General features: G+C 31.5%; 4 protein-coding genes and 1 pseudogene across 11 annotated transcripts; 1 reads left to right on the top strand and 4 right to left on the bottom strand.

Annotated features, from left to right (window-relative positions):
• The first annotated feature begins 12058 nt into the window (after positions 1 to 12058).
• On the top strand, positions 12059 to 16352 carry LOC130823438 (leucine-rich repeat receptor protein kinase HPCA1-like; annotated as a pseudogene).
• Positions 16353 to 16836: 484 nt separating this feature from the next.
• On the bottom strand, positions 16837 to 18980 carry LOC130823987 (peroxidase 9). The gene is made up of 4 exons (XM_057688843.1): positions 18591 to 18980; positions 18035 to 18226; positions 17656 to 17821; positions 16837 to 17494 (listed from the first exon to the last, which is right to left on the bottom strand). The coding sequence occupies exons 1-4, from the start codon at positions 18858 to 18860 to the stop codon at positions 17079 to 17081; spliced, it is 1044 nt and encodes a 347-aa protein (XP_057544826.1). The 5' UTR covers positions 18861 to 18980; the 3' UTR covers positions 16837 to 17078.
• A 3588-nt stretch (positions 18981 to 22568) lies between these two features.
• Positions 22569 to 29530, bottom strand: LOC130823985 (GDSL esterase/lipase At4g18970-like). Its single transcript, XM_057688841.1, has 5 exons — positions 27761 to 29530; positions 25706 to 25827; positions 25036 to 25278; positions 24276 to 24513; positions 22569 to 22975 (listed from the first exon to the last, which is right to left on the bottom strand). Exons 1-5 carry the CDS (start codon positions 28014 to 28016, stop codon positions 22755 to 22757), a joined length of 1080 nt encoding a protein of 359 aa, XP_057544824.1. The 5' UTR covers positions 28017 to 29530; the 3' UTR covers positions 22569 to 22754.
• A 134-nt stretch (positions 29531 to 29664) lies between these two features.
• LOC130823984 (GDSL esterase/lipase At5g45670-like) lies at positions 29665 to 35168 on the bottom strand. The gene is made up of 5 exons (XM_057688840.1): positions 34801 to 35168; positions 33905 to 34029; positions 31943 to 32185; positions 30978 to 31233; positions 29665 to 30184 (listed from the first exon to the last, which is right to left on the bottom strand). The coding sequence occupies exons 1-5, from the start codon at positions 35054 to 35056 to the stop codon at positions 29961 to 29963; spliced, it is 1104 nt and encodes a 367-aa protein (XP_057544823.1). The 5' UTR covers positions 35057 to 35168; the 3' UTR covers positions 29665 to 29960.
• A 6246-nt stretch (positions 35169 to 41414) lies between these two features.
• On the bottom strand, positions 41415 to 52705 carry LOC130823988 (pentatricopeptide repeat-containing protein At4g18975, chloroplastic). Of its 8 annotated transcripts, none has more exons than XM_057688847.1 (10): positions 52373 to 52695; positions 51306 to 51382; positions 49298 to 49690; positions 48775 to 48884; positions 48589 to 48684; positions 48411 to 48451; positions 44804 to 44906; positions 44587 to 44730; positions 42491 to 42703; positions 41415 to 42096 (listed from the first exon to the last, which is right to left on the bottom strand). In XM_057688847.1, exons 4-10 carry the CDS (start codon positions 48850 to 48852, stop codon positions 41905 to 41907), a joined length of 867 nt encoding a protein of 288 aa, XP_057544830.1. In that variant the 5' UTR covers positions 48853 to 48884; positions 49298 to 49690; positions 51306 to 51382; positions 52373 to 52695; the 3' UTR covers positions 41415 to 41904. The 8 variants fall into 8 exon arrangements, with proteins under 8 accessions (XP_057544830.1, XP_057544828.1, XP_057544831.1 ...); XM_057688845.1 differs by having other exon boundaries at positions 49302 to 49690; XM_057688848.1 differs by having other exon boundaries at positions 49302 to 49624.
• Positions 52706 to 53216: the final 511 nt, after the last annotated feature.

Here is a 53216-nt window from a genome sequence, read left to right as displayed (position 1 = left end):
CTTCAAAATACAAACGTGTGTTTATAGTTTGGTTTTTGTTTAATACAAAGCCAACCTATATCACTATGGGTCGAGTGTTATAAGTGGTATCAAAGCAACCTTACGACCGTGGTTGATCATGTATTCAGTACACCTAGCAAGGAAAAAGATCTTGTATAAAAAAATATATAAAAAGTTAAATATATCGAGATAAAATTTAAAAATCTTACATTCTTTATATCTAAGAAAAATCATATATAAAATTTATCTCTTTATATATAAAATATTTCAAACGTAACTAACATTATGAAATCAGAAATGAAGTAATTTTTTAGAAAAATATACAATTTCAAAGCTACATTATGGTCAAAACTTAATATGTGTATTTGAAATTAAAAAAAAAAATTGCATGACGGGAGTGGCGGTGTAAACGTATTGTTGCGTGTACGACTATATGACTATAATAAAACTCCAATATACTCGCAATATGCTTATCCCATTCTTGTGGGAACCTTCAATTGTTAATTAGAATACCAAAATATAATTTAGTTTATTGCTTCTTGTGTATGTAGTAATTTATGCCTTAATCTATGTAAAATTAGTTGACTTGATTATAGTTAATCATTTAATTGTTGTAAATCGTGTGACAAGTAACAACATTTCGTTGTGTTAGAGTATAACTTGTTGCAAGATAACTTATTGCAAGATAACATATATGGATACCGGATTTAGGTATTTAAGTCGGATTGGATATTAAATATGAAAATAGCAAATTTTAGATATCAAATATTCAATTCAGTTATACGCTTTAGATCAGATATCCAACTTTACTCACCCTAAATTAATAAGGTGTCCTTTTCACAGCAAATAGAAAAGCAATATGCGACAAAGCATTTTTGTCGCTTATTTTGTCTCAAATGGCATTAGGCGACAAAATAAGCAACAAATAGCTTTGTCGCCAAAAAAAAAAATTTATGTCGCCTAATTTGTCGCTAACATTGATTACAGGTCATAAAAAAAATTGAATATTTGTCATTATTATTAAATAATAATAGTAATTACTATTATTATTTAACAATAACAACAAATATTCAATCTTTTTAACAAATATACATTATTAAAGTAATATTTACACAACAAAACTAAATTAAGTGAAATTTAATAAGTTAAAATTTAACTAAAAAATAATTAGTAAATTGTTAATGATTCTTTATTAGATTAATGATTCCCTAAAAAATGAATTATCCTTTCCAAATTCTGCAAAATAGATAAAATTCTGAAATTCATAAATGGTCCAATAATATGGAAGAACAAAAAAATCTAAAATTGAAAAATAAATGAAGAACATAAATAAAAAAACAAAGACCCAACACAAAAAATCTGAAAAAAAAAAAACAAAAAGGTGAAAGAAAATGAAGAACAAAAATCCGGAACAAAAACATGAACAACAAAACAAACAAAAATAAAAATCCAACAACTTAAAAATGAAAAAAAAACGAAGAACAAAAACTTGAAAACAATGAAGAACAAAATGGAAGAACAACATCACTAAATCGAAGAAAAAAAATGAAGAACAACAATCCAAATCGATGCATTCAAAACTTAATATTGGGAAGATTTTTTAAAAGGTTTGAGATTAGAGAGAAGATAAGTATTCTTTTCGAAAGAAGAAGAACAAAGGGTAGTAACTTCCATTAATGAAGTGATTAAGCTTCTTGTAGAGATAAGTTTATAAGGATTTAGGGAAGGATAAGAAATGTATCAGAGAAGGAAGATGGGAGTATATGGAGAGAGAATATGGCACAAATGGAGTACTTAGCTTACAAAGAAAATGAATAAGTTTTGGTGACAAAATGTTTTGTCACATAGTTTGTCACCAAAATTAAGAGAAATAAGTAGGCGATAAAGAATTTGTCGCAAAAAAAATTTTTACTGTTCAATCAAACTTATCCCACCCAATTACTAAAAAATAAATCGTTTAAAAATTTTGAACAACAATTTTGGCGACAAAAAAGCCCTTTTTGTCGCTTAGTTTGTCTCCAGACTTAGAGACAAAAGTTTTTCTTTTGTCGCCAAACTTTTTTTTTAGTGTTTTTTCCAACAAAGAAAAGAAAACAATACATGTTCGACAAATTCATTTAAAAAAGAAATATTTTTAGAGAATTATGGATTAGTCAAGTGATTGCAGTGTTTCTTTTCGACCATTGTAATATAAATTTAATTCTCACTACTTGCAGGAAAGATTAATTCACTTTATACCCAGTGTATCCCGCTCATAGCAACAATAATCAGACTCTAAAAGAGGGATAGAAGATGACAACTCATACCCATAAAAAAGAATGCAGCTAAATAGTCCCTCAACTTGAGAAAGACGCTTAAATATTTAATTCGAAAATATCTCTAGGTTATTTAAACTTTATTGTTGTATATGCTTAATTTATTATTTAAGATTTTCAATTCTAATACATGTGAAATACAACTATTTGACATGAGGATGTAAGAAGGAGATGAAACAAAGCCCACACGCTAAACAAAAAATGCAAACGAGACACAAAACACTGACACAAGTTCGATGTTACTAAGTGTTAAAGTTGCCAACGTACTTTTATAACACCCAAACACATATTGCTATGGAATAATATTTATTTTGTTGTAATTAGTGGTATTTAAAAAAAATTTAATAATTTAATATTGATTTTATGATTGAATATGATTTTTAATTTACTCGACTTTAAAAGTAAATTTATATTTATGTAAAAATCAACATATCTGTAAAACATGATTTTAAAATGATCTGAAGCATCTTACGTACATTTCAGCACGACCCCATTTGCTATTAGAGATAAACAAGTGAATCGTATTAACACTGTATGGAAGATATTGAATATGTGTAACGTGTCTAATAATATAACACCCCGACAAATAAAGGGTATCAAATATTAAAATCATCATACTATAAACTAAAACAACAAAACTCTATGGCACATGTCTCTACTACAATTATTGTTTCCCCGCTCATTTCTACAATGTGCGTGTTAACTTCTCCAAAAATATTTACTGCTCAAAATTGTATATCCCTAAACTTCCTTTGGAAGCTATTCATATATGGTAAACTACTAAACTTGCCATAAATACTTTATGATTTTAAAGCCTGTGATATGAGAAGAATTATGTAACATGTCTTCCTCTCTTTCTTATCTATGGAGCTTAATCCCACTTTCTCAGTATCCTTTTACTGTAAAAAAATCTTCCTTTGAAAGTTTGCGATTTTTTTTTCCTTAGAAATTTACAATATTATGTGTCATTTTTGTAGAAAAACATTAGGCTTTTGTTATTAATTTTGAATTTCAAACTTTTAATTTTATGAATTTATGGGTATTTCGAAAATAGACTTTTTGTGTGTTTATTTTACTCTTGATATTTCTATCCTGCTGTTTCTTGATTTCATTGTTTGATAAGGTTTCGGAAAATTTATTAATTGTGATATTTTTATTTTTATACTAGATTTTAGGTGACTTTTATATGATTAAAAATCGGAGTTTTATTTGTTTTATTCTATTTTAGTTTAGTTGAGTTTAAAATTTGTGTTTGTGGTATTGTGTTTGTATTTTATTTTATTTATAATATGTAGTAATCCATTCAATCACCATGTTATGTCTTCAATTGAAAAGGAGATAAAAAGGATTGACGTCATGACGCTGCCGTAGAGGCAAATTATTCTACTTTCAATTTAAATTTTATTAAATTTAGAACTTAAATTGTTCAATTTTGCTAATTATGGGTAAATAGAATAATTTGTTATGGTAGCAATACATGAGTGATCTATGACCCAGTAATAGATTGTCCAAAACTTTATTGGTAATCTGACCCAAACTTTGAGTTTTACTACTCCATTTATATTTATGATATTATATTTATTTATCTTTTCATATTATTTCTAAAAACAAAGGACAATTTTACCTATAACTCACATAATCAAATTTATTAAGATTTCTTTTTGATAAAATTTCATTATTATTATTATTATTATTATTATTATTATTATTATTATTATTATTATTATTATTATTATTATTATTATCAAATCATCATACATTATAGTAAAACATTAAAATAATGAGCCACAATTGCATGTTTTTTTGTCAACATCTAAAAACAAAGGTTTGTATTATAATTGTATTGACATAATAATATTTTGTGCATGTATTAACATTTTATATGGATTCTTGATTTTATTTTGTATAATTTTTATTTTGAAAGTGAAAATTAATCAAGTAGTAGATAAGACTAAATACCCTTAATAAGTGGAATGATAATCTCACCAATAGAGCCAAAAGTGTTATTATAAATAAGTTTCATGCATCATTTAGTATATTTCACCCGTAGAAAATTATGATAATAAATGGGTTAATTATCAACTAATTTTTAATTACAGTCCAAATTCTATATTTGAAAGAAAAGAGGAAAACAAATACTAACAAACAAATGACTTATTGTATAATTACTTCTATTCGATAATATATGGTTTAGAAATATATTATACTCTCTTCATACCAACATTATTGTAATATTTAACACAATTGATTTAATTTCTCCATGTTTGATTATTTTTTGGTTTAGTTTAGTTATTAGACAACCACTTAATTAAGAAAACTTCTGTAGATTTAGAGAGTAGGACTATAGGCTACTTTTATTAAGGATGGGCACATATCAATGTTGAGTGTTGTTATTAATTAAAAGGAATTAAATATCAATTCAAAAACATTAGTAATTGTGAATGGCTTTCTCGATAAAAAAGGTTCTCAATTAGCGGACTATACCACACATATCCAGAGAGGATACTGGTATTTTGAAATTTCGAAGAAAAACATAGGAATTTTTTGCCAAAAACTGTTTTCAACTATCATCAATTATATATTATTTTGTCACGTGTGACAAGTAGAAGAGGATTAAAGCTAATATTATGTGACCACAACATAAACACTATAATAATTCCATAAAAAATATTGTATTCAAACAAGTTTTTTGTAACATTTAAAGTATTTTATGTATGTAACTTATCATGTTACGTATCTCTATTATATTCTCTTATTAAACTCATATTTTTAACTGCTTTCTTTTTGTTTTTGTAGGCTATTGTTGTTTGTGATATATCTAACAAAGGGGTTCAATTAATTTTTGTTTTATTATTGGTAAGCTACATACTTTTTATTTGCAATTATATTTGCTCATATTTATTTGTCGTTGTTTCTAGAAAATACATATTATATATGTTCCCTTTTAATTTTAGTTTTTGTATCAAAATCATATTTTTAGGAAAAAAGTATTTATAGTTTCGTACGTGCACGGGTAAATAACTAATATAATATAATGGACTATAATAATTAATAGTACAAGCTAAGGTTTTGATATAAAATAATATAAAACCTCAAATATGAAAAGCACACGTGTTCTTGTCAATTATCACACATCTTGTTTGTACAGATTATTCTAAGGACTTTTAACTTAAATGTGTCATCAAATATATGGAAACATATACTAAAAACAATGTTTGGTGCAAAGTCATGAGTAATGAACTAAGATGTGAAGTATTTTGCTAACAAATAGATGGATGGATATTTTGATTGTGAGTTGTGACCTTGAGCTAAAAGAAAACAAAACGGGTAAAATCTTAAAGGGCATTGTATCTTAGAGTGAGATTTAATCTGAAAATAATAAGCACCATAATAACAATATCATAAACTTAATCACAATAAATGGGGTCTGCCCAAGGCCGTATTGCCTAGGGCGGGTGGGGCAAAGACCCAGGACCCTATATTTTAAAAATTATGTAGTTTTAAGTCTTTAAATTAAAATATTAAAATAAATAAATAAATATGAGACTTCCATAGTGGAAATGGAATATTAATGACAAAGATAATAAATGTCTAACAAAAAAAAAAGATTTACACGACTCTTCTTCTAAACCTAAATGGAAATTTTTGCATTTCCTAATTCCTATGATGGTTTCAAGAAAAAAATGGCAAACTCTTCAAATACTCTTTTTTGGATCCTATCTCTTACTAATCTAAAGATTATACTTTTTTGGACGCTACCTATTAATCTCTCCGTCTCTAGAAGTTTGCTACAACCTACAAGTTCATTGTTATTCAGAAAATAATTGAATAATTAAATTACGTAGAAATGATTAAAAATGAAAGAAAACAAGAAAAAGGTATACATAAAAATTTAAAATCATTAGAGATATTAGCTAAAATAGAAATATTACATAGTAAAAAGACAGATTAAAATAAAAATTGATAAATAGATTAACAATCAACCCAAATTGTGATAGCTAGTATTCTAAAAAAAACAAAAATTGTGATAGCTAGTGATTGTATAACAATCAAGCCAAAATATTCTACGATTTCACTAGTTTTTAAGTGCGATGTGATCGATTTTCGCTCACGAATACTTCCTTCGTCCTAATTATTAGGATGCCCTTAGGTTGAGTGTGGTCTAATCTATAATGGATCAAATAAATTTAAATCAAATCAAATTATCAACAATTTTAAACCGACCCGAAAATTTAACCTAAAATCAACCCGATAATGGAACGAATATTTCCAATATTTACATACACTAAAAATATCGTATCCAAAATCCGCCAATATTCAATACGAACAACTCATACAGCTTGCCGGTGGACAAAAACAAAAGCCCTCCGGCTTGCAACAGCAGACAAACTCTTTCTCTCTTTCTGTCTGCTCTCGTACTGCTTCACAGCCTTACAGCACACGAAATGTTAAGAGAAACAACAAATTTGCTAACCCATTCTCTGTTTCATACAGAAACAAACCTGGGTCAGATTTCAGAGGAAAGATTGAGGGTGTAGTGGATTGAAGATCAAGATTGTTGCAGGAACAAATCAGGGTAATTTAAGCTGCCATTTTTGAGTCTGAAAGCTGTTGAATGAGGCTTTCGTGCATTTGTTTTGAAATTGTGGTAAATTTTATACTCAACTGTTTTACTTTGATGGGTTTGTGTTTAATTCATATTCTAGAACTTACCCAATTGATACATTTTGGTTTTAATATGTTGATTTTCCCTTTCTGAATGTTAGGGTTTTGCTGAATTACTTTCTGGTATCTACAATCGTATTTGATTTGATTTGGGAAAAAAAATTCATTATATGCTTTTGGACTTGCAATTTTATTGCTTTTATTATAATGGGTGTTATTTAAAATCACTCATTTTGATGTAATTGTAAATTGTATTGAATTTTTCAAGGTTTTTAGATTGAGTTTCATGATACTATTATGGAGAAAGATGAAAAGGGTATTATATTGTTTTGGTGTTTGTTACATTGGGAACTCTATAAGGAAGACTTCCTATACACTTTGAATTTTATTACAAGTACATAAACAATTGCAAAGCCTTATAAAATATGGTTCCGCTACATGAACCAAAACAAACCACCCAAGAGATTGTCTATAACAAAGATTATACCTTATTCATCCATATGATGGTATGTAATGTTAATCTACAACTAAGAAAATTGTTTACTATAGTCAATTGCTTATATTCTCATCCATTCATTTCTATCTATTGTCAATGCTTCTATAAATCCCAAATCCTTATAGTTCACAAAATAAGCTAAGAGAAGCTAGTAAGATGCTTGATTGTGGTGAATTTGGCCAAAATCTTTGAATTAAATTCGATTGTGGTTGGGTTTCTGAGTACTAGTTTACAAATGACTAGTATTCTTATATTTACATCACAATGTCATCCTTTGAAACTAAATAGTGTTGTACTTAAATCCATGACCAGAACCTCGAGAGAATTTGGATTCAAAAACCCTCGTGGCAGACACAGTAGCAGTAGAATATGATATTGGAAGTTCAACTTAGACTAAATTAAGCACATTTTCTCAAGACAGCCGCATCTAAGTATTAAATGTGTGTAAAAATCAAAAGCAGACACGTTTTTCACAGCTACATAGCCTAAATTGATTAAACTAGTGAGATACTTAACCCTTATGAAAGTGACGGTGTGAAGGGCACATCGAAATTGGCAAAGTTATTCAAGAAAGGCCACCCCAATCCACTAATGCTTCTTTTTTCTTGGGTGTCTTTGCAAAACTGGACTAAGGAAATGGAAGGGTAAATCCTTTATATTGTTAGAAATAATTTCTTCAACAACGAAGAGATTTGAAAGAAACGCATTTTTCTTCTCTCCCCTCCGGCCCTCCCCTTTCTGTTCTTCCTCAAATCTTATCAAAACATACTTTTAGTTTATGTGGTTCATTTTGCTGATCATATTAAACTGGCATTTGTCCTTGTTTATGTGACAAATAATGGTAATGAGCAGCAGTCGGTGACGGATGGGCAGCAACGACCGTTGAAGTACATGAAAACGATTTCAAACAACATGTTTCAAACTCCAATATCACCAAGATCGAGGGTATTAAGTCTTGTGATGAACAAATTACACTTTCAATGAAAACAATGTTTGTAAGAGTTGATAATGCAAATAAAAATGATACAATGATTCACGAGGTTCACCCAATTTTGGCTACTTCCTCGGAGATGTGTAATATCTCACTTCTGTTATCACAAAAGAGTTCAAAGAACTCTCAAATTGGAGAATTACAATAGAGAAGAGATATAGGCTATGTGTTTAGGCTTGGGGTATTTTTGTGGATGTGTTTGATGAGCATATGAGACCTCTATTTATAGAGGTGATTACATTAATGAGTATTGCATACTTAAGGGATTAACTCCATAATAAACAGCTTCAAAGAACATCAAGAGTCAAAAACCGAATCCAATGCTGAGTTAAGGGCTTGGGAGAGATATAAAGGGCTTCAGAGGAAGTGTCCACATCACGGGATCTGAAATTGGCTCTTAATTCAGAACTTCTACAATGATCTTAAGTACGAGATACTAATCTCAGTGGATGCTGCAGCAGGAGGTACATTGATGGGCAAAACCGCTAAGGTGACCATAAAGGCATAAACACAACACCTCCCCTAAGCCGAACTGAGCAGTGTCCACAATGTGACAAAAGGGTTTTAGAGAAGGTGTGAGGGCTCTAGTCATCACTCTCATCTCCCTCATCATCATCATCATCGCCCTCGTCCGGTGCCCCAGAACCAAAAGTACTAGTGCCTCCCCTAGAACCATAAACATATCCAAAATCACCTGGCGGTGGTGTGTACCACGATGGGTGCACGTGACCCGGGGCGATATGCCTCTGCTGGTAATGATGGTCATATATAGGATATTATCTACGCGGGTAATCGACCATAAATTGGTCGAACCGGCTCTGGTGTGCCTCTATCCGATGAAACCTCTGATCAAAACCGTCCATATGCAGATGTAAACTCTGTAAAGAGGCCAAGACGGGATTAGGATCGTCATGGTGGGGTGGTGGGGGTGGAGGTGCTGCATGAGAGGTGCCACCAAACTCGTAGGTAGAGGATGGACCTCCTTGCTTAAAAGGATATAAGGGGCCACCTTCCTCGTATATGGAGGAAGAGCTACCTTATCCTCGACGAGAGTACTGATTGTGGATGGCCTGTGGTGGTGGCCTTCACATTGCTATAGGGTCTGGTGTTCGCCCCTCTGGTCTAAAAAGATAGGTGGGGCATTTTGGGATCAAATCGGGGAGGTCTTGGGTGGAGAGGAGGATACCGATTTTTCGGTCATGCACTTTCCACCATGTTTGGCCATTAGTGCGCTCCAGCCACTTAGATTGAATTAAGTGGGTGATGCTAATGGTGGTGGTTTCTCTAGATAATACCCCTTTCCTTCTTCAACCAAAATGCATAACAATGTGGGTAATGAGTCCGCCAAACTCTATCGGTGTACGAACACTATCAAGTTGATTAATGATGTGGCATAATGTATTGACTAGAAGCCTAACTTAATTGAAGGTGAAACCCCATTCAGAGCGGAGGAATGAGCCTAGAACAATCAAATCATTGCTATTGGCCTTGTTGGATTTGGATTTGGCCGTGATAGTGAAAGCCATGAACTTGAACCAAATCCTAATGACAGGGTGACGAACCTTTTTCAGAATTAAGTTCTGAAGGTTGGTCAAGTGTTCTCTTGAAATAAATGGCCAAATTTGGGAGGGTACTGCCCATAATCCAGTTCCTCTCCGTTTCAGTCAGACCAAACAAATTGGCAAGCTCAGTCACACTGAGATGTTGCTCAATCCCATCTATCCTAAAGTAGAATGTGATCTCCCCATAGTCATCTTGTGCAATGGTTAAATAACTAGAAAATTCAAAGACTAGCTCAGGATATGTTTCTCTATTCATATTAAACATGAAGCCCATGCCTATAGCTCGAAAGAAATGCATAGCATACTCAAATAAACTTAAGTTTCTAAGTACATTTGCACAAGTAAACCTAGTTGGTATGATGGGTTGTTCTTTGAGATTTTGAAACTTATATCGCTGATCTTGATCCCTGAAAACGATGTTGGGGTAGTCTTCATCAGGTTCTATTAATGGCTCTGGTATTGGTGATGGAGTTCTCTCTCTTATCCTTTGTCTCCTAGGTCCCATAGCTTGTGTTTTGGATGAATTAACTAAAAAATTAGATTCAAAGCAAGCCAAGAACACAAAATCTCTTCTAAAATCAAATCTTGAAGAATTAAACATTTTACCTTAATCTTACCAAATCCTAATTTGAATGGATGATGGTGAGAAAGGAGTAATGTGGATGTAAATGATGAATTTGAAGAGTGGAAAATGCTGTTGTTGAAGAGTGAAAGTAGAAGGGTTGAAGGATCTTAAAGCTTAAGGTTTGAGTTTTAAGAGAGAGAAAGTGAGAGGAATTGGGGTTTGGTAAGAGAGAAGAGAGAGAACTCCGTCATCACTACCAAAGCCATTGATAGAACCAAATGAGGACTAACCCAATATCGATTTTAGGGATCAAGATCAGCTAGATAAGTTCCCAAATCTCAAAGAACAACCCATCATACTAACTAGGTTTATTTGTACAAATATACTTAGAAACTTAAGTTTATTTGAGTATGCTATGCATTTCTTTCGAGCCATAGGTATGGGCTTCATGTTCAATATGCAAAGAGAAACATATTCCGAGTTAGTCCTTGAATTTTTGAGTTCTTTGACCATAGCACAAGATGACTATAGGGAGACCACATTTTACTTTAGGATTGATGAGATTGAGCGGCAAGTCACTGTGACTGAGCTTGCCAATTTGTTTGGTCTAACTGACATAAGAGAGGAACTAGATTATGGGCAGCACCCTCCAAAATTTGGTCGTTAATTTCGGGAGAACACTTGACCAACCTTCAGAACTTAGTTTCGAAAAAGGTTCGTCACCTTGTAATTAGGATTTAGTTCAAGTTCATGGCTTTCACTATCACGACCAAATTCGAATCCAATAAAATCAATAGCAATGATTTGATTGTTCTAGGCTCATTCCTTCGCACTGAATGGGATTTCACCTTCAATTTAGTTAGGCTTTTAGTCAATACATTCTGCCACACCATTAATCAACCTGATACTGTTCGTACATCGATACAGTTTACGGACTCATCACCCATATTGCTATGCATTTTGGTTGGATAGGGGAAGGGGTATTATCTAGAGACATCACCATCATCAGTAGCTTCCACTTAGTCCAACCTAAGTGGCTGGACCTTACTAATGGCTAAACATGGTAGAAAGTGCATGACCAACAAATCGGTATTCTCCTCCCCACTCAAGACCTCTCCGATTTCATCCCAAACCGCCCACTCTATCTTTTTAGACCAGAGGGGCGGACACCTGACCCTATAGCAGCAGAAAGGCCACCACTACAGGCCTTCCACAATCAATACTCTCGTCGAGGATGAGGTGGCTCTTCCTCCACATACAAGGAAGGTGGCCCCTCATCTGCTTTTGAGCAAGGAGACTTATCCTCTACCTACGAGTTTGGTGGCACCTGTCATACAGAACCTCCATCCCCACCATGCCAACCTAATCCCGTCTTGGCTCTTTACAGAGTTTACATTTGCGTATGGATGGTTTTATTAGAGGTTTGATCGGATACAGGCACACTAGAGCCGGTTCGACCAATTCATGGCCGATTACAAGCGTAGCCAATATCCTATATATGACTATATTACCAGCAGGGGCATATCGCCTCGGATCACGTGCACCTATCGTGGTACACACCACTGTCAGGTGATTTTGGATATGTTTATGGTTGTGGTTGAGACACTAGTACTTCTTTTGGTCTTGGGGTACAGGATGAGGGAGATGAGAGTGATGACTAGAGCCATCGCACCTTCTCTAAAGCCCTTTTGTCGCATTGAGGACACCGCTCAGTTCGGCTTCGGGGAGGTGTTTTGTTTATTGTCATCTTTGGCTCTTCTTGTGTATATATACATGCTTTCATTGCTCTCCTTTCTGTTTTATTGCTTTCACAACTTAGCTTACTATCTTCTTAGTTTGATCATTTTTTTCAGTGCCCTGAATCACATTCTTGCACATTTTTTTATCTTCAATAGCTAGCTTGATTTCATTTTGGGCCACATTCTTGACTTATGTATGATATGTTGGCAAGTTTAGATTATTTCTTCTGAACTTTTGATTCGCAATCCTGTGAACCTTGAGTTTTCAAAACAATAGTTGAGCATTGATTTGGTTGCACCACCATTGAGCATTTATGGACATATTTTAAACCTGTGAGTCATGATTGAGCCTCTTCTGAATATATCACTTGTCTACTTATAAAATTGTGCATTTGTGGCGCACTAGGCATGACTTAAGGACTTGGGCTTAATGTGAATCTAGTTGTTGGTATAAAACTATGCCTATTTCTTCCCTTCTTACCATTACCACTCATTCTTCCATTACTAACCATCTACCTTTACATTCACACCTTTAAGCGTTTGAGCATACTAGTTAAGCTTACTATGCGTAATTTTATCATAATTTTAGCATTTTCTATTATCATTGATCTTCAACATCCTTTTGTATCTTCTTCAATCTAGTGTTATTTTGCAATATAAAACAGTATTTTAGAGATTATAGAAGTTTTTAATCATTAATCAAAATGTCAATATGAATAAGAATGAATACACTTCCTATATATATATATATATATATATATGGTCAAGTTCTAGGGAAAACCAAGTTTATATGAGAACCGTGAGAACCAATCTCTCCGATAAAAAATGTGTTACTTTTTCACAGAAAATGTGTTATTTTTGGACAAGAAAATGTTACTTTTGAAGCTAGTACTTTTTAACAAAAAAGCTTGGTTCTCACTTTCTGGGGATCGTTGTAATTCTTTTTTAGTTTTGATTATTCCATAGGAAAAGTGCTTCAAGAACGTCCGACACTGGTTCTTCTGAACCTTACCCAGGTGACTTAATTGATTTTCTTGTTCTTCTGATACTGGCTTTTCTGAGACTGCATTAATTTTATGTGCATTAGACAAAGTTCATTAAAATTTCAGTTTATTTCTTGTTTTCTTCATATCAAATTTAGTGGACAAATCTTCTGGTATTGAGTACCATTTCGAGAAGCTAGACGGTTTGACTGGGAAGAATTGCGTGCTGCTACCTTGAACTTCAACGAACAAGGATCAGTTGGAATAGGAAAGTTCGGAGAGATCTACAAGGGTTTACTTACAGATGGCGTGCTTGTTGCTCTAAAAAGCGGTTGGTCTGTTTCTCCTACCCCGGAGTTTGTTGAAGAGGTAAATGATCATCCTCTGAACTAGAATTGTTATTAAACAGTGATCTATGATATATTTTTCATCCCAACTTCTTTAAGTTTAGTTTTATGCTTCAACGTAATGACATGCATTATAAATAGTCATTTAATTTGACTTGAGATGTCGGGTGAATGCTGTATATAACGTGCTTCTGGGCTAGAATCAATTGAAAAACAATTAGCTTTATAATCCTATAATTTGATAATTCCCAATAGGTACGTTATCTTTCATCTATTCATCATCGGAACATTGTGACACTTTTGGGTTACTTCCAAGACAATAATCACCAAATTCTTGTCTATGAGTATATAGCTAATGGAAGTGTTGCCAGTCATTTATATGGTAAGTTCCGATAAATTTTCTTTGTTAGTTTATCCTCCTACGCTCTTTATTGCTTAATTAGAGGACTTTACAGGAGCGTCCCATGGGTCACACGAGAAGTTGGAATTCAAGCACCGATTGTCTATCGCTCTAGGGGCAGCTAAAGGTGATCCTCTGTCGAATACGTGAGCATTTGTGGCTTTCCCGGTATTAGTTTTTCTAACCCTTGTTCCCTAATAAAAAACCAATCAAATTGATAGCTAAAAGATTGAATGAAAATAATCTTTTCTGTATTCGAAGGATTGACTGGCATGGGCCACGGCCCGGGTCATGAAAAGTAAAATAGTATGTTAAACTGATGTTCAATATTCGATATTATGAAAATAATGAATGGGGTTGGATATTAATTTATATAAATTTAATTTTTTAGATTTTATCCTAGAATTTATTCGTTGATTTTTATTTATTTTCTCTCACACAATGAGACGTCATATAATATCGGCCCAGGTAATAAATTTTTTCTGGATTTGCCCGTCTTTCAGGTTTGGATCATCTTCATTCCCTTAGTCCCCGCTTGTTGCACAAGGATTTCAAGACCTCAAACGTTCTTGTTGATGAAAATTTTGTCGCAAAAGTTGCGGATGCAGGAACTCGAAATTTTCTCGGAAGATTTGATGTTGCAGGCTCATCTTCTCAAATAGAAGCTGACGAGATCTTTCTAGCCCCAGAGTATGTTTATTACATTTACGCTTTATCAATGCGTTTTACTCTTGCTGTCTTGCATACTACATCCTGCCACTAATATTGTCGACTATTTTTCTGTCGATCGTTAAAAGGGTGAAAGAGTTCAAACAGTTCTCTGAAAAGAGTGATGTGTACAGTTTCGGGGTTTTTCTCTTGGAGTTGGTGTGTGGACAGGAAGCGGGAGAATCATACATTCCTGAGTCGAACCAAAATTTGGTTGAACGAGTAAGAATATTTACAATTGTTTTAGTATCTGCATTTCTTTGCTTTCTTAAAGTAATTTTCGATTGGTTTTGATGCCAATGTCGCAAAACCCACATATTCCTCGAGCTTACAAGGTAAGATTCGAATACTAAATGTTCAAGTGGTAGTGGAACGAGAAATTGAAAATGAATTTTACGAAGAAAAAAGATTGTAGTAGAACCGAAAAGATCATAAACTTTGTCAAGTAGTTTTTCTAGCTAAATTAGCCTAATTTTTCATTGTGATTCCGACCATTCAATATCAACAAGCAAATAGGCGATTAGAGTAGTAGGAGGCACGGTTAAAAATGTGATAACAATTGTGCTCGTAGTAATGACACGATGATGCCGTAACTAATACGGTGATGTCAAATATCGGTTGAAAGCAGGAGATATTCCTTGAAACGCCTTAAATTCGGTTTTTTATCACCTTTACAATGCTAGAAATGTCGATTAGGGTAGAAATGTGATGGGATGATTTTTTGTTATGCACAATGTTAGGAGGCGGAATTAACACCGATATTGTGACCATCTTATTGATATAGTAAGTATATGATTAGGGTTCGGGGTAGTTTCCGACAACTTGTATCGTTGGAAAAATTACGAAAAATGTTGAATTGCTATGAAGATGATGTCTTTTGTTGATGAAAATTTCTTTATTTTTTTGTAATCAGATATTAAACTACCATGACTTCAGCACTGTATCCACAATGGTTGATCCGAGAATGGGAAATAGATTTACTGTCGAAGGAATGGAAGAGTTTGTACAGTTAATTGTTCGTTGCATAGACCCGTCCAGTGAACTGAATTAAATACGTAGTATCAGAGCTTGATCAAATATTGGAGAAAGAAATGAACTTGACAACCGGTATGGGCAAAGGAAACCCCAACTGTGACTCTTGGAAGCCAGCTTTTTTGAGCGTTGAGATAAACGACAATCAAGATTGTGAGTCACCCTTAAGTGTTTCTACTGTGAATTTGTTGCGGGAATCCCTCTATCTGACCGTCTTTTACGAGTCGGGTGGGTACAGGTTGTCGTCTTCCATCTCTCCCAAGAGTGTAATCATAGTTTTTATGAACGGAATACACTGAATACGATGATGATAATGAGTTGTTTATGTTTCAATCTGTATCTTTATTTATTTGAGGTAAAAATACGTTGTGAAATGGATTTGCGGCTGTTTGATAATTGTATAAAGAACAGTTGTAACATTTTTTTATTTTTTTTCTACATCAATCATTTATGTATGAAAACAAATAACCTTATTGTAAACAATTGTTTGTTTGTTAATGTATAGGGGTGGTGTGATTTGATCATATACTTTCTGATGTAATGTTCAGTTTCTGAAATATGGTGGTACTGCTTATGAGATCATCTATTAGTGAGATATGTCTATACAAGGAGTTTAAATGCAAAACAAAAAATTCAGGTTTAATGTTTAAATTGTTAGTTTTGACATCTAAATAAAGTGTTATGTATTAAAAAATTAAAAATAAATATTTTAAGTATGAAACTGAATGCTTTAACTAATTTGATTCGGTTAATTAACCCAAACTCTCCCACTATTTAATAATGTGTAGTTTGAAATTTGTTTTTACTAAAAGAATTAGAGTATTTTGAGAAATTAATTAATTTTCGAAAGTATCTTAATAAAATGTTTTAAGGAAAATTATATTTAGTTTCAATTAGAGCAAGTATTGTCTTTTCTAGACAAAATCTCAAAATCGAAACTCACCGAACTCTCACCTTACCCTACAATTAAAAAAAAAAGTTCCTAAGTATTATAGGACAATAAGGATAGAACCATTGTATTTATCAATAATCATAGATAAACAAATTTGAGTTTGTATAAATATAATAGCTTAAATCATGATTACATAATTATCATTAATGAAAATCCAATTGGAAACACATCGACCCTACAATACGAATTAACCACAATTTTCTTTTGTTACAAATCAAAACAAATTAGCAAATATTAAACCTTAGGGATTCACAACTTGCTAAGAATCCAATAAATCCATCACAAACCAAACCATCATAAATAAATACTTAATAATTAATTAATTAATTAACACGACGACAATTCTTCCTAATCACACCATTAGACCCTAATAGAGGGTTAATACTTCCCATCTTAACCATAGATTTAGCAAAATCATCAAAGAATAAATCTTGATCTTGAGCATAAGATTGGACTAATTGTGCAAGATTAGCATTATTTCCTGAATATAATTGTTGGTCTGAAAAAAGAAGTCCTCTACCTCCCAAAATGAGCTTAAAATAGGTGTTATCAAAGGCTCTTGGGGATGCATAATCTAATGGAGATATGTTGTTGTCCCCACCTGTTGGAGGGCATACTGATTTTAGTTCATTTAAGTAGGCTATTTCTAGGCTCATATCTGGTTGACTTGTGCTACCACTTTGACTATATAATCTTGTCTTAAAACTTGTACATCTTGCCACCCCAATAGTATGTGCTCCTACAATAATACCAAAAAAAATCAACTTTGTGCTACGATCTGACCTAAAATTAATCCGACAAGAGAATAACTCGACTATCGATTGTTTTTAGACCCACGAGATTTTAAATATGTTATGTACTCTATTAATGATTTGCTGGTGAAATAAACGGTTTAAGTACCTGAGAGCGCGACAACGTCAACTTCATCAAGGCCTTGTTGTTTGAATGATGCAATAAGCTTTTCGGCAGTGAGGAAAGGGGGAGGAATGCTAACATTTGCTAGCTTCATGTTTGCTGTTATTGAATCCCTTCTTCCTAATGGGACTTCCCAGTTTGGTCCTCCACTCTATTCATAACAAAATTCCATAGATTATAACGTATGTAATTCTACATTGAAAAATTAGAGAAATATTGACTTACATATAAGTTTGATGGGCTACTCCTTCCATTACTAGTTGGTTTGGATGGAACCTCATCGAGCTTATGTTTAATAAACTTTAAAATTAAGATTTATGTACATAAAATTTTGATCATCGTACTAGTTTTTCGGGTTGCTTACCAAGACAGTAGCACCACGAGCTACTAAGGCAAGAATATCAGCACAAGAGACAGTTTCAGGACATGCTTCTTCTAACTGAGCCTTAATTTCATCAATGATTGAAAACCCTCTAAGAGAATTAGCATTTGGCTTGGCACTTTTCTCGCTTACTATAGTATCGCTATCGTCAAGTAAGACTGATGCATCACATCCCTACAAAATATCAAACAAACTCATCATTCAATACTCATAAAAGACATAAACTTCATTTTCAAGGAATCAACTTATGAACCATAAGCTTAAGTCAAGAGCTAAAGGGAAAGGCTTCAATATATGTAATATATTCTAACTCCATACTTGGCCACACTTGAATTGAGGGGTGATTAGTACATGTGACCTGGACTTCTGATACCATGTCAAGGAACCAACTCAATATGCTGCTTACGAAAGCACCTCTAATATCATGTAAAAAAACCAACCCAGTCAAAGGCTTAATCTTATAGTTGAGGCTCCTTTATGTGTTATATACTCTATCATTTACGAATCACAATGATCACTAAAACAAAAGAGTACATACCTGAACAAAACAATCATGAAAATGAAGTCTAAGCAAAGCAGCAGCATTTCGAGGGTCTTGAGCAATGGCATTATCTAAGACAGATATAACAATGTCATTGGCTTGGGGGCATGTATAATCATAAAATGATGGCGAAAGCGAGTTATAGTCACTGCCACCACCCCAACCCAAACCAAAGCCATAGCCAAAACCCGGGATTGCTAAACAAACATTAAAGGAGATTATCAAAATAAAATATAACACTTGTTTCATACTCGAATTCTGGGCCATTTTTTAATTATCTACCAAGCTTTTTGTTTGATTTTTTTTGTGCTTTAAACTATTGAAGTATGATGAAAGAACTTAATGAAATGGTTCATATTTATAGACACCAAAAAAATTTGCATTGTTAAGAAACCAAGTAACCAACCACTACTATAAGTACTACTACACTCTACCAATACCATATTTCCTAAAACGTTAGATGACTTTGTGTGTATGACCAATTCAAAATTATCTCTCTACTCCATTTGGGATATTGTTTGTGCTCTAGGTTTACCTGCTCTAGGGAACATATTTAAATCTTGTATAAGATATTATTAAATTAATGTTGGCTATCATCACCCATGATTCCATATCTTATTCTTATATAACAGAGGAAATATTACAAAATTGATTAATTCGAGTTATTATTAGTTGTCAGCATTTATGTTACACAATTCAAAATAAATAGAATTTTAATCAAGCGATTTTGAATATTGTTTAGGCAGGTCCAAATTTAAATTTCTCCTTTGTAGTAGTTGATGAAAATGTCAAGATGCATGCTTTTGGAGAGTTTATAATTATAGTCTAGTAACGGGATCGTCTCGTAAATTTAATTGTTCTTTTTTTGTTTACACAAGTTTGTTCTCTTATTAGACCCTGACCTTATTATCTAATAACCACTGTTACTGGTCTAATAATAGTCTTATTTCCAAAATTTTCTAACAATCTCACGACGACCTTAAAATAAGAAGTCTATAAGTTAAAAGTTCTTATTTTTAGGCTATTTAACCTAAATATGAAACATGTCTTATAATAAGACCGTCTCATATAAGAATTTATGAATACTAATAATCACTCCAGTTACTGGTCTAATAAAACAAGTTTGGAAACGAGACAAGATAATCAGGTAAAAAGTAGCAAAAATCAAGGCAATTATTGAGCTAGCTAGGCTGATAATGATATGTACATAATCAGTTGTATTGTTTCACCTGCTCTAGTAAATAGTAATCACTCATATTCTAGACTTTAGTAAAATAAGTCGACTTATATAAAACTTTTAATGAGAGTCCAATCCGTTTAAAATCTGCTTATTGAAAGGCTGGATAAATTCGACCTTCAACTGCCCTAGCCATGTTCACCTCTTTCTAAAATCATTTTTCCAGAAATATGTAGGCATAAATTGTTATGAGTCTATGATCCTATTAAACTCGCCTTAATTTTGACTTAATTTTAGGCTTCAAATCCAATTTTTTAGATCTATAGGCCTAATTCCCAGTCTAAAAAAAATCGATTGGGGGTTTAAGGTTTTTAGACTCGGACTCAACCCAAATCCCTTATTTAAACTCGTTCTGGCCCAACTCATTACTCAACCCAAAAATAATTTTAGACTCATTTAAATCTATACTATTGATATATGGACTCATTTAGACTTATATGTACAACATATAGACTCATTTTGATCAATTTAATATTTAAAATATAAATAGTAAAGTATAAACAAGTAAATTAAAACGCATTAAAGAGACCATAATTAAGGTTTTGAGTCTAGTCTAGAATCAACAAAAATAAAAGAACTGATTTTCCGTCTAGTAGGATAAGACCCATAATCATCCCAAGTTCCCAACCTGTGGATTTTATAGTAGCTACTGACTTGTATAGAATGTTATGCCATACGAATTAAAATTGATTGATTTATGATGCCAAATTAATGGAACATCTATTTTGAATTGGAGGAAGATGTCAAACCTCATATTCACTATGTCTTTTTTAATTTGTTACGTCTTCCATTTTAGTCTGTCTCAATTAATTTATCTTATTACTATTTAGACATATAACCCCATTACTTTTATAGAAATACATATTTAATCTCTTATTTCTAAATTACCTCACCATTTTAACCCATCATATATTCAAACTTGCATTTAGGCCAAATAAGAGACACAAATAGGTGTATGTCATACTACATGGTTTGATTGCTTAACTTGCATTGCTTAACGCGCAGAAGAACCCCACAAAAGATTTCACAAGTAACTCAACTATGAAATTTTCTGCTTATGTTTACCTGATCTTATTTTTGTAAGTGTTTACGCGTTGACTTACTAAACAATCCCCAAATTTAAAATAACATTTCATGATACTCCAAATCATCCACTCCCAACCATAATAATCAAGGAACAAATAAGTCAAACTGGGACCAAAGTTTGTTAGAAATGAAATAATTTTATGACAATGCCATATGATTATAGAAAATGTGATCGGACTAGCAAAATTATATTTTGCGTTGGTTCGTCAGCCAGTTTGTTTCAAAACCTTATGTTTGATGTTTTTGGCATTTGCTCGTTCGAACACTTGAGAAATTTCGCTTCAAAAAGTTTCTGAAAGCTGTTTTGGATCATGCTCGTTTGAGCACATTGAAACAGAACATTTATTCGTGAAACGAAACTTTGTTTCATGGAGTAAAATGTTATTATGAACGAGTGTTTTACATCATAATTTACTGATAATCATCAGTTATTATTGATGTATGGTTTTGGATGAATCCATATGTCACTTCAACTCTATAAATAAGAGTGAGTGCATGGAAATCATTTTATATCTTTGAAATATCAATTTTTGTCATCTTTCTCTCTATCTGTTAAAATATAGAAGAGAGTAATTAACTCTTTTATTGTTTTCCTGATTTTAATCTCTACAAAACACATAATCATTTAGTTCAATCGATTCGTACTAATCGGTTGACATGATTGATTGTATCTCGTTGTGAATTTCCGGTATCACAACCCAAGTATCTTTGTGGGTGAAATATCACAAAAGAAAAGCTTGTGGTCGCCTTCAATCTATATCAAGATTTCTGGTGACGCTATCATCGGAAACTAATCTTCTTTACGGTGTTTTCGTTTGATTTGTGATTCATACAAGGAAGGAATTCATTGCCATACACAAAGGAGACACTACAAACATCATCTGGTATTTGTAGTTTTATTTTCAGCATTATTATTTGTAATAACAACAAATAGAATTTTTCTTATTTATTTCAAATAGTCAAGAGTTTTCTGTCATGTTTGAGAATTTGAAATATAACTAATCAAACCTTGTCATTCTCAAATTCTTCATTTATGATTTAATAATTGAAATTTATAATTTAAAATGAAATACTTATTCCCAAAAACTACATTAAGGTTTTTCTAAAAAAATATAAACAAGTTTCAAAAGATTTTTGGGTAAAATTATATAAGTAGTCCTTTTTTTTGTTAAGGACATTAACTTTGTACTATTTATTTAGAAATCTGAACAAGATTAATACAAGTATAAAGTTAAAATTAAATAAACTAGCTAATTACAAGAGTTTGACATACAATTTGTACTATGAGCTGATTACGAAAAAACATAGCATAATTTTCTTGTATGTGTCTACGCTTTTACAAGTGAGGGGGTTCTTAGCTTGAATTATCGCTGATTGTGCTCTCCTATATTGACCCTTTTGCTAACAAATTTATTTAATATTTATAATGATATCCTTTTTGTTTTTATTTGTTCCTCTCATTTACTTTTTGTGCAGATTTCAACATATATAAATTTAAAAGTCAAATAATTTTTAATTATAAGTTTTTAAAAATTTTAAAATTTTGATATTTAATAAAAATATACATAGAGACTAATTTATCAAGATCTCACTTGAATATGTCTTTTCATATAGATTAATGAAAAATTATAGTTAAAGCTTGACATTAAAATTCGTAAATACTATCTGAGAAGAACATATAAAAACAGGAAGAATACTAACACATTTTCCTCAATATCATACTAATCAATGACATTTATTACCCTAGCTTGATTACATGAAACATTTTCATAATGATAACAATGAAACAATTTATGGTAATTAATTAACACTCAAAATTGATCAAAATAAACACTTTTTCATAATTTATATTTAATGAGGGAATTAATGTCAAGAGGATTAGCTTGGACAGGAAGTGATCTATTGAAAGCTCGAGCACCCCATACTTTTTGTACTGCTTCCGTGGGATGGAAACCATCCCAGAAAAAATGTGAGTTTCTGTCGGGGCAATGAGCTGCTGACTCTTTGCATTGGTAGTCTTCTCTTAACTCGCAACATGTATCTCGTAGTTTCGTGATACCTACGCGTAGGAAAGGTGTAAAAATACACAATATTTTTAATTCCGTTTTTGAAGTTCAAAAAACTCGAGAATAAAAATATAAAGCAAAATCAAAACTATCGTAATAACGTAAAGGAAATATTGTCTAGAATAATTCAACTTTTTTCATGATTTTCCTACAATAATCCCGCCTATTGATTAACCATAAATAATCCCAAATTTAGAGAGTATTTTTCTAGAGTAAACCCGGTAACCCGATGACTTGTTAAAAGAAAGTTTTATTTTAAAAAAGAAAAGATAAATTAAAATAAAATATCGAAAAAACTTTTAAAAAGAATTTTTGATTTTTTAATTATTCAGAATTTTTTATGTTAATTTTCAAAATTATTCTCTAATTTTACATTAATTTTCGATTTACTTTTTTTTAGTGAATTACCTATTATAGCAGGTCATCGGGTTACCCAAGCTTACTCTAGGCAAATACCTCCTAAAGTTGAAATTATTCATGGTTAATCAATAGGTGGGATTATTATAAGAAAATCATATAAAAATTGGATTATTATAGTTAATTTTTCCTAACGTAAATTAATATTTAAAGTTTCGTATTTCTATAGTTATGTTATTGGGCCCAAAAGTTTTGAATGGTTCCCGTCAGTATAATGTTGTCTGTTTGGGGTAAAGTCCGCACAAGTTTTTGTTTTTGAACACCTTTTTGAAAGTTCAATTACTAATTTGGAGTTATAACTTATATTCTTATCAAGTATTGTTATTTGGGCCGCCGGAACATGGGATAAATACTCAACAATACTTAATTCCCACATACTAAAGACCACATCACATGTAATCTCTCCTCTAACGACATCACACTGAGGACTCGCCCACATATGGGCTCTTAGCAATCCAGCATGCCACCTACCGTATAGCTCCATTAATCATAATTCCCTGGTGGAACCTTTTTGCACTGATATCAATTGTTAGATCCATCAGTCGTGAATGATTAATTAATAAAGGTGTCTTTACAGGTGGGTTTTAGGTATGATATCTCAAATTGGGTTGATTTTAACTCTTGTATATATGTAAATATCTTGAGAATTTGATTTTAATTTATAAGCAAGTAATTTTGGGTCAGTCTAGGCATACTAGGTCAAGTCGGGTTAATCGAGTTAATTTTGAATAAATCTATGTCCACTTTGTTCAAAGACCGCGTAAGACCTCATATACTATTTGAAATCGAATCACTTATATGTTTATGAATGACTTTAATTACGTAAACATAAGATATAGATAACATCATTAAAGTAAATGAGTAATATTGAGAGACCTTGGAGTGGACCAACTACGATGGCTTGAATGTTAATGCAAGTAAATTTGGCATCATGATATTCTTGATTAAGCTCTCCTACAAGCTTTTGTAGCTTATTGTTGAACATTTGAACTGCAAAATTGATCTCATCCACACAAAAACCGATTGGGTGATGCTGCATTACTACTCCTAAGCTGCACCCTATCATTCCTAGTCCAAACAACGCCACTTTTCTAGCTCCATTTTTGTACAAAATCTTCAACCACAAAAATAATATCAAGATAATCATATCATTGTTATTAAATATACAACTACGATGAAGCCTGAAAATAAAAATTAAGAAGCTACACATACGAAACAAAATTATTATTGAAAATACAACTTTTAACGATTATATTATCAGTATATAATTAAAAAATCTACTCACCACAAACTTAGAAAATAAAAGTGAGCTAGCTAGTTGCGGGAGCGGGCCCTACCACCTAGCCCTCTTGTGGCTTCGCCCCGCCCATGTAAACAAAATCTAAATTTATTAATAATTAATCAAATTTTTACATACAAATAGAATTAACTACCAATGAAAGAATTAATATTTGAGATTCTTTTTTCCTTTTATTTTAGAGTAGGAGATCGATCAGTCTCCAACAGGTATAAAAATTGATCTTTCTTACGTAGTCAGTATCAAACAAATATCATTAAGGTCGATAGAAACATTTAGCTACAGCAACACAACCGATTAAGAATCTAAAACAAAAAATTGAAAATTTTAAGTACGTACCTTTAAATTTTGACGGTATTTGTTAACGAGTCTATGGGCATATTTATTAGGGCTATATTTACGGCTAGATTGGTAATGTAACGGCATGAAGTAATTGTTGATATAGTCATTGCTGCCTATGTTAACTGTGTATAAGCATTTTTGCATGTATGCTTGTGTTGAACCATTCTTCATTAATTTGAATACTTTTGAAATTACCCTTTTATGGTTTGTAAGTTGTTCATCGAACGTTACAACATCGCCCTAGAAAATGATTCAAATATACATTTAAGATTTAATTAATAAGAGAAGTAATTAGAATTAATTAATTACTCCCTCCGTTTTTTAATGAAGTTCTCATAAAAAATATTCACAGAAATTAAGTAAAATAACATTAAAAGAAAGTTAATGAAAAAAGTATTTTTATAAGTTAATGGGAAATATATGGGGATTATAAAGAATATAAAATATGTTAAAATGAAGTTAGTAGAAGATATATATAGGGACCATAATATTATTAAAATATTAAAATGAGGATGTGAGTAAAGCTATTTTTATCTAAAATTTGTGTTATAAATGAAAATATTCTTTTATGAGAACAAACAAAACATCTCAAAATGAAAAGTGGAAACTTCTTAAGCAACAAAGGGAGTATAATATAATTAACTTGATTAAGTTAAATAAAGGGTACCAAATGTTTGCCAGTTTCGGGGAGGATACCAGCTGCACCAGAAGCGTAATTAACACCTTTGAGTATTGCCTGGCCCTTTGCTGTACTAAAGGGTGGGATAAAACCATGACCTAATCGTTGGGCTGCAAAAAAATTAAATATTTATCATCCAAAATCTAATTAACTACTTTTTTATTTTGATAATCTCGTTTATGAACTCATATCATATTATTATATTGTTTGAATTACGAATTTGACATTATTATTGTTCGAATAATTTTTTGAAATTGATTTGCAAACAATGAGGTAATGTGGGTCTTCAAATCATATCATAAAAATTTGATAACCGAGTTTTGTGTCATTTGTAACAATTATTACTTTTTCTAAATAGTGTCCAAGCTGATTCGATTCCCATATAATATTTCCTTTCTCTCGACCTACTCGTAAAGAAATCACCTTATAAAAACAATTCTTTAATAAATTGATGATAAATGATGCAAATAACAGGAAAAATAATAATGTATTATTTACTCATTGTGGTAAGATACATAAGATTACATAAGTGTATAGTATACTCATTTATCCCATTATATTTGCTTCTAAAAGTAATATATTGTGAGAATATATGTTTGGTAGTAAATTCAAAATGAGAGAAAAAATAGGTTTTAAACAATAAAATAATAGGTATTAGTTACATAATCATTTTGGCATATTGTGTTTTTTGTTACCAATATAAAGAGATACTCCCGCTCTCTGTTTCTTTACACTAGTATTAAGAAAATGGTGGTTTTATATAAATTATGTTGATATGATTAAAAATGAGAAAAAATTAGTAAAAATATATAGATAAAAATTATAAAAAAATAATAAAAATATTACCCAAAGTAAAAATATTGCAAAGTAAAAGTAATATAACAAAATAGAAATGTTATCAAACTTAGGAACACACAAAAAGTATGACATATTATATTGATAACATAGAAGTACTATTATAACTTAATGGGTAGTTTTACCTAAAAGGAGGCAATCATGCCAATAATTGTCTTAAGATATTGTAATTATATGCAAACGAATATATAATAAAAGCATAAATACATCCTTTCGAATATTTTTTTTTTCAAGAATTAATTATATTTTTTTTAAAAAGTATTTTTTAAATTGGTTGCACCATTTCCTCCTATCCTTTTCCTTGAAAGGATATGGATATCATCTTCCGTTATTTCTCTTTTTAAATCCTAATTTTATAGAAAACATTGAGTTGATGACTGTAACCATGACCATGAATCAAACAATCGTCAAGCAAACAAGCTCCGACAACCAATACTCATCCCAGCAAGGAGTACGACATTAGTTATGCATGAAATATTGAAATCCTATAATGCAATCCATAATGGACTATTTTCTATAATTTATCCTATGTTGGGAGACTATTTGTTAGAGCATATAAGATATAGTATGAAGTCTCAATTATATATTTAAATTTTTAATTTAGTTGAATTTTTAACATGGTATCAGAGTAAAAGTGATAAGCTAAGGGCCCTAAGGCGCCATGCAATGGGTTTGAATCTCACTTACCCCTCATTTAAAGTGTCAGGTATAAAAAAGACTAAACTACTACTTTATAACTTTTTTATTGAGGTAGTTCTTTATCTATATTATTTTGAAATAAACTCTATATATTCAATCTTATAATTTGTTAAATTACTCTTTGCTTCTATAATTATAATAGTTAACATGACTCTTATTTATATTATTTATATTCATTATTTATAATACAATCATAAAAATGGCTATATATTCATCACATAAACAATCCCTAGAAAAAAATATTGCAACAATGTTGATCCTCATAACACTTTGAAATTGATATTGCGACACATTATATAAACAAAACAAAGCTTAATTTGATGCAAAATATTGAAACAAAGATGAACAAACAAATAATCAATTTAATGATGTTGTTTTTGCTGATATTTCTCATTAGCCTACTTTGATAATAAAATATGAAATTAAAAAATAGAAAATATGATCATTGTACCAAATGTATTTTCCTTATAAAAAAAAATATTTACTAACCAATTTCATCGACGGACGTACGTCCATTGGTAAAACGTCCGGTAGGCTTACCTCCCGGAAAATCCAGACCGTATGGATGGTAATTGGCTTTAGCCTTTGTCTTTAACCCATTATTGTTGCCGGAATCTGATAATGAATCCCCAAAGATGAAATAACATGGTACTATAGGATTAGGATTAGGTTTAGGATTTGCATGGATTCCTAGATTTATGTTTAATGTTATAATCACAATAATTAGTGCTGAAATCCTCCACATTTCTCGATTACTTTAGCTGTTTAATCAAATCGTGAAGGTTAATTAAAGATTAACTTATTTATATGTTTTTATATTTGGGTTTCTTGTGATAAGTATATAATTAGGATGGTGTTGTTTATATATAGACGAGTGGATATATAGAAGCATTATTTTTATGCCTTTTTATTTTGAATATCAAAAGAATTATTTAAATTTGTTTTTTTTTTTATTTTGTAAATCAGGGTAGATTGGAAAAGGATAAGGTTAGGGTAGGGTAGTATCTGGGGGTAGGGTGTGACAGGCGTACGCACTAAGCCCCAACATAAAAATTATGAATTCTATATTATATATGATGAACAATAAGTTTCAGTAGATATACATACACGCTATTATAATGAATTTTTCATTTAGAGATGTTAATAATAAAAGATTATTAATTCGTGAGTATATAAAGAAATTTAATAAAATTAATTAGTAATACTTTTCAATGAATTTCAATCGACATAAAGCTCATCATTAGACTTTTGAATATCGTAAAAAGATTCTAATTATTTAAAATATTTTTATTTGTTAGTAAGGGTCCGTATATAGGTGGAAGTTGTACATACTTAACGACATTAAGATAATTGAATGTACTTTTTATATTAAAGTTTGATAATAAATTTATTTTAAGCTACCAAAATCTCATAAATGAACCTGTTATTAAAGGAGGGGATAGATAACAAGAATCGAATTTACGACTTTACATAAAAAAAATGGTACGCACTCAAATGATACGTATAAATAAATCTATGAGAATCTTATATTCCTACTAAATCTTACCAACTCCTGCTTTGCTTGTTACTTTCTTTGTGTGTTTTTTTGAATGGAGTTATCTTATTATTCTATTTAGACATCAATTATGGTCGATTTGCATAAATCTCTCTTTTAGGGTTATATGCCCTTTATACATAGCATATATTACGATCCACATGTTAGATGAATCAATTTTACTTGGACATGTACTTCCTCCATTTTATAATAGTCGCTACATAAGAATTATTATTGATATTGTTCATCTTTCGAGCTTATTTTATATATTGCAGTTAATATGTTAGAAAAAATATAGTAAAGTGAGATCCTGTTTGAATCGTCTAAGCGAATACTTTCATAATATCAAATTTTTATAATTGTTAGTTAAACATAACTTAAGATATAAATAATCAAAATTACGTATTAAATTGCGTAAAAACTAAAATATAACAAATATAATAGAACAGAGCAAGTATGTGTTTTAGATGTAAATACATTGTAATTATTAATTAACATTGTCATAACTGAGATCCTACCTTGAGTTAGAAAGAGACTCTTAGAAAAATATAAAAATTCAAATTAAGTGTATGTCTCCAATCACGATCCATGAGATTAATAATAAATAAGAAATGGTACAAAGATTAAAAAAGAGTTGGGGATATTAAAATTATATTCAAAGGATTTAGATGATGAAAGGTTAAAAGAAGTATGAATAAAAAGTTTTTTTTAAAAAAAAGTGGGACATTACCTAAAATAGAAGAGATATATGTGGAACAATAATATATTGGACTAGTAGATATTGTGTGAAATTTTCAAAATACTTAATTTTCAAAAAAAACATTATACTGAAATCATAAAAATACACGAATTAAAAACATCCACAATAATAAGAAAATATTTATAATCTTATCAATATTGTAAAAAGGAAACAAAACACACCGAAAAGGGAGGAAAAATTAAAAGAAAGTACAACTATTTGCTTTGAAGAACGAGCTAAGGAATGCTTATACTCCTTAGCAACCTAAAAATTCATAGATATGAGAATCAGTATCAATTGGATTATTAAGTATCGTCTTCTTTAAGTAAAATATTAAATTTGATTCTCATATAAGTACTTTTCTTTCCCCGATCTAACCCTTAATTGATATATAAAATATATATGTGTAAGTGGTATTAAATTTGTGCTAGCCTCTCAATGTCGAAAGGGTAAGCATCTGATGATGATTGTGACCTGAATGATCTTCTTCCAATTATCACATTAGCTGCCTCAGTTGGATGAAATGCATCCCAAAACAAGTACTCATTTCTGTTAGGGCATGGTCTTTGAAATGGCAAACATGTAATTTGTCCATTGTTTCTTCCTACTCCACAACACCCTGCATTTGTGTTTCTAAATCCTGCAAGCCATAATCACGGTCATTTGATTAAAAAATCTAGTAGTATTAATAGGTGTATCATATAATACAGTAGAATAGTATTCGAGTTATTTTACAGTATATCTAGAGAGGGGCAGAGCCAAGATGTTGAAGGTCCTACTTATTTTTGCGATTTTTTTTAAAATGGGACCCTTCATTATATTAAAAGATAAAAAATTCTCTACTTCAAGAAAAATAATTCAAGATAAAATGTATTGTAAAATTAGATTACTTCAAATATAAAAAAGGTTTACAAACAAATCACTTAAAAAGTGTTGCTCGGAACCGAACATGAATAACACCATTTAATATTTGAGGCTCTTTATTTCGAGGGGCCCTAGGTGGTCGGCTACCTAGGATGCCTCAAGAATCGCCCATGCATCTAGAGATGAGTGTTCGGTCTATCTTAAAATTCATTCTAGTATAAGGATTAATACACCCGCTTTTGATAGTAGATCAAATAAAAGTTCACAAAATCTCAAATGAAACAACTCACTCTAAGATTATTTCTGTTAGGTTGGCCCAATGTATACTTACCATCATAAAATAATTCCTTATATGTAGCTATAAAAGAATCATTTACAGTTTTAACGTGATCATTTTTTTATAGTCTTAGAGTGATTATTTATGACCTTAAAGTGATCACTTACAATCTTAAAACGACTAATAACAAAAATAGGCTAATTATATGAACACGTGTCATTGTGAGACGTTCTCTTACAAGACTTGCTAAAAAAGTTGTATGATAGTATGAAGGTGCAGATTTGAATTTTACCATAAGTGGCAGGATTGTTGATTAAGTCTTGGAACATGTCGTAAACATTGATGTACACAAAACGGGCATCACTTAGTTGATTGTTGAGTTGCTGAACTAAGCTCTTGAGCTGAGCATTGAATAACCGATTTGCTGAATTGACCCGATCATCACATGTTCTCCCATCTCCGCTTCTTTGGGCCAACTGATTAGGGCTGCACCCTATTTGTCCGATTCCTATCAACGCAAACTTTCTGGCCCCATAGTTGTACATTGCCTGCAAAAACAACAAAATTTTGACTTAACTTGTAGCGATTGGTCGTTGTTTATTAGTTGTTAACTATGCAGTTAATTTATTTGCTTAACTAGTTGGTAACATTGAATTTTTTTTTTGTTAATTGTTAAGTCATTTATATAAGCTTATTCTTATTAAGAAAATATTTGTTAAAAAATTATTAATTGTTGGTTGTTTATTTGAAAAAAATATACCTAAAAGTAAAAAACACGATTAATTTTTTGGTTTTGGCTTTTAAACAATTTATCAAAAGTATTTTTTATTGTTTGACGAATAAAAAGGACGGAAGTTTACCCTAAAAAACTAGCAAATGAATCATTTTGTCAAACACGATCATAATTGCCCATTAAAGTTACAATATTTTTTGAATTTTTGAATTTCAATTTTTTTCTCAAACAATAATTTATATAAACCAAAATCAGAAAAGACAAGGTACTTCATTAATAAGCCAAAAAATTCACTATGAAAACCAATTAGTAATAGTAATAGTAAGAGTTACTATGTTCTTTTTCTCTGATGTAAAACAATTAAAATGAGTTAATAATGGAACTTTAATAGTAACTTTTTATGACACATACACTAAATAAAATCTAGATTAGTAATAAGTTTAAACTGTTAATCGAGTCTAAGTAAAAAAAATGTAAAAAGGCAAAAAGGGATAGAATTAAAGGGAGTAGAAAGATGGACGAACCCTAATGTTCTGAGCGTACTGTTGAATGAGGACTTGAGCGTACTGCTGAGGGTTGTAACGACGACTAGTACTATACGCAGGCATCAAGTAGTTGTTAAGGTAGTCGTTACTTCCAAGTCCAACTGAATATATGCATTTACTCAAGTAATTGGCTGCTTGATTTTCATCTCCTAGTATTTGTACCAATTGAGATACTGTATTCTTGTAATTGTTCACTTGCCCACTGAATGGAATTCTGCCTCCCTGCAATTTCATGTTTCATTGTTAAGAGATATAGAATTAAAATTATAACGCTAACTTTTTTCATTACGATTTGTTGAAAATGAAAATACAAATACCTATTAAATAGGAAAATTAAGTAACTAATTATTCATAAAAATAGGGAGTTCATTCCATGATCCTATAACTTACTCTACTAAATTAGAAATAACTCATAAATAGTATCTACCTACTTAACCATTACTTTGACTACAACTAACATAATTTGAATCGATCCAACATTCATTTCACATTCTCAATTTTTTATTTGCCAAAAAATTTATATTTTTTTAGTTTCATATTATAATAAACTATATTAAAATAACTCATAAATTATTTGTAATTCTTATACATGATATCTGCTACTAATAGTCAATTTAAAACAACATCTTTGTTATTTTTATTAGCTATTACTAGCAAAACTAAGATTGCTTACATCCGATCTCTTTATACCCCACCCTAAATGAGAATCATTTAATGACATTAAAATGATACAATGTTGAAATTACACTTTTATTTGACTTTTTTTTATTAAAAAAATAAAATGCTAATCAAAATTTTTAAGCTACTAAATTTATAGAAAAAGATACTTTTAAATTTTTTTGATTTTGTTACATTTTTGTGCGTTAAGATTTATCTTGATTTTTCTTTTAAATTACAACTCAAAACATACAAAGCCATGAGTCATCCAATTACAACTCAAAATAAGTCTTATTTTTGTGCACTAAGACTTATTTTGATTTTTTTTAAATTACGACTCAAAATAATATGTTTCTGTCTTTTTATTGTGTTAATTAAAATAGTCTACCCTATAAAAAAAATGTTGGGTGTATAATTATGAAGACATATTTTAAATGAAGATATAGAGTGATAAAAAGTCTTTCTCTTTACTAGTTGCAATTAGCCACAAATTTATTTACAATATTGGTATATAAATTTTAATAGCGATCCATTAGTATTTCCGTGATTTTATGACAAAGACATAAATTAGATAAGTTTTATTATATCTTTTTTATACAAACAACCTAAAAGTTAAGATCCTTTTCACAGAGCTTTTACATCTAAATTTATAATAAATATTTATTTCTTTATTTTTCAATATTTTCCACAAGATTTCAGAATAATAACCTAAACCCTTGCCGACACTTTCCAACTTTTTAACACGTAAAAAATGTCACTATTTATTTTATTTTTTTCAATGTACTACTTGGAATCATATATTTTTATATATTTCATTTTATAATGATAAATTGGTAAAATATGAGTTATATTTTCATATACTTACTTCACATATGTTTGGACTAACTTTTAGAGCCATATTATGATTAGGGTTTTTAGTTGTCTTATATGTTCTCCTCTTAATTAACTTACTGATTTGTATTACGTAATTGACTCTCTCTCTCGACATATTAATAAAATCAGTTTTTTATCTACATGTGACGTAGCTAGCACATTATTAGTAAACAACATTAAATTATTAGATGATATGTATTGTCTTTTGTTTATCTTTTTTGCGTGTGTGATCATAACATAATTTTTAAGTAAAAATTTATTAAAATAATTAGGACAAGAGGAATATGCTTAAAACTACTATAATGTTTACAATTGTAATTTCAAATACAAATCAGGAAACTAATTAAAACTAAAATTAACAATTAATTTTGACAAAATTAAACAATATGAAATAAAAAGAGAAGAAAATACCAGTTGTTGCCCTGTTTCTTGTCTAATCCCAGCAGCAGCAGAAGCGTAATTAACTCCTCTCAATATGGATTGACCGCTTGCTCGGGCATATGGTAATGGATAATCGTCAAATCCCAATAGCTCAGCTGTAAGCAACAACTCTAATTCTTAATTCCTTTCTTAATTATTAAATTAAATTATATACTATTCGTTTTATTTAAAAAAAAAAATGATAATGCATGTGCGTAAATTACCACCATGCCATTATTTAGTAGAATGGATCATGATGAATTAATGCATGCATGTTAAATGTCAAATACTCTCTCTCTGTTATTTTAAAATACATCAATTATATATTAGGTGAAATTTAAAAGAAAATTAAAATCAGAACGAAGAATAAGTAAAAAAAATAAGTAGATGATAGATTGCATGTTAATAGAAAGAGAAAGTGGGGAGAAAAAACGCACTAATTTGTATTACTCCATACTTCTACAAACATATACTAGTGTTTTATTTTATTATTTTTGGCAAATAGTACTTTTAAACACATTAATATATAAATTTTAGATATAATATAGAGCGGCAGATTATGGAATTCAGCTATTTATATTTTGTATTGAAGGCTAGGTATTAATGTTAAAAAGTGAAAATATAAGTATTAAAATATCTATTTACGCATAAAACTTAGAACTTTTATTAAAAAGTGATATTTACTTCGCACCTGCAATAAGATTTGATTTTTCACAAAACTAATCTTTTAAGACTCTTTATAGGAGTAAAAATTTTCAAAACAATGTAAGAATGTAAATATGTTAACATAAACTATGCATTAATGAAGTATAATTTTATTTTAGGACTAATTATTAAGTTTATAAAAAAAAAAAAAGAAGATAATTAAGGTGGTTATTAGTTATTACCAATGACATCGACGGTAGTTTTTCCATTAGAAAATCTTCCGGTGGGACCCGCAGGAAAGTCAATACCATAAGGCAGGTAATTAGCTCTAGCCAATGAAGCAATGTTGTTGTTATTACCATTATCCACCAATGAATCTCCAAATATAAAATAGCATGGTACTAATGGATCTCCATTCACTTTTTTACCCAAAATAATTACCATTATAATTATTGAACAAAAATAAAATGACCAAATTTTGTTCTTAATTAATTCCATTTTTAATGGATAAATATTTTGTGAGTGAAAATTGGGGAAAATAATAATATTATTAATTTATAAAGCTAGAAGAGAGTAGAAAATGTAGAGTATTTTTGTGATGGAAATGAAGAAGAGAAGATAAGTATTTATAGAAGATGAAAAAAGAAAAAAAGATAATTAATTAATGAAGTTGGTTAGAAAAATGCATTAAATTTACGCGGACTGCATGTTAAGCAGATCAGTACTACTCGACACTAGCAATTGGGTTGTGCAAGTTTTTCTCTGTACTCATATTATTTGGTGAAGATTTGGATTCAATTCCATGCGTTGACTAATTCACGCTTTCTTTACCTTAGGTCTAGTGATAAGTCATATTTATGTCACGTTATCCAAAATAAATATGTCATGATGGATTTATAAAACTTAGAATTATCATATGATTATTTTTATTTTTATTATTGGACTATTATATTTAAATTTGGGTAAAAATATTAATTTTTTTTTAGAAAAGTAGTAATTTATATTTGTTTAGAGTATATAATATATTTTGGGGCCCCAACCATCAGCTTATGTTTTTGGTTGAGTTGGTTCCTTAATATGGTATTAGAAGCTTGCATGACAAGAGGTCACCGGTTTGAATCTCAACCACCTCTCATCTAACATGAAATATTTAGCACCAGGTATGAAGAGGGTCTGTGCGGAAGAGGTGTGTTAGATTATATAACATATCCTGGAGCCTCAACTATCATCTTAAACTTTTAATTCAGTTGATTCCTTGACAATATTTATCCACCAATAAGATATTAGACGCAAAAAGTCAAAATAGTTAATAGGTAGTGGTATATTTGTACTTATTCAAATTAATTGATAAATGTTATATACCAGTATACTACTTTTCATTTTAAATACTTTCTTCAATACTGATTTATATGTGATATGGGTTTAATTTAATAGTTTTATTTTATTTTATTTTATTTTTTTTATTAGTCCTGATAAATATACCTAAATTTTCAATAGTCAGAAATAATTACATGAGGTCATATGATGCCTTGGATACATATGTCCCTCTGCCCCTGGGGCTTTTTTATAAATATATGCGAATTTACTGTAAGATTAAAAACTATAATGGGAATTATAAAAAGCAAATATTCTTTTTAAATGCATCAATACTGAACCGCTGACATTATTAATATTTTATATTACCAAAAAAAGTACATCAAATTTAAACAATTTTAAAATAACAAAACAGATGTATGCAATAAAATCAATGACATCATCAACGGCTCTACAAAATATAAATGTTGGCAATATCAAGTTATCAACGTCTGTTTAATAGAACCGTATGTAATACATAGATTTATATCTATGTGCGTTACTTTGAGCAACAATTCATTAAAACAATAGTTAAATTTTGTGACTAAAAGTTATTATACATTGCGAGCAATAATTAAGTTTAAGTGTAACTATTAGCCAAAAATTAAAATCACCGAAGTTAATATAAAATATTAAGTTAATTTTACGAATTAATATATATTAAAATTTTAAATATATATTTATAAAGACGATATACTATTCAGTAAACTATTCAGAACCACTTGTGTTTATTTAAATCCTAGAAAAAACACATAAAATCTATGATTCCACAAATCATTTCTTATAATCACCCAAAATTTAATTAATCAAAACACTACATATTTTGAGGATTAATTAATAAACATATACATACATGTAAAAGACTCAAAAAAAAAAAAGAAAAAGATACTTTTAAGTTTAAACATTCACATGATCAAAAAAAAAAAATTAAGCAAATGCATACAAGTGTCAAACTCGGGCAATGTACTCCATACCACATCAACCATAGAGATAACAATACTTAACCGATTTCCATGACTGATCACATTCAAATGAGATTTGAGTAGCTTTTTAGAAAACTTTCCATTATTAAATAATTTTAATATTTAATTTATAGTGGAGAATAAGGTGTTTTTTCAATTGGAGTAAAGAGTCATAACTTATAAGTACTACTTTTTTTGGCACAAATATTAAATTCAGATTCTCATATATTCTTTTTCTTCTCTCAACCTACGCTATAACTAAAATAATATTTTATTCAAAGCGCATGTGTATCAAAAGGACAACGTGCCACTTTCAATAGTGATTTAAAATGAACGACTGATCTACTGGTAGTTAGGGGTGTGCACCCAAAACTGAATAACTGGACTTATTGGGACTTAATTAAGACTAGATTAGGCTAGATTTATCCGATCTAGTCTATTTTGACTCAAAATTTATTCGGTTTGGTTCGATTTTATACCAATTATACTGGCAACTATTTCTTATATATACCATATCAAGGAACGAATTCAACCAAAAACTTAAGCTAATTATTGAAGTCCTGTAATATGTTATATACTCTAACAATATACTTCAACATTAATACTAAATCATATGTTGCTAAATGCTAATATTAAAGTTTTGTCTAAATTTTTTCCTTTTACATACATGAGTAAACAAATTAAATCACAAATTTACATTTTGTTTTTAGAAGATTATAACACTGGATACTGCACTACTCTTCTAACAAATGAAATTTTTGATTGTAAGTTTTAACATATACAAGAAATTTTTATTTTTGTTAGAATTATTTGAAACGAGGTTGATATTTTAAGAATATTTATAGTTTATATAATATAATGGATGTATTTATGATTTTAATTAATACTTTTATGCTACTAAAACTATTACTACTGCACGAAATAAAATTCAATCAAATGCGAAAATAAGGTTGGATCAGTTTTGGACGCGAACCCGATAAGTGAGATCCGTACATCCGGAACTAAGCACGGACAAATTGAACCCAAAAATTTGAATCCTCATATTAAAAATGGATATGAATTAGATTCCACTTGAATCCAGTCCAAATCTAACCCATTGATGAAACTTTATATTTTTTTGAATGGTAACTATAAGAATTTGAGTTTATTGGAACTTTATTGGGAAAAAAATTAACCAACATTTAAATGACTATTTACAACTTAATTTCTAGTGCTCTAAAAAACAACTCAACTTGAAGGAGACCCAATTAATGTGGAGAGTGATTCCCTATGGGGCTATGGGCTATGGTACTCCATAACTAACATCTAAAGGCGAAATTCCAAGATTTTACACTTTTTTTTGACATTTTCAAAGTCAAACTTTTCTAAATATAAGTAATAGATAGAGTTGACATTGCTTTTGTCATATCCCTTAAAATGTTTTTGGGTAGAGTTGACCTTGTTTTATACTCGTTTGTAGTGATGAAGCCTCATTATTTTGGATCAACCAATTAATATCGTATGGTTATACAAAAGAAGATATTATTACATTATGACTCCATCACCAAAGGTTCAAGAGTTTTATTGGGAAAAAATTTAAAGAACATAAAATTTAATTTTGAGTTTAAATCGTAGGTGAAAATTGACTTTTATTAGGAACAAAGTTGAAGTGAAACACATCGTCAAACTTAAACACGGCTCATAACTCAACAGATTAATTGTGATTCGGATTCAACCCATGACTTTGCTCAAACGTGTAAAATCTTTTCAAACACCTCTAAGCAACACCAACACCCAAAATATCTTACTAAGTACTCTCTTAGTAACGTGTAGAGAGTATCGGTGCTGCTTAGAGGTGTTTGAAAATTGCGTTATCTTTTCTTTTGTGCCTTTCATCGTATGAGTTTGTCTCAATGAAATTGTGCACACTTTCTATTTTGGTGCTTCTCCTTTACTTCTTTACAATTTTTAATGTCTTTATTACTTTCTTTAATATTCATCCACACGTATTATTTTTTAATATCATCCATACAATTTAAATAATCACCACCAATTTTTCAAATTTATATCATTTCATGTTACAATTTTAAAGGAACTACGAGAGTAGTGATTATTGCCAAGATCATATGAAATTTGTGTTGCCGTTCCCTGGCCCAATATTCCTACCTTTCAAGACAAATGAGGTACCGAAAGCAAGATGTATTCACTCCAATTTTTTTATTCTGTGTTTTAGAAGATTACTACTGATAATAACATATTTTTTATATCAATAACAATTTCAAAGAAACAAAAAAGCATTTGTCAATTAATTTTATTTTATACTAAATTATTAATACATTAAGAAAATATATATAAAAATGGAATGATAAATTGATTAATTCAATTCAATAATTATAGGCTTGGTAATATCAAACTATCTTATAGTAAAGTGACCTAGCTTCAACTACTATATACAACCATGATTGATGATTGATGATTGATGATTGAGCTGATGAAAACCGAAAGGATGATGTTGTCAACATTTCATAAATCACCGCCATCTATTATTTGTTGATTGTTTGTCATACTCATACACATCCGCGGTTCTATTATACTTAATACATTTGACTTTTTCACAATTTAATGTGTTATTTTAATTATTTATATATTAAATAGTACGCGTCTAAAAGTTATAAAAAGTTAATATTATGAAAGTATGCGATTAGACGATTTAAACGACATTTCACTTTACTATTTTTTTTTTCTTACACGTTGAATACAATATATAAAGTAAACTTTAACGATAATTACTGTAAATAATTACTATCTACGTCTTATTTTGCACTATAAAACTTAAATTTTTGGAAAATTTGTAAATAATACTCTCAACTATTGCTTATTAACTCAAAATACCGCAAACTATTATTTAACTCTGTATACCCCAAGTATTGAAATACTTAGCCTTGAATACTTTGCACATTATTTTCAATTTATTGTATGATATTTTGAGTCAATGAGTAATATACAAGACTAATTATCGCAATACTTGAGAAACACAGAGTTAAATAATAATTGGATATTTTGATTCAATAAGCAATAATTGAAAGTATTATTATTTACAAATTTTTCTTAATTTTTATATAGCATTTTAATATTATAGTACAAACTCAAACGGACATATAAACAGATACTCAAGAAATTAAGGTAGAGGTACTCATAATTTTAGACTTTTGAAACGAAGCCAGTAATTGACAATTAGTTGATGGAGATAGATAGGTTTCTCTTTTCTTTTGCATGTCTGTAAAGCTCCCATTTCTGCTACTTGGACCAATATTTATGGATGCGTTGAATATAAACGCATACTTTTTTTAATACTCATTTTACATTATTTAAAATTATTTATTTTAATATAAATAATACAAAATAAATCAGACAGTTTGAAACCTTGATTTAATAGTGTATTGTACAACTAAAACTATATTCGTTCCCTAAATATTTATCTACCCTTGTTGAAACGCAAGTCTGTTGCCGAAAAGTATGGTCACAGGCGACGCAACGTTGCCGTTATAAGTGAACCTATGTATATTTTTGATTATGTACTACGTACTAGTATAACTATTACAATTTGTTTGGTAGATGATAATAAACAGTGGTAATGAAAATGATTTATAGAGTAAAATTTCATCAAAAGTTCTATATCATTTCTATAATAATAAAACTTTGATTAAAAAAAAGTTTTTTTGTTCACAAATTTTCATTACCACCTAATACCACATCTCCTAATAATAATGCATTGGAATGAATTTTATGAAGAAAATGTTATGATTAAAGTTGAACAAGCACGACCATCAAGATAGCCAATAGATTTTTCAACTAAAATTACATTAATTTTTCATTTCCATTACCACCGTTTATTACTACCTACCATTGGTAGTTAGAGTAATAAAGATCAAGATTTGGTAATTCAATGGTAAAAGCTTTTTAATTTTATTTATTGCATATAGTTAGAAGTTCAAGTCTCTCAATCACTTTGTAGGAAAGTGCGACAGTAAAAAGGATGGTAACAAATGTCGATAAAAGTAAAAGTAATTACTTTCCATCAGTGAAAACACCAATGTAAAGGGTGAAAATCATACAAGATATATTGATGCTCAAGCATAAAGGACCAGAAAAGATATTCACCATCACAGTTGAAAAGGAGAAGAATGTGAATGGAAATTTGGATGGCTATTGGTTTGATTGAGTTCATATAGTGACAACTGAGAAGTCCTATGGTAGTCTCTTCTGCATTAAGGCATAATATTTAGTAAATGCTATGATATACGTGTGTTTGACAAATGGCTTTTCTTGTTTGCTTTATGGCTAACTTTTGACTTTGGGGTTTTTAATTGGTCAAACAGTAAACAAGTGTTTGGTAAAGAACTTTTAAGCTACCAAAAACTCAATTTCAAACTAAAACAAAAAGGTAATGAGGTTCTATAAGTAGTGTTTTCATTGGCTTCAAGCTTTTACAAAACATTTATATAACAACTTAAAATCTAGCAAATCAGTCAATACTTCCAAATAGTTAAAAGACCAACAACTCTAGCAAGCATTGTAATTTAGTTTCATAAGTCATGAATAATATTTCAACATATAAACTTTTAACAAATACAGATAAAATTATTAGAAAAGCTACTACCAAGAGTTCTAACTCTTTTCTTTTGAGGTAAATAAGAAGCAGTGTAAATTATAAATGCAAGAGTTAAAGAAGTTAGAAAAACCTTGTCACTGACCTCCATTGCCCGTAGCGAGACCTATATGTTCATAGCCCGAACTCAAAAAATACTCCAAAGCATCGTAATCACCAAAAACACATTATTCTGTTGATGCTCAAGTGTTATCGAGAGGGTGAATCCTCGCAGTCCTTAATATTGTCCTCTTACTTGGGTGTTGTGAAATCTTTCTCGACCATGGATCCAAGTATTCTAATTCGCAGCACGATAGTTAGGAGGTTGGACATCATAGCTCCAATTACAGTCATACACTAATATCCAACATTCACAGGTTTGAAGCTTTCAGCTGATTCGGCTTTCAATCGACCAATGGATATCTTCTGACTTTTACTCTTTCGCCTTTAAAATGGACATACTTCCATTTACACCCATATCTTTGAACAACCAAGTTCTTTTTATCGTCTTGATCTAGTGTCTCAAATGCTCGTGCAACCCTCTTGACAGTATCCTCGTCTGGTTTGACGCCTAATTCTTCCATATCTGCAAAAACCTGAAATTTGCAGAGTAGAATCATGCGCATGCCATAGCTCACAGGTTAAGAAATCCCGTATCTATCACTACAATTGTAGTTGAAGCAAAATAGAAAGATAAGCTATTACTATTCTGCATAAAAAATATGGGACAACAAATAACTTATGTCATGACCATGATTCATTGATCTCCTTGCAAATCGCGAATCAAAAAAAAGAGAACTATGATCGTTTTTGGGCTATTCTTGGACAAATTTGAGCGTATTGCGAATTTAAGAAGCACATTAGCTAGTGAATTATGTTACACTGGTCATGACAATCCAAGGGTCTCTGCTTTCTATATGAATAGACAGAGATAGAGAGGGGTATGCAAAGTCATATCTAGTTCATAATACAAATAAGCGCCTCGGTTACCTCTATGATCTTGTCTGGTACATCGTGATGATCATACAATGAAATCATCCGAGAAAACAATCGCTTCGAAATAGAACGTGTATGGGTGTGTAAAATCATATTCCACAAAGATCCAGCTTCGTCTAATCTCCCCATCTGATCAAATGCCAATAGGATTGTATCATATGTAGCCATGGTCGTACCTTGGCCCTTGCTTAACATCCATTTTGCAACCTATTCAGCAGTAAATCACCATAGAAACAGTAAATCAGTCCATTTCTCCACATCTATAACACAGTCTACCTCAACTTTAAGTTGGTCAAACGACATCAACTGATAGCATGAGTATGCAAAAGTTGGCTTGAGTTTTTCAGTGCATATGATGCAGAGTAAAGCACCAAAACCATCTGCAAATAACTCAGCAATAGGATTTTTTAAAGATTCAGAAGTTGAAGGAGAAATTTGTCAAGTACGATCCAACAAATATAGTGTCTATATCCAACAAAACCAATGTCACGTAATTCGCTAATCACCTCACGAATCGCAAATTGAAAAAAGCGAATTATGATCGGTTTTAGGCTATTTTTAAACCATTTTGAGCGAATCGCGAATTTAAAAGGAGAACTAACTAGCGAATTATGTTTCACTGAACAAAACATACACAAATAATAAAGGTCGCATCTTTTATTTTTGGAAAAATTAGGGTGAATAATACAACCTTTTGTTAATTTCCCTTCAATACCAACTATTGATTAACCATGAATAATACCAAACTTAAAGAAGTGTTTTCCTAGAAAATCCCTAACATGTTAAAAATCAAACTATAGGTAATTATATGACAAAAAAATTGATAAATTAGTTAATACCCCCTAAGTTGGTATGATTCATGGTTAATCAATGGTTGGTATTATTGTAGGGAAATTAACTAAAGGTTGTATTATTCACGGTAATTTTTCCTTTAATTTTTACATTAGAAACTGCTAGGGCTATGGGGCTAATTAATCTAGAGTTTAATTCCCACAGGCCACAACAAACAAGCGTTCAATATATCAAAAATTGAGACAAACTATGCAAGAACGATAAACATGAAACTGCTCTCAAACCATTAGTGAATCCCAGCAAAAATAAAAGACTCAAGGCTATTAATACTGGAGGAAGAAATAAAGATACTTCTATCATGAAAAGTGCTCGAACGAGCGCATCTAGTGCTAGTTCAAACACAATAGATCAGAAGTCAACAGAAAACTCATAGCAGGGGCGCATTTTCAGCCAACATCACATTCATTTTTTCACGCCATTCATGCACGACTCCTCTTTGCTTCAAGCCATGCTTCACAACCCCTCGTTCACCGATCTTCCACTCCATATAAACCACCTTAAGCTCACGTTTGAAGTGATTATGACTTACGAGTCACCCTCAAGAAAAACAAAGTAACACCATATTGTTTACAATTTGATTTGCAAAGCCAGGCTTTGAGAACTGATTTAAATGATGGATAACCCTCAAGCTCACAAGCTCAAACAAAGGAAACTCAAGTTTTGGTATAGATATAGCTGTAATGACATTTTTGAATTTGCCATAAATGTCATGTCTTATCATTTCTTTTTTCATGGGAGGAGGGATGAAATCGTGTTGCTCATAAGTTGCTAGTTTTAAGGACTATTATCATTAAGAGCTTATGCATTGATAAAACCAAGTATGAAGAATGAACTAATATCGGCACACGGCTGTTGCTGGCTGGCGGCCGCTCTACAGTTACAGTGCAATTCAGTAGCAGTTGGTTCTGGTAGAATGATTGGTCAAAGATTAAAGTAGGTGGCAGGTGTTTTCGTTTTGGCTGTAAGCATAAATCTAACACTATTTACACAGCAATGTAGAAGGATAAGATCTATATACAATAGCGGCAAGACTGCTACAACATATGGTTATAATACATAATAGAGTTATCAAATTAAGCTACATCCCCTTCGAATTGGGAATTAAATAGAGCAATCTCAAGCCATATTTGCTAAGTTAGGGCCGTAAAATCATAAATTAGGATCGCATAGGCCAATGGTAATAAAGAAATAGAGTAAAAACATAATTCAAGAGATTTATATTCAGATATGAATCATACTTGAACTACTCGTAGCCACTGCCTCTGCTTTTTTAAGATTCTCAAAGCTTTAGCTGCTGCAATCAGAGGAAATTCCAGCTCCCATGCGATCCATTGATCTAATGCACGATCAACTGCCTCTCTCTCATTAGGAAGTCCGGAAACCTAAAATTACCAATTAAAACAGTCATAGATAGCAGAAGTAGTAGTAAGAAAAGACAATAGTCCAGAAACTTACAATTCGAACAAGATTCATTGCTTTATCTCCTGAACCAGCAGAGTCTCTACGTTTCCACAAGTGATGTTCTCTCTTCCTTGGTTTCTTGACAATTTTTCCAGATCTTCAAAAAGGAATCAAAATGATAGTGCCAACATCTAAAGACAAGCATGCAGTTTAATTTCAACATATCGGTGGTTCACTTGATCATTTCAAGAATTGACATAATTAGCTGATTGATGTTATCTTGGGGGTGAGAGTTCAAAGTGTCACTTTACAATCTATGGCAAACAATAAGAATACAAAAGAAAAATATTTCATTTGTAACAGTACATCGAAGTTTGAAACTAATGAAGTGAGCCAACGCGTTTAGGGGGTGTTTGGTACACAAAGTTTGAAGGCAACAAACGGAATCAAACAAGTGATTACGTTACCACCTATGTTGCTTGGACTCGGGTATTGATGTCAGATATTGGTACGTGTCTTAGTGTTGGAAACGCCTAAATATTCAATTTTAAACCTAAAATGAAGTGTCTAAGTGTCATACTAATGTTCGAGCATCAAGGATTAGACACAGGTACGTGAAGCTGATAAACCTTGTTTTTACATTTTATTTGGGCATAATATATTGACTATTCCTCGGTTTTCGTGCATTTCCATTGCGTTTGGTTGGTTTTACGCCCTTTTGTAGGGTAGCATGTTTGTTGCTCGTTTTAGCAAAGTAATTACCTATTTTCGAGCTTTAAAGCATGCTAGCTTGGAGGAGGCATGGATCAAAGCCGAGGAAGAAATGAGGCCAAGAAGTGGAGAAAAGCTCAACTCAAGCAAAGCAAGAAGCATTATTCATGAAAAGTCAACTTAAGTGCCGATGAACGTCAACGCACTCAAATTTTGGTGGATATCTTGATGGAAGACTAAAGTTGATTTCATTAGCTTCAAATCGACTGGTCACACGTCGAATTCAGAGTTATAACGAAGGAGATAGATTATTTCTAAAATGGCTTGGCAAAAGAGAGGAGATCGATCTGTTTGGATCGATCAGTTGATCTTATAACCAAAAAGCTCCAGAATGTTGCTGAGCAAGTCAAAGGGGATCGACTCGATCGATCTACATAGATCGATTGATCGATCTTATTTGGGTGATATTCCATAATGTATACGAAAAAATTACATAGGAGATCGACCGATTGATCGGAAATCGAAGCAGCACCAATCACCTACGCGTGCAGCGTGCCAAGCAGGAAGCAGCAAAATACACCAAGGCACAACAAAAACGCAACCAGAAGGTTCAGAACCTGCAACTTGCAGCATACAGGCAGTATAAAGCTCCAAACCAACTGAGCAACCACTTTTAATGTGCTACTTCTCTGCGCTTAACGAATATAATACAAGTTTTCCAGGCCCGCATCAGTGAAATAGAAGCTTCAAGCACCGATTTAATCAGATTTATTCTCCAACTTTCAACTTACAATTTCCAATATTTCTTTTTGGTATTTATGATTATTATTTGGGGTTAAATATTTATTTTCTAAGGGGTATAAATAGAGGGTATTTGTAATAGCTTAAAAGCTAAGTAGTATTTTAGCAATTTTCATTTTCAGTTTTTTTTTTCATCTTTTTCTCTCTTTTTGTATAAACCCTAGTTTTCTCATTTTCATTTTTCTCTTTATTCTAGTCTTAATTAAATTAATCAAAGCTTAGTTTTTATTGTTAATCTTCATCTTTCACTACTTTCATTAGCTTTTGTTGGTGATTATTTGAAGCTTGCAAACCATTTTCATGGAGCTTTTAACTTTGGGTTTTTATGGGTTTTTATTGTTCTTGAATCTCTCTCCTTTTTTTTTTGGTAATTTCTAATCTTATTTATTTTAGTATTTCATTATTATGTAATTGTTCAATTTAGCTATCTCATGATATTGATTTATTTTTGTTTATTATTTTACTCTTGTCTTATCCATATTTAAGTCATTGGTGTTTGAATGCTTATGTTATATGTTGTTTATGATTTTGTTAGCTATGATTATGAGTAGTGAGTAGTTAGTTAGGGTTTAGGGTTAGCTCAACCCTTGCTGATGGCTTGATAATGGTGGAATATTGGTTGATATCGGTTTGAATGGAAACTTAGTAGAAGGGTTGCTCCATCCATTGCTTGAGGGTTGCCAAAGTTGCTTTTGGGAGGTCAACGAGGGTTGGATCGCGGAGTAACCTAAACCCTTGCTCAATGAATAAGTCGGGTGCAAGGGATCAACGAGAGTTGAATTTTGCAATCACCCCTTCAACTAAGAGTTTTCCCCTCCGCCTACGAGAGTAAGGGAGGATTGACGGACAGTGGACTTTTGTTGCCCGATTCTCTTGTCTTTACTCATAAGAGTGAGGAGGATGCTATTGTTGGAGGTGATCCCAAGCCCAATCCAGGATCGGATCACTATTTGTATTGTGTTTCACTTCTCTCCAATCAAACCAAATGAAATCAAAACCTCTACCATAGGATAGCCATCACAAGTGGGTTAACCCATTCCATTGCTTCTTTGTTTGTTATTTTCATAGTTGTAGTTGTAGTCTAGCTCATCGCCAATCTTCCATACATGATTCCCCAACATCTGAAGAGGCCCTAGGTCTCACACTCGTCTGCTTGTGGATCGACCCCCTACTTGCCACTACACTTGTGTAGTTATAGTTAAGGGTGTTCATAAATTTTGTTTGATTAGAGGCTTTAGCAACGATACTAAAAAAGTCCTCTATCAGAAGCAAAATGAAGAGTCCGAGTAACATAGGTTACCACTTGACTTGTTGGAGAGGTCAATTAATGCATTCCAGTACTTGGCGGTAATGAATCCAACAAGTTGATATTGCTCAGAATACACTGAATAGACTGGTAAACGATTCTATTACTCCTTGATGTAAATTTTTTCCTTTTCCCTCCTCTCTTGTTCTAATACTTCTTCCTAATTCAAGTTTTCCTTCCTCATTCAAATACTCATTTTTATTCTCTCTCCAATTCTTCAACAAATTAGTAATCTGAAAAAAAAAAAATTCTTCTTCACTTCCGTCTCCGATTTTTTCTTTGATTTTGTTTTTTATTTTGAATTTTAGTCGACTTATTCCTGCATTTTTTACATTGTTATTGCTTCCTATTGATATTTATTTTTTGCTACAATATTGAACAGCCATTTATTCATTGTGGATTAAGTTGGTGAAAATATCATCAGATGAACGTAAATTGTCACAATTTAAAAACTTTTGTCTGAAATTTTCGTTTTAAGCTTATAATTTTTAAAAATTTTGAGATGGATTATTGTAGAACTGTCATAATTTTGAAGTCATATTGACAGTTTTTCATGATTCTTATTAAAAAGATATAATTATATTGATAAAATCCAGCGATAACTACTTTTGGAGATGTGAGTGATTCATTTACATATTTTTGCCAAAAACAAGAAAAGGAATAAAGATTAGTGTTACTCATGACATAATTATGCCAAATACTTGATAATAATAAACCTTAGTTTTACCGTTTCTCGCTTTTAACTATTTCCATTTCATTCCATTTCCACCTCTTACACCAAACGACACCTTAATTAGCTAACAAACAGATAAAGGAAAACCAAAAGGGGTTTCAAATACTTACTTCTCAATGGCATTGGAAGAAGCATTGGAAGAGGAAGACCTCTGAAAATTGATTTCATAAGGATAATCAATATCAAAAATTAAGAAGTATAATAACTTCTCTAGACACTTCAATACTTAAACACATTAGTTATAAACTTATAATGAGTAAAAAAACAAAAAAACAAACAGGTTCTTGCCTGAAAACTAGTAACAAAGAGCATAGCAGGTTTTCGACCAAGCAACATCCCTCCAAAAGAAACTCGAGTTTGGAAATCAATCATTGTTGACTTAACCTAAGATATAAATGACAAATGCAAGAAATTGAGAATTTGATAACAGATAATTGACTACAAAATATAAAGAGGAATCGAAGGTACTAGAACCTGATTCGAAGAAATGTGAGGAGCACCAAGGATATAGAAGCTTTTGCCATCGTGAACAATCATCTTCAATTCTTTCATACAGAATTACAACCATCAAATTCTACAAGCTCCTGAAAGTTTTAATTATTGATTCAAAAGTTTGCATCTTAAAGTAATACACCAATTAGGGCAGTGTTGAGAAAAGTGGCACTATTAACGCACACATATTTTCTCGCTTTAAGTTGTTAGATGAGCAAAATAATCAATCCAAACAAGCAAACAATAATAATCAAGCACAATAAAGTAAAAATGCAAAAGTAAAGCACACAATATTTTTATGTGGAAACCCAATGAGGGAAAAAACCAGGGGACCGTAAGCAGTACCAAACTCTTCCACTAATCACTAATAAATTAATGGGTACAACCGAAATCCTCTATAGCCAATACTAGAGCAACACAAACGACAAACAACCATAAAACATCACTCAAAAGTAGTAAGATAACAATTAGGAAAAATTAGTGCTAAATATAAATAACAAATTACCCACATAGAATGCACAAGATGACAACCGCTAGATATGTAGATTGGGTAGGCAAGAACACCGTGAGGACTACAAATGATAGGTCTTCGATTAGGTAGGCATGAACTCCTCTCGCCTTTTTCTCTTTTTTCTCCAATTTCACTCTCTGCTTCACATTATTTCACTCTTCCTGTCTGTGCGTAGAAAGACCAACACCAAAGCTGCTGCCTTTTACTTTCGTTGCTCTTGTCCCCTTTGTAAACAACTAGCCCAATACGGGATAGAAGACCAACTCAACAAAAAGCTTAAGCTTTAAGGTGATGGTTACTTGATCGCTCAAAGGCCCGCCACTGCCCATGGGTTATTTAGGCCACAAATTATTTCAAACCCATATTTAAATCATAGTATTGGCTAGTCTGTTGTCAAGATAACAAAAGCACACATACACTCCGTCAATTTTAAAATGACTTAACTCTTTAAAACCATACATAGTTATAAACTACGCAGCTGAAATACAATTATACAAGGGAGGACACAAGGCCTCGTAACAAAACACATACAACCAAAGTTTACAAAAGATAACAAGAGCTACAAAATCGAAAGATAACGGTATGACACAGGTTATGCTTCGCCCTCATCACTCTCCCCCAATACAATGCAATGCAAAAGAAGCTCCAATACCTGCTACGCCTGTCTATGATCCTCATGCTGCTCGACATTAGACCAAAGGTCCATGTGTCATAGCAGGACAATCATAGAATGTCACCAACAATCAAACATAAACACAAACACGTACACGTCAATAACTAGCATCAAATATAATAAGGCCAACTACTAGATAACATTATATTATAAAACAACATAAGATGATTTCATAAAACGCAAGCACAGATAGTAACCGTTTATCGACCACATATACTTCTTAATTTCATTACGTGCTTTCCAACCTGAACCATGTGTTCTTGGGTAGAATGCAGGTCTTCAAGCTCCTCTTTTCAAACATAAACTCTTGCAAATCACGTAAAGTATCAACTCGACCAAGGCATTAACAGAATACCTAACACATGACCTTATAGAGCTTGTCTATCTTAAGGTAAGTGTGATCATAGTCTATAATACCCTTGAGGTAACTTAATTTAGGCACACTTCTTACTAGCATAAACTATTCTATCAATAAGTAGATGATCTATCAATAAGTAAATATTCTATCAAAAAGTAAACTTTCTATTAATGTGTAAGCTTTCTATCAAAGAATGAACCTTCTATCATTAAATAACTTTCGATCAATGAATAAATTTTCTATCACTGAATAACTTTCTATCAGTGGATCTTTCTCTATTTCCAGGCATAATGACACGGCCAAAGGCGTTATCGGCCATCCGGCGACCATGGCAAAGTATGAGCTCATGCCCCTTCCAGCTGACCCTCTCGGGTCCTACCTTCGGGAAAAACTAACACACTGGGGTACTAAACCAGTGAAGAGGCCACCATATTGGGGTTTGCAAGGCCCGCATGGTAACACCTCGGTCAAGGGGCGATATCGGTCATCTGGCGCCCAGTGACCCAAGCATGCTCATACCCCCCTTACGGTGGTCCCGTCGAACCTCACCTAGGGGACTACTAAATCAACCGGACATAATCCAGTTGAGTCACGCCAACTAACCATAATCTAATACTTTATCAGATGGGAATAACTTCCACTTTCGACTATTAATGAGCGTCCTGGGATAACAGCACGCCAAAACCCACTAAGCCACTCAACAAAATATGAAATTCACCTCTAAAGGAGTCATTCTAACTCCAAGTAAGGCATAATCCAATTCTTAGATAAATAAGGGAGTGGTCCCCGCCTCCTACTAACACTCTCATCTTCTATAGCTATTCTAAGCGCAAGGATTTCATAATCGATAGCTCTTCATATAAAGTGTACTCACTAGTATCTCATAGTTTCAATGCAATGTATATTATCACAATAAACAATAATGTCTTAAAGCAAATTGCATATAAGGGTTAATTACTGCGTATACGTACCTGTAAGCGTCACTGCACGATCAAAAGCAACAAAATCACCCAACTAAGGCTCTACTTTTCTCTTACGAAATGGGCACCTATATAAGTTATGAGTAGAACTAATAAGTTCCCTTAACTACTTTGCCATACCAAACTAAATGCCCAAGTAACCACTATCACCCATTCAACATGAGTTTTCGATTACTCTAGCACACACACAACTTATTCAATACAAATCAAAAATCATTAATTCAACACAACATAAGTCTTCCCATCAATTTAAGAGAAAAAAGGATCGTGTGAATCATTCCTTTACATCAACCAATTTGAGTTATATCGATCCACGTTACTTTAAGATAACATATCAATTCACACTTAAATCTTGCGATGTTAATGTAGTGCTAATATGACGACAATGACGAATCTTAAGTTTATCACATCGCAATATCATCTATTATATTCTTCAAGGTTAGAAAGAACTATAATCAAGACATCATAACAAGTAACTTTAATAATTATCAACAAGTTGACACTATGTTCATAGCCTTACTAACATTATGCATTATGACTTTAATGACAACCAAATAAGGGTACTTGTAGTTTGCAACAATCAAACCACAACAATTAGCAACTATTATTCCCAATTTAACAACCAAAATCACTTCCATACTCAGCTACAATCACCACCATTACTAATTATCACAACAACAATCAATCGACTAAGTTTCAAAACAACTTTTAAAGTTATTTAATCAATCATCACATCACCCAAAATATAGCATAAAACACACATCATTAGTGATTTCATTTCTAAATCCAAACCCTAGTCATTTCGTGTTTAAAGATAACATATTTAATTCGTACTCATACTAAGATTCAAAGAAACTAATACAAAACCTAACACATCACCCATAATTTCAAATCACACTTCAAACCTTAAGTCATAAAACATGTTCAATTCATCAATCAAATTCTTATCCACAAAAAGATTCAATGAAATTAACACAACCAACATTAAACTCAATACACTTAATAAAACTCCAATCAAAAGCTAGAAAATAAATTAGAGAAAAGAGGAGATGGCTCACAAAGGGGAACTAGAAATGGGTCAGGGTATAGGAGGTTGTTGTGGTGGTGTGGAGCACAAAGGTGGTGGAAGAAGCTGCGTCGGCTGCGGGGGCTGCGTCACAGCGGCTTGCTGCTGTTTGGGGCACGCAAAGCAGCAGTTGCTGCTGCCAGGTGGTGGAGCAAGACCGGTTGCTGCCGCCTGCTACCTGTGGAGGACGGGGAGGAGTCAGTTGCTGCTTGTGGAGGAGGAGAAGAGGCGCAGCTGTGCTGGTGGCTGCCGGCTGCCGGCTGCTCTTGCTCACAGTGAGGAGGAGGGAGTGAGAGAAAGAGAGAAGAGAAGGAACGGAGTTACGGCGTGATTCTCTTTATACACTTATTTATTTATTTATTTACCTAAGTTTATTTTCTTGCGAAGCCCAATTAAAAAATAAACTTATTTTGATTCGAACCTTTTTTATTTAGAAATTATAATTGTATTTTTTAATATAAATATATGTTAATATTTAAATTCGTATATGAAAGGAATTTATTAAAACTACTTTTAAATTAATTTAACATAATTATAAAATCCCAAAAATTATTAAAATTTAATTAATGACGTCAAAAAATCTCAGGGTGTTACACATATGTAGATCGGGCCATGGGATTTGGAGATCGCTTTGTCCACTAATTTGCTTTGACATCGTCGAATCACATCTCCCGTATCGTGTAATGTGTCAATTCGATTTAGAACAGGTTATTCCGGATGCTGTGACACCCAACCTGCACTACATGCGATTGATAGGAGGACTGGGGACAAGAACTACATTATATGACATAGATCGCAAGTAGATGCGTGTAATGACCGAGCATCTCTACTGGTTC

The sequence above is a fragment of the Amaranthus tricolor genome, chromosome 9, assembly GCF_026212465.1.
Source record: "Amaranthus tricolor cultivar Red isolate AtriRed21 chromosome 9, ASM2621246v1, whole genome shotgun sequence".
In the NCBI taxonomy this organism is placed as follows: domain Eukaryota; kingdom Viridiplantae; phylum Streptophyta; class Magnoliopsida; order Caryophyllales; family Amaranthaceae; genus Amaranthus; species Amaranthus tricolor.
The sequence above is the reverse complement of the archived record's forward strand: the minus strand, read 5'-3'. Positions and strand labels throughout refer to the sequence as shown.

Excerpts from the sequence above, each read along its gene's own strand:
- LOC130823987 (XM_057688843.1), bottom strand. The coding sequence starts at position 18,860 with ATGGCCCAGAATTCGAGTATGAAACAAGTGTTATATTTTATTTTGATA. Across the intron at positions 18,227-18,590 it reads TTCATGATTGTTTTGTTCAG|GGATGTGATGCATCAGTCTT; the intron begins GTATGTACTCTT and ends GATATTTTGTAG. Across the intron at positions 17,495-17,655 it reads TGACGTTGTCGCGCTCTCAG|GAGCACATACTATTGGGGTG; the intron begins GTACTTAAACCG and ends GTATTATTGTAG.
- LOC130823985 (XM_057688841.1), bottom strand. The coding sequence starts at position 28,016 with ATGTGGAGGATTTCAGCACTAATTATTGTGATTATAACATTAAACATA. Across the intron at positions 25,828-27,760 it reads TACGTCCGTCGATGAAATTG|CCCAACGATTAGGTCATGGT; the intron begins GTTAGTAAATAT and ends ATTTTTTTGCAG. Across the intron at positions 24,514-25,035 it reads AATACCGTCAAAATTTAAAG|ATTTTGTACAAAAATGGAGC; the intron begins GTACGTACTTAA and ends TTGTGGTTGAAG.
- LOC130823984 (XM_057688840.1), bottom strand. The coding sequence starts at position 35,056 with ATGGAATTAATTAAGAACAAAATTTGGTCATTTTATTTTTGTTCAATA. Across the intron at positions 31,234-31,942 it reads AGTACGCTCAGAACATTAGG|GCAATGTACAACTATGGGGC; the intron begins GTTCGTCCATCT and ends TTGTTTTTGCAG. Across the intron at positions 30,185-30,977 it reads CAACAATCCTGCCACTTATG|GATTTAGAAACACAAATGCA; the intron begins GTAAAATTCAAA and ends TATGGCTTGCAG.
- LOC130823988 (XM_057688844.1), bottom strand. The coding sequence starts at position 48,852 with ATGAAAGAATTGAAGATGATTGTTCACGATGGCAAAAGCTTCTATATC. Across the intron at positions 48,452-48,588 it reads TCTTTGTTACTAGTTTTCAG|AGGTCTTCCTCTTCCAATGC; the intron begins GCAAGAACCTGT and ends ATCAATTTTCAG. Across the intron at positions 44,907-48,410 it reads TCTTCCAATGCCATTGAGAA|ATCTGGAAAAATTGTCAAGA; the intron begins GTAAGTATTTGA and ends TCCTTTTTGAAG.